This window comes from Manis pentadactyla, chromosome 12, assembly GCF_030020395.1.
Source record: "Manis pentadactyla isolate mManPen7 chromosome 12, mManPen7.hap1, whole genome shotgun sequence".
NCBI classification, from domain to species: domain Eukaryota; kingdom Metazoa; phylum Chordata; class Mammalia; order Pholidota; family Manidae; genus Manis; species Manis pentadactyla.
The window spans coordinates 1,510,078-1,576,726 of record NC_080030.1 but is presented as its reverse complement, the minus strand read 5'-3'; the positions used below and the strand labels follow the sequence as shown (position 1 = coordinate 1,576,726).

The following is a 66,649-nucleotide window of genomic DNA, read 5'->3' as shown; positions in this document are numbered from 1 at the left end:
CCCCTGGTGTCTGGGGTTGGGCAGGCAAAGCTGGCCTGTGTCACTCTCTCCATCTCTGCCCTAGCTCATGCCCCGGCCTCCCAGCCTCCATGCCTCCCCACCTGCCCCCAACAGCCCTTCCCTCCCAGCATCCAGAGGGCCTGGTTAAAAACAGGACTTCTTGCTCACCCCCCTTCCTCTAACGCCTCCTGTGGCTCCCCAGTGCCCTCCGGAAAAGGACCCAGGCCCTCACCATGGCCTGTACATCCCCACCAGGCCCAGCCTGACCAGCATCTCAACCTCCCCCTTCCTCCTGCATCCGGCTTCCTGCCCTTCTGCCAGGAATGGGCCCAGGCAAGTCCTGATCACATCAGTCTGTAGGCCCTCTGGGGCACAGCCATGGGGGGCGCAGGGGTTGGGTGGTCCAAGCCCCTGACCTAAGGCATCTCCCCCATCCCCAGGAACAGCAAGCAGATGCCCAGGCGCCAGCAGCCTTTGGCATTGGCATGCCACCATTTATTCTTTCTTCCCTTCCCAGCCAGGTGTCCCCCACCGTGGGCGCCTGGCCCCTAAGGAGCCCCAGGCGGGGGGATTAAAGCCAGATGCAGTCTCGCAGCCCACATGCAAGTCAGAGCTGGGCCTGTGCGCCCCTCTCAGCTGCCGATGACCCAGACCTTCGGGGCTGTCCAGCCCCCCCATCCCAATGGACTATAGTGGGGTACCATTTTCCTGAGAGGGCAGGGGACTAGCAAGGGCCACACAGCCCCATGGCCTTGGACCCTGCCCTGGGAGGCAAATCTGGGGCTTCTCAAGTCTCTGGGCCCTGACCTAGAGGGCCCACCCATACTCAGGTGCAGTGGCGTGCATCGTGGTGGAAGGGGGCAAACCAGAGCTGGGTGGTGGGGGAGAGACGGGAAGGGGCAGAGATAGAGATGGACAGAGAAGAGATGGAAAGACAGGGCTCCAGGAGGCACACAGGTGCACCTGTGGGGAGCCCCAGACGGGGGCTGTGTACAGGGGAGACCCTGGGAGGGCGTGAGTGGGCCCCAACTTCCCCACCCTCTGCTGGCCCTGCTCAAAGGCTGGGGAGCCCTGGGCTTGGACCCCATGGCTGGACCAGCCCCCAGACAGCCACTCCCACTGTCCTTCATTGGGTCCTCACGCTGCATCTATTAGGCTCCCGCTATGTGCAGGGCCCTTCTGGAGGGCTGGTCTGGGATCCCCTGTGCCAAGGCCTGGGGTTATTCCACTTCCTGGTCCTCCCTCTACAGATGCCCCCCCTCCCAACCGCACAGCAGTCAGGGCCCCCCCCCAGCTGTAGGTGGTGAAGTGCAAGCACACTGTGTGCTTGTGGCCCAGTCTGGCTCATCTCCATCTTTTGCCTGAAACCACCTTGTGGCTTCCCCCTGGCTCTGTGCCTCAGTTTACCCACATTCAGAGTCTCAGAAATACATCATTAAGCCCCTTTCCTCAGAGGCAACCCAAGGGTCAGACAAAGATGGATTAGGGTCTGGAATCTCATCTCCTGGGCTCCGTCAGCAAGTCCCTCCACCCCCCTGTGCCTCAGTTTCTCCCTTTGTAGACTATTCCAGTCATATTTCTTGTCTCACAGGGCTGTTAAGGGGATGAAGGGGGTAGCTGGGGCGTATAGTCGGCACGCAGTAAATGCTGGGAATGACTGAAAGATAGATGTTTGCAGGGAGGAAGGTAATCAAGAGCTGAAGTCCAGTCTGAGCAGTTTGGATTTAATTTACTATTATTACCGTTATTGGTAAGTACTATCATTTAGTCAATCGACAAACGTTCGCTGTGGGAGCCTTTGGAACTGAGCCTCTGAGGGCACATCTGGGGTGAGTGTGGATGTAATCAGCCCTGAGTGCACACAATAGGTGCTCAGGCAGTGTCTGAGCATGCACCCTGGCATGCCCGTCCCACCGCCAAGGGCCACGTGGTTGGAGTGAGAGGGGCGTGGTCCTGGGCACTGCCTGAGTGTCCCCCGTCCACCACATGTGGGCCAGGCCTCAGTGAATGGAGCTTTCAGAAATTGGCAGTGGAGGGGGCATCCCCCAAGGTCTACTCTGCCCCTAGTGCACACAGAGCTGCCTTCAGCCCTTCTCCCCAAGGTCAGGCACCTCCCAGAGGCCTCTCCAGGTACAGAAGTGAGCAGGGTCCCCCCCAAACCAGTCCTTTCCTTGCCCTCTCCTAATGACCTCACCAGGTAGGCTCCCCACGAATGAGCTGGGGGACTGCGTGCTCTGGCTCAGCCCGCTGGCTCTGATCTCAGTCTCCCCATCTGTGTAATGGGATCAGGGACACCCCCACCTGATCTCAAGTGTTTCGGTGAAGGTCAGAGACAGGTCTAAGAGCTTCGAGGGGCTGCAGGGGGTCAATCACGAGCCACAGTCACTCTTTGCAATAATAATACTTGATTACATTTTCTATATAGTGAATACTGGTTCCAGGCATCCTGCATACAGGAGGCACTCAGTAAACGCGTGTGGCTGACTGAGACTTCCGGGCTCCTTGGCACCCCTCTCTGCACCTCCTCTTCCAGGGAGCCCCCGGGGCCACTGCGGAGAGCCGTTTACAAGAAGCCGGCTGCCCCAGACTCCTCCTGCCGCCTTCCCAGCCTGGCTAATCTAATCGCGTTTCCAAGGCTGCAATCGATAACCCCCAAGCGGCGCCAAAATGCGGCTCTTAAAGGGCCAGCAGCTCCGGCCGGCGGGGAAGGGGCCTTTCCTTCCCTAGAGCCTGCCCAGGGGGAGGTGGCCCCTGGGAAACACAGCGGGGTGCAGCCCCACTTCCAGGCTGTGGGACCCCGGGCCAGCAGCCTGACGTCTCTGAGCCATGGGTACCCCCTCTGAAAGTGTGGAGCCCAGGAGGCCCACTGCACACCTCCACATCTGCATCTCCCCCCATTGCCCAGGTGGGGAAACAGGCTCAAAAAGGGGTGGGGGAAGAAGAGGCATCTTACATATGCTGCTGCCCCCACCGACGTCCCTGTTCAACTCCCCAAGATCCTCCCGGGCGGGCCACCCCAGTGTACCTGTCCCAGGATCTATACAAACACACTTAGCAATTGATGTCCGCGCAGGGCCAGGCTCATCGACCTGCCATGGACCCCCAGTGCCCCCCACACCCCCACGCTGCCCTGCTGAGCTCTCTCCACCTCCTGGTATGTTTGGGGGACCTGCCCCTGCCCCCTTCTAGAAGGGAAATACCCAGAGGCCCCGGACGGGCTTCCTGGTGTGAGAGCTGGAATAGTGCACTGCTCAGAGCTGGAAAGGTGAAATCTTCCAGAAGCAGTGATGAGGGACAGCTAAGAGCCGAACTGTGGACTTCATGTCCGGCCTGCTGTGGACACAACCCTGGTTTCTAGGGCCTGGCTGGTTGGCTTTCCTATCAACCATAAAGGTGACAAGGACCGGGCCTTTCTCTGGTCAGCTGATGAGCTGTGTCTCACACACTGAGTGCCCCAGAGAGCTGGCCTGGACATGGCTTGGCATCTGGAAATCAAAGAGGCCATGCCCTGGGGGAACTGAGCCCCAGGGAGGGTCATACTGTGTGTACCCGGGACATGCTTGACCTCTGACCCTGCTGACCCTACCGCAGGGCCATGTTCACCCTCTCCAAGTCTCTCCACACCCTCCCTGCCCTGTCTGAGGGACCCCTGTCCTAACCCTGCAGTGTTTCACCCCCAACCCAGACACCCAGGCCTGACCCCACTTCCTTGTCACCTTCCGGGTCCAGGGTCAGGGCTGCAGGGGTGAGAGGCAATTGATTGAGCAGCTGACCCCGTGGCCACAGTTGCCAAGGAGATGGTCCTTGGAGATGGGGGTGGGGGTGGGGGTGGGGAATTGGCCAGGGCCAGGGGGCAGAAGGACAGAGAGAGGGAAGAAGGAAGGGAGCCACAGCAACGGCTACACCAGAGCCCCCTGTGCAGCCTGTGTGCTTACAGCTGCAGGGTGGGGTCTGGACCCGGCACTTGCCCATCCCTGGAGGTCCACCTGGGATGGGCCACAACCACAGGCTCCTGTCTGCGGACGTGGCCTGGAAGCCCAGAGGCAGCAGCTCCCACACAAGGTCTCCTCGCAGGTCTGTGGGCCTTAGCGCACCCTGCCTGCGCTCCCTGGGGTCTCTCCTCCATTCATGCCCAGGAGACTAGGGAAGGTGTCCCAGAAGAGGGGCCAATAAAAGGAGGGGCCTGCGGGATGAATAGGAGTTCTAGAGGGTGGAGTGGGAAGGGTACGGAGACAGGGCCTTGGGAGTGGAGAGGCAGTGGGTGGGTGGGGTACCAGGGAGGGTCCCTGCTCGGCTTGGCAGCCCCCTTAGTGGTGAACCGCAGTCCAGGGTTGTGGTCTGTGGCTGGGTTGTTGGGGGCAGGCGTGGATTTCCCATAGTCACGGGGGCTTCTGGGCTGTTCATTGGGTACCCAAAGGGTGCCTGACATCGGGGGTGCCTTTACGAGCTCAGCAGCAGCCAGATCGGGAGCAGGGCCACAAGGGAAAGAAACCGGGTGGGTGAGAGGACCACTTGGGGACCGGCGCTAACCGGGGGAGTCCCGCGCCGTGGACACGCACGTGTGCAGACATGCGTAAACATGCCAGAGCACGTGGGTGCGTGTGTTCACCAGGACATGCGCAGGCACGGATACGCTGCGCAGCACATGGAAACGTGCGCGGGGCCCAGTGCTTCAGGGCAGGGAACAGATCAAACAGGAGCAAAAGTCGCCGCGACCTGAGAGTGCCCCCCACGTGCGGACACGCCGGGCCCGCGTGGACAACGCGCGCGCACGCCCAGTCCAGGGGCGCCACGCACGTGCCCAGCCCGCCGGCGCGCGCGCGCACTTGTGCACCCACGCGGAGCCCGGACACGCGCGTGCGCAGATGACAGCCGCGAGCTGCGGGCGCCCCGCGGGTTTCCGGACGCCGCGCGCCCTCTGGTGGACGCCGGCTCCGGCTAGTGCAGGCGTCCGGTGCTCAGGTCAAATTGGGGGAACCCGCTCGGGAGGGGTCAGGACCGGTCAGGAAGAGCCAGTGGAGGCCGCATTACGTTTCCCCGGGGTGAGGGCTCCTCCACTCTGCCCATGGGCACCCGTGTGTCCGGGTCCGGGGGTGTCAAACCCTGCTCCACATCCCTCAACTCGGGGTGTCCTGGGGGTCCCCAGCGCAGGGTGGGCTCCGTGGTGAGGGGGGTCCCGGGAAGACCCGCGGCCTCATCCCGGGGCACGCACCCACGTGCGCACCTCGGGCCTGATGTACACTCCGCCCTCCCCACAATAGGAGCCCCAGGTGCCAGTGGGAGTGGAGGTGCTGGGGGGACATGCGTGGTGCAGGATGGCATGAGGTGCACAGAGGGTCCCTCAGTAGATGTGATGTGGGAAGGGGAAGGGCACGTAGGAACAGCGTGGGAACAGCATGTGCAACGGCCCAGAGGTAGGCTTGTTGGAGCAGGTGGGAGCCAAAAGCCATCCGGAGCCTGGGCTGAGTGAGCCCAGGGCCAGATGTGGGGTGCAGAGCGGGAGGGGGCTGCAGAGGCACCCTGTTTCTGGCCTGAACGTAAGAGGGGGAATGATAACACCATTCAGGGGCTGTAACAGGATCCCACAGTTTTACGACAGACTCTGATGGTAAATCCTCACCTTTCCCAGGATGGGATGGTCAGGACAGAGCCTCCTGCAGAAAATTATAGAATCCCGGTTCCCCAGGCTGATGTCAAGGTTGATGCCCACCATTTCAACAGCAGAGCCCCTGTGATACCTGGGGGTGGGTGTCCCTGTGAGGGGGGAGCAGGGATCCTCACCCAGGGCCCAGCCCCCAGGCCTGGTGAGGAAGACCCGCCCTCACCCTCTGCACAGTTCCAGAATTTCTGTGCCTTTAAAATAAGGCTGTGAAATTAGCTCTGCTGTCATTAATATGCAAAAATGCTAATCAGGGGGTGATTAAGCTGCAGCCCCTGGAGGATTTCTGCGGAGTTGGATTCTATTGTCAGTGAGGTTTGGTGGGAATGCAGGGCTGGCAGGGGAGGGGGATGTGCCTCTGGGCCTTGAGAGTCCTTGGGATGTTGAGGGGTTGCCTGCTCCCCTCCAGCAGTGTCCTCCTCACTGCAGACACCCCCAGGGCCTGACTGTGGGGGCCTCAATTGGGGAGCGGTGGGCAGAGTCAGCCAGGCCAGCTCCCGTGTGACCTGGAGGTGGAGACCCAGAACCTGGCTGGGTCTTGGGGCCTTTGCACCAGCCAGGCTGCAGCCAGGATCAGTCCCAGCCTGCATACCGGTCCCCAGGACCCTCTCTGCCTCCTGGCTCTGACCCCCAGGACAGCTTCAGATGTTGTGCAGCAGCTCCCTCGGGACTGTCCCTTTCCCGGGGCTGGCAGCAAGCCGCAAGGGGCACCTCCAGCCTGTGGTCCCACTGTGCACCCAGAGAGGGTGTCCAGAAACACCCTCCAGAGGAGAAACAGAGGCTCATGAATGGGGTGGGGAGGTGGGAGGGAGTTGTTCAGGGTCCCCTAGCCCCAGAGGTGTCTCCCAGGCCTCCCAGTGGGTGGGGGATTCAGACCATATGGGGGCAGAGGCAGGAAGATCCTGTCCACTCCCCACGGCCAGGTGGAGGCAAAGCGGGGCTTCTAACGCAGCCCCCCAGCCCACGGGCAGAGGAGGCCAAGTGCAGGACTGCAGACAGAGATGGGGAGGGAGAGACAGAGACAGACAGACAGAAAGAGACACACAGAGAGGGAGAGAGACAGACATAGAAAGGGCACAGACAGAGATGCAGAGAGAGAAAGAGAGACGCAGAGACCGGGAGCTCCAGGCCGCCCCTCCCAGCGGAGGTTCAGCGCTGGCCCAGAGCCAGCCGCCAGCTGCAGCCTCCCTCCCAGCCTCCCTCCCTCCCTCCCTCCCTCCTCCTGCAGCCGGGTGGGGGCTGGGCCCCAGAAGCCCCAGCTGCTGCTGCCACACACCAGGCCCACAGGCCCTGTGGCGGCCCCACCAGCTGCCCCAGGACCCCGCAGCCCCTCAGACTGCAGGAAATGCCTTTGCCTGGCCAGGCTTCCGTGCCATTCTCTGTGGACCTCGGGCCTCCCCTCTGAGCCTCAGTTTCCTTGTGGCGACACAGAGACTGCCGTCTTCTCCATCCATGGAGGGCCAGCTGTGTGCCAGGCTCAGGGGCTGCCCTAGCAGAGCTGGGGTTGGGGGTACCGAGCAAGCAGATCAGGTGGTGCAGAAGGGCAAGGAAGAGAGGGTGTGCTGGCAGAGCAGCCAGCCCTGCAGGGGCCCAGAGGTGGAACAAGACGTGTGTGTGCCTGAGGAGCCGGGAGGAAGGGCCCCCGTGTAGCTGCAGGGCTCCAGGCGTTTGCGCCTCCAGATTCTTCCCCCGTCTCCAGGAACTGCCTGGACCCCAGCTCTGGCTGGGGGCATCTGAGCCCCTGCATTGCCGACACAGCATGCCGCAGGTAGGGAAGGAATAAGGGGCTGACTGGTGGATTTCTTGTTCTTCTCTGGGCCCATTTTACAAATCTTGTAAGTGAGGCACGGAGCAGTCCTGGGCTAGCCTGGGAGCCAGCAGCTGGGGGTGGGGAGGGGCTAGACAAGCCCCCACCCAGGCAGTGAGAGCAGGGGGGACCAGGTCCCAGAATCCAAGAGCCAGGGAGCCCGCAGGGACCAGGGCCGCACCTTGACTCTCTGGCCCGGATACAAATGGGTAAACAGGCCGACCTTCAGAGGGGAGGCCGGGTGACCCCACGTGACCAGGTCCCTCCCAGGCAGCGCTTGGGGCTGTCCCTGCCCTCGGGGAAGGGGCCCCCCCTCCATGGCCCAGCACCTGCGTGGAGGCCAGGAGGCCCAGCCTTGACCCTGGTGGGTGGCATCCCCATCAATCCCCTTGAACTGAGACCTTAGGCCCTGCGTGGGGCGGTGACCACACTGATCTCTCCGCGGAGGGGCCTCCCCAGGGCTTCCCCCCAGGGGACCTGGGGCAGCTGGAAGCCTGCCCCTCCAGGGACGCCCAGCGAGGGTTATCTCAGAAGGGGTTGTGGACACCCCCGGTGGAAACGCACCCCCATCCCGTGCCTCTGCAGGGTCACCCAGCTTCAGCCATGAGTGGGAAAACTGAATTTTCTTTTAGTTAAAGAAATACCAAAACACATACATATGTACACAGAAAAGAAGGTCTAGCCTCTCAGCTAATCCCATCTCTTAAATATAAAATAAGAACTGAAAGTCCTCCCCACACTCCGAGTAACCGCTGAACCCGTGGGGCATTTCCTCCTGCTCTTTTTCGATACACAATTTTTTCCTTTGCAAAAACTTTATCCCCAAAATGGCACTGTGGGTCCCCAGCTTGTATTAATCTGAACAGTACACCTCAGACATCTTGTTCAGAATGCACATGCAAATCCATTTGCTGTAAGATGAGGACAATATTCTTTGGAAAGCCATGTTGGGATCCTCTTAGACATCCCTCTTGCTAGACACCGGTTGTTTCCGAGTGTTCGCTGTCACAAACCGTGTTCTAATAAGCACCCCTGCTTGCGCTATGATTTTTATCACATTTATTAGCAGGACTGGAATTGGAGCACAATTCAGAAGCATGTAGAATTTCTTTATTGTAATAAGTCCCCCACACCTACCATCACAGGACATGGCCAATCTTACTGTTCTGCCAATTATTAGGACAAAATGTGCCTTCTTATTTGCATATTTCACATTCCTTTCGTCATGAGTGACTTTAAGCTTCTTTTTCTCTGTTCTTTCCAACTGCTTTTTGTATTTCTTCTTGAATGTACATTTCTCTGCCTGGTTTTCTGTTTGGTTGTTTTTATTGATTTACAGAAACTCTTTGTATGTGAGAGATACAAATCCTTCTGTTACAATGTTGCAAATATTTTTCACCCCAGCTGTCACATCTTGTCTAACCTCATAGGTAGGTCTGTTACAATTCACAAGTGTGTAGTTTTCACATAGTCAAATTAGAAGATTTTTTTTCCTTTGATAGTTCCAAGCTTTGTGCCTTTTCCACCCACAAAGAGTGAAAGGAGGTGTGTGGAGGATGCAAGTCCAGCCTTTTTGGAGATTCCTGTGATCCCAGGAGTACAGGGAGCTTGGTTGAGTCCAGGCACCTGCCGCCCAGGGATCCTGCCTCACACACACTCCCCACTGGCTATTTGAAAACTCCCACCTTCACACGGACAAGTTGGGGCCAGGCCTGAACCTAGACGCCCTCAGCCCCGAGAGGGCGAACAGAGCCTGTCTCCTGCCCTAGGCCTCTCGGATGACCTATTTGTGTAACCTGTTTATTTTCTCTGCAAACACACAGCAGAGCCACATCACGCGCCAGCCAGGGGGGAACCCAGACACCTGACTCTTTGGGGCCTCCAGTCAGAGCCTCCCACTCGCTGGGCTGGTGGAAGGTCACAGGAGATGCTGAACACAGAAAGCACATCATGGTACCAGGCACAAAGGCAGTGCCCAGGTGACCCCCATCCTTTCCCCTGCCTGGTCATGTGCCCAGTCATGTGCCTTTGATCAGATGAGTGTGTCCCTCCATGCCTCAGTTTCCCCATCTGCAAAACAGGCATCATAATGGCCTCACAGAACCAGTGAGATACATAGCGAAGCAAGATGTCAGCAGCTGTTGGGGCCTGGAAGATGATCTAGCGCAGCCCTTGAATTCCAGAAAGGGAAACTGAAGCCTAAGGGGCAGCCTCTGCCTAGGGTCATACAGCCGAGATGTGGGCTTTACCCCAGTTCTGTCGGCAAGCTGGGCTGGGAAGGGGGCCGTGCTCTGTCTCCTCTCCTGGACCCCCACCCCTCAGACCCCGAGGCTGTCCCTAAGGGCCAGGAGCCCAGCCACACCTTCCCTGCCTTCAGTGCCAGGCTCCAGGCCTACAGTTAAGGGCCACGCCTTGTGGGGTAACTGTGCAGAGAAGGCCGAGGTCCCTGCCCTGGCAGGGGGGTGGGGAGGGTGGCGGCTGTTTATCTGGTACGTGAGAGAGGGTGGCCAGAAACAGTGCGAAGCAAGGAGCTATCAGACGGGTGGTGGGCTCAGGCCTGCTCTGAGGGCTGGGGGGGCTTCCTGAAGGAGGCACCACCCAAGCTGAGGGCTGTAGGAAGATGAGGAGGGGATAGCCAGGTACAGTGAGATAAAGGGGGCCCCGGGAGGACGGCCCGGCCAGGGAAAAGGCCTGGAAACTCACAGGTGGTGCGACGCTAGCGGTGGGTAGCAGGCACATGAGGCCAGGTGAGGCTGCGAGGGGATTGGGCTTGGGGTCCCGGCTCCAGACAGGGTGGTCAGCAGCCCTCTGCGGCCCTCGGCACATAGCCGGGGAATGGCCTGCGATCCCTCGTGCCAACCCCCAGCCTTGGCCCCTGCTGCACCATCCTCCTGACCACCCGGTGCTGCCTGGGGAGTTTTAGGCTCAGCCCCCAGGACCCCAAGGAGACCAGGTCACCCTCCTGGCCTTTTCCCACACCCTTGACGAAAACCCAAACCTCTTAGTGTGGCAGGGAGCCGACAGCCCAGGACACCCTTCCCCAACTTCTGGAAGGTACCGGGAAGCAGGTGAAGGTTCTTAGGAGGGTGGGCCCAGGGATAGGTCCCGGCTGGCCTTAGGTCTCAGTCTCCCTGACTGAAAACTGGGGTGATTCCTGCTGCCTCCTGCTTAGGGGTCCTGGGGGGCCCTGAGGAGGAGGGGGTTGCCCCAGGGTGCCCAGAGTGGTCAGAGGTCAGCGGGGCTGCCCTGTGGGTGGGTTAGAGGTCAGCGGGAATCTGGCCAGGCTCCCTGTCCCCTGCCCCCACCTCAGGAACTGAGCTGGACAGTACCTGTGGGGCCCATTGGGGAGGCACCCCATGTTTGCACAGGCTGCCCCGGAATGTGGTGGGACAGGTCCCCAGGGCCCTTGAGTCAGGAGCTGTGGGCACCTGGCCAAGGGGGGAAGGTGGCACCAGTGCTGGGGGCGGACTGCACAGGGCGGGTGGGGTGGGGCTGGGGGAGGCCTGGTGGACAGTAGGTCAGTGTGGTTCGGCTCAGTCCGGGGCTGGGGGCTCAGCCTGGGCTTGGGGCTCCTTCCATCCAGCTCATCCTGGCCGGGCCTGGCTCTGTCCCCCGGGGCCTGGGCCCCACTCATCCCCTAAGACGTCCCGCTTGGAGAAGGGCACCATGACCAACGCCCCTGTCCACAGCCCCGCAGCCAGAGCAACGGGGGGCTTCTCTTCCCCCCACCGGGTGGGTGAGCCTCCAACTGCCCCCCAAGCCTGACCCCAGTCCACCGGCTCACCGTCCCCACGGCCAGCCCCCCTCTCCTCCTCCGACCCCTCCCCTCAACCGCCCGGCTCGGGGGCCACAGGGATCGTGTTCCTCCTGCTCAGACCCCTGCCCGGGCTCCTTGGTGCCCGCAGCACAGAGGCCCAGCCCCTCCCCGGGACCTTGACTCCTCTCCCCTCCTTCTCAGGGTTCTGCCCTCCTGGGCCTCCCGGGTCTGTGAATGCACCCCCACAGCCCCCGATCCGGGGTGCTGCCCCTCTCTGCCCATTGACCTGGCTCATCCCACCGGTCACACCCCACAGTCACTGCCCCAGGGACCCATCTCAGTGAGGTCGGGGTCCGGTGGGATGCATTCAGAGCCCCTTCTGGACGTCCACCTGATGCCCAGGCAGTGGGAGATGGGAGGCTGGGGTTCAGTCACTCTCAGAGTCCCCACAGCTATCCTGGCCCGCTGGTTCCCCAGGACAAGTCGGGGTGGAGGGACAGGGATGGAGCCCATTCGGGCCGGTCCCCTCCCATCCTTGCCTTACAACTGCAAGAGCCGAGAGGTCAGGCCTGGGGAACGGCCAGCGGTATGGCTGCTTCAGCTCCCATGGAGGGCGACAAGCCCCCCTTCCTAGGGAGACCCCAGCCGCAGGCCGACCAGCTGGCTCCATAGAAACCTCCCTTCCAGCAGCCAGGAAGAGTGACCGGCCAAGGCTGCGGGGGTGGGGGACATGGTCCTGATGAGTGAGTTCAGGTCCGTGGGGGACCTGAACGGACCAAGAGGCTCCCCCAGCTCCATGTGCCTGAAATATGGTTGGTGTGGGGGTCTGGCTCAGGTGATTAGGCCTCTCCCTTCTGCCAGGGAGGAGCTGGAAGGAAGGTGGGGGGCCTGTTCACACTCTCAGAGAAGGTGTGAGACACATGAAGATGGGTGTCAGGTGTGATTGGCCCTGAAGTACTAGGCCCATGACATTCTCTGTGGACAGCCGTGCCTGCCACACCTACCATGTTTGTCTTCCAGAAGCTTCCACCACCAACCCCAGGTTCTGTTGGAAGTCTGTCCCTGGCATTAGTTTTCCCAACCAGAAATGGGGTGATCTCCCTCCTGGTGGGGCATCCCTGGCTGGCGGCACACAGTAGGTGTGGCTTGGGTGGAAGGAGCAAGCAGCAGGTGGGGAGGCAGGCCTCTGCCTCCTGCTTGCCCAGCCCCAAGGCGGGTGGACCCAGAGAACAAAGGCCACAGTCAGGCGGGTGGGGTGGGTGGGCCGTGGGCTGCCCTGGAGGGGCCCCCAGGCACCAGCCACTGGCTGCCTGCCCCCATGCCGGGGCCTTGTGGGGTGCACCCAGGCCTGGGGCTGGGCAGAGGTGGCAGCCAGTGGGGGCCCCCACGGGCTGCTCCGCCCCGTGACTCAGCCCCACGCCAGGCCTCCCCAGGGAGGACAATGGTGGCCTGTGGGTGCAGGGAGGGCCTCCTGGCAGGTGTGAGCCCCAGGGAGGAGCTTTCTGAGCCTCAGTTTTCTCAGCTATCTTCTGGGTGTCATCACTCAGGCTTGAGGACATGCCAGCCAAATAGGTGGATGGAGAGAGCCACATTGGGAGGGCAGGACTGTGCCCCATGCCCAGCTCTAAACTTGGCACACAGTTGATGCTCAGTATTTGCATGGTCCACGAATGCATCTTTTCCTCCCTCCGGTGGGTGTGCTGAGGGCCACCCCAGAACACTGACTTGATTCTGTAGTTTAGACCCTGACCATTGGTGGGCAGGGGTGCTGGCCACCCCAGGAGGTCTCAGCCCCAGCCTGGTCCTCAAGAAATCCCCCCAGGGCTGGGGGAAGCCAGAGCAGGCATTGACCTGTGGGGTCAGGGTTGGGCCACGGAGAAGGGCCTAGGGCTGAGGGAGCCTTCCCTCCAGGGACCCAGGCCTGTCGGTGGGGAGAGGTGGGGGGAATGCAGGCAGCAGCTGTTGAGCACCTACTCTGTGCTTAGGACTGTGCCCTTCCATGTTCCTGATGGAGAAACTGAGGCCCAGAGAGGGGCAAGACTTTGCCTAAGGTCACAGTGAGGCTGGAGGGATAAGGGGCTCCAACACAGACCCCCAGGCCCCCACCTCCCTCCCTAAGCCTGCCACACACGGGGGCTTCTCTGGGCGAGGATTGGCCTGCTTCAGGTGCAGCAGAAGGGGCTTTGGCTGTATCAGGAGCCCCCTGCCTCTCCTTGGGGTCTTCTCCCCTCAGCCCTCTGCCCAGGACCCGCCCCCCCACCCTTCTTCCATTCAGCCCCACATCTGGGGCAGGCTGGCATCTGGCACTGAGCTGGGGAAATGCACAAGCTCCAGGTGGGGGTGGAAGGGCATTCCAGGCGGAGGGTCCAGCAAGCACTAGGGCCCGGATAAGGGAGTGTGCCTGGCAGGCTCCTGAACGAGGCCGAGCCCCTAGGGCCAGGGGAATGGTGGCCTCGTGGGGACACAGGGGACGCAGGAACGCATGAAAGGTGGTGCTGTTTTCCTAAGCAATTGTTATTATTCCCCTTCAGCAGGGTCTGCGGTTTTCGGAGGCTGAGTAGCGCCCTCTGCCCAGGACCCCCGTCTCTTCTTCCGGTGGGGGTACCTCTGGACCTAAGTAGAGACAGGAACAACCGTGAATGACAAGTTCGGTCCAAACTCAGGTCAAGATGAGGAAACTGAGGCCCAGATAGGCAAAGGCAACCAGCAAGTCCGACGCTCAGTGTGGGCTCCACGCGAAGCTCTCGGACCCCGAAAGGGAGCCGGCCTCGATCGCCCCTCCAGGCAGAACGGCCCTGATCCCTCCGGGCTACGGAAGCCCGCTCGCAACACCCAGCACCGGGCGCCGGTCCCGGGAACTCAAGACACCACCAAGCCGCAGAGGCCGCGCGGGCGGCCACGCGAACCTGAGAATCAAACAGCCAAAGCGCAGCCTCACCGCTTCTCGCGGCCTCTCGAGCTCGCAGAGGCCCGCCTCTTTCCTCGCTGGGGCAGGGAGGGGGCGGGGACTTGGCTCGAATGGCCGGCGGCCCCGCCAATCCGGTCAGCGCGCCTTCCGATTGGCTACCGCCGCTCGGCCTTGTCTTTCCATCGCACGGTCCTTCCCGCTGGCGTCACGGTGACGACGCCCACCCGCGTGCGCGTCCGCGCTGGAAGATAGTCCCTACCCCTTCCCTTCGCTGTTGTCCCGTGGGTTTCCCTGGCGGTCCCCAATCCTGGGCCCCGGGCTCCGCGGGGCCCAGCCGTCTTCCGCGCGCGCGCGCGCGGATCGCGGGGTGCCCGGCCGGAGGGCGGCGGCGGAGGGATCCGCGGCGCGGGGCGGGACGCGGGGCGGGGTTGGCAGGCGGGGCTGGCGGGGGCGGAACATGTCTCCCGCCGCAGGAAGATGAGGCAGCGGCGGCGGCCGCGGGCGTAGCGGGCCGGACGAGCCCAGACGCGGGCGCGGGCACTGCGGCTCCGCGCACGCCACCTCCGCCAGTGCCCGGTGCGGCCCCGCGGTGGGACGGGAGGGGCGCGTCCACTCGCTCCGGGGCCGGCGGACGCCCTTTGTCGGGTTGTTCATGCCGCCGCCCCCCGCGCGCTGCGGGCCGGGCCGCGCCGAGCAGGTGAGCGGGGCCGGGCGGGGCGGCCGCCGCTTTGTGCGAAGTTGGCCGGGCCGGACGCGCGCGCCGGGAAGTTGGGGCGGGGGTCCCGGTGCGCCCCCGCGGGCCGCGCATTGTTCTCCAACTTTGCGCGCGGGGGCGGCGGCGGGGGGCCTGGGCGCCCCCTCCCCCGGCCGCACTTCGGGAAAGTTTGCGGGCGCAGGCGCGCGGGGCGGGGGCGCTCGGGCGGGGTGCTCCTCCCCCGGGAGGGCCGCGGGCGCGGGGCTGGGGGGGGCGCGGGGAGGGAGAGAGGCCTTTTGTCTGCGCGGGGAAGGGGCGGCCGGGGCCGGGGGCGGAGGGAACATCTGCTCCGCGTTACCGCGGGCGAGGCGGCGGCGGGGTCGGCAGCGCGCGGCGTCCCAGCTTCAAAGGCCCCGGGCCGCCAGCCTCGGGGGCGGGCGTTGGGTTCGGAGCGCCGCCCGGGCCCCCTCCGCCGAAAAAAGCCCGTTCTGCGCCCCTTCTCCGTGCGCTCCAAGTGGCTTCAAATACTCGCTGAGTCCCCCAAAGTCCTCGTGACACCCCGCGAGTCTCCTAAGTCCCTACGAAAGCGCCCCCCCTCCCCGCGCTCCAAGTCCGTCCTCACATCAGTTTCAAATACCCCACAAAAAAGTGCGGTTTCGTACTCCTCAAAAAAGTCAGTTTCACACGCCCTCCAAACACGAAAACTCGGCGGGGGAGGGGCGCGCCGGGCATCCGCTTCACACCCGCCTCTCGTGGGCAAACAAAGCGGGGGCTTCCTCCTTTTCTGAAGTGGGGTCTCCCCCGACCTCGGAAACCCTTTCCCCGGCAGCCTTCGGGGTTTCTCTCTGGCCGCCCCTGCGCCCCCACCCACCGGGGGACCCCGGGGGCTGCATTGGCCGCGCGGGGTGTGTGGGACCCAGACAGTGCCCTGCGCTCCCATCTGAGGGTGGCCTGGGGCCCGGCAGGTGGATTTCCCACCCCCAATCTGGGATGGAGGTTCCTGGGCCCATGCGGGGGAAACCCTGCTGTTGGGGACCCCCCCCTACACCCGGCTAGGGCCGGGAGGTAACGGGTGTTTTCAAAGTTGCTTTAAAATAATTCCCGGATACACCGTGACAATAAGACAACTTAAGGTTGTTTTTGTTCGTTTCTGAGTTGGGTTGTTTTTTTGTGGGGGGTGGAAGGGGGCTTGGTGGGTGGGGTCCCCACGCGGGGCGCCTCCCCACCCCCCACAGTCGTGAAGCAGGGAAGGGGTTTCGCCTTGAGTATTTAGCTTTGAATTTCGGGGTGACCGGGCCTTCAACGTGCCGTGACAGCTGCTGTGGGGGTCCTCCAAATTTCCCTTGGGGCGGGGCCTAGGCTGCCCCTCCCTCTTCCAGGGGGCGGGGCCAGCAGGAAGCCCGGGGTGGTTGGAAATGGGAGATGTGGCGGGGAGAGGGGCGGGTGCTGGAGGAGTAGGGGAGGGCCGCTCCTGCCCTGTGCGCAGTTTAAAATTTGCAACTTGATTCCCTGGTGGTCGCAGAGGGAGTTTAGGGAATCTATATTTGCGCACAACGTCCCCCCTCCCCATTGTTCAAACTCTCTGAGGGCTCAGAGGAGAGGGTCCCCAGGGACCCAAGCCCCCGAATCTGGGCTGCTCTACCCCCACCCCACCAGGGTCAGGAAGGGGCTCAGTCTGGGCAGACCCAGACCCTTGGGGCGCTTCTAGAGGGGCTTTTTAGCCGTCTCCCCCTCTCCCCATCTGTCCGCCTCGGCCAGAGCCACTCAGAGCTCTCCTCTGCCTGTTTCTTGGTGTGTTTGTCTCCACTCTGCGTTCACCCACCGCACAGGGCTGTCTCCAGGCCTAAGGTGCCCACCCTGGCCCGTGCGCCCACCGGTGTCCCTGGAGAATGAACCAGCCGCAGAGAATGGCGCCCGTGGGCACAGACAAGGAGCTCAGTGACCTCTTGGACTTCAGCATGGTAAGCCTGGACTCCCTCCCGTGCTGCTCCCCTACTCCCACCCAGGTCTGCGTGCCCAGGATTCCTGGGAAAGGAGCATCTGCTGAAAACACCCCAGCCCCCAACAGCTGTGTGGGAGGGGTCCCCAAGTGGGGCTTGGGGTGTGCTCTGCCGGGCACACCAACGCCCCCCGGGGCACTGTGGGGCATCAGGGCCCTCGTTAGCTTGCAAAGGCACCTGTCACCCCGAGTGTTGGCCCAGATGCAGAATGGGTCCAGTCTCCCGCCTTACGTACGGATGGGGGACCTGAGGCTGCCCGGAGCCTCCCACGCCTCCTCGGGGAGGCCCAGCCCTGGGCAGCTGGGCTCTGGGCCGCCGCATCTTGTGTGCGTCTGTGATGTGCGTATGATAAGGGTTACGTGCTCCAGGGTGAACGCGAAAGGGTGCCCAGCGCCACCCCTACCTGTGCAGGGACTCTCAGCCAGCAGGGCAGAGACGCCGGTGGGGGAAGTCTGCTGCCTCAGTTATGCAGCTCTGGGGGCAGGAGGAGCCTTGGGAGGGGCGTGGGCATCCGCTGTGGGCAGCACTCGGCCACCACCCTGTAGCTGCCGGAGTTACTGCTGGAGGAGGGGTTCCCTGGGTTTGACAGTTTGATCCAGTCTCCGTTTCCCAGCTGGGCAGAGGGAGGCTCAGAGAGGGCGCTGGCTTCTGGAGGCCACTCAGCTCAGATGGGCCCAGTGAGGCCAGAAGCAAGGTCCTCCAGTGGGGGCAGGAAGCTGGGGCATGCCCCGAGGGGCATAAGGCCCACCTGTGCCCTGGGCCACCTGCCATGGTGTCCGGCTGTCACTTTCCTCACAGCCCCAGGACTCTGTGCGTGGATGGGTCCCTAAATCCTGCCCCCACGCTCCCCAGGAAGCCCCAGTTTGGCTGAAACAGGTTGGGGGAGGGGGCGCTTTCGGTCTGATTGGTCCTCCGTGGGTATGAGGCCCAGGTCTGTTGAAAACAGAAGTCCCCGGCCTGCAAGGATCTCAGCTACCCTGTGGAGAACCAGCCCGCGGGACGGCAGGGCTGCGGCTCCGGAAGGGCCATACCGGTATTTTTAAGCCTGTTTTATTTTTGCTGCCTTGGCTGAGTAACCAGGGCCATGGCCCCGTTGTTTTTTTGTTAAACTGACAGGTCACAGACTATTGGGCTGGAACAGACCGGCCTGCGGGATGGGGGTGGCCTGTGGTGGGCCCAGGTTCAGACCTGGTGCCTTAGCCGCTACCGTCCTAGAGCCCAGGGTCACTTGTCCCCCTCCACTTTCTGTCCAGAGGGTCCCCACGTCTCCGCAGCTTGGAGCTAGCGACCCATTTCCCAGATGAGGAGCTGGAGGCTGAGGGGTGACGTGCCCGGTGTCTCCCCTTGGAGAGGACCCGGAACTGGATTTCCGTTCCCCTTTTGTTGCTTGTAGCAGAGAGGCCTGACCAAGTCGGGCCCAGAGGCGGTCCCATTTCAGCCCCCATCCCTGCTTTGCCTCTTCTCACCTGCCCCAGAAAAACGGAGTTTCTTTGTTTCTTTAACATGACCTGCTGTTTTTCAGGGTCGGGGGTGGCCTCTGTTAGCCAAGCTCAGATAAAGTAAGGGAGGCAAGTGTCAGAAAAGACAGCAAACTTCTCCTGCTGGTGAAGCCCTGTCTGGCCTGGCCCTGGGGTCAGAAAGGAGTGGCAGGCACCAGTTCCCTGAGTTGGGGGACGAGGGGTGCGTGGGGAATGCTGTGGGTGGGCACCAACTGTGACCGGGCCAACCCAGCTGGGCTGAGATCCTGGCGCCCCTCTGAGCTGCGCGCGTGTTGGAGGCCTTGCCTGCCTGAGAGGCCCACGTGGTCGGGACCCTGAGCCCATTTCCAGAAAACTGAGGCTTGCGGGGGTCCACGGCCTGTCTGGCTGTCACAAGGCCTGTGGCGCCCATAGGACACGGCTCAGTGCCCCCTGTGGCAAGTGCCACGTCAGCAGAGCCCTGGTGCAGTGTGGGACGAAACAGATGCCTGGCAGAGGCTTTGCTGCTGACCCCCAGCCCAGGGCTTGCTCTGTCCCGGCCCGGCTCACCCAGGCCCTCCCCTGGTGCCGGCCTCTGTTTCCCTAGTGGGAGTGGGGCCTGCCTTGGAGATGGGGGCCCTGGGGGGCCGGGCCAGGTGAATGATCACAGTCACGCCCGCGAGAGATCCGGCCTGCAGCTCGGGCGCCATGCCTCCTGGGAGCCTCTGCTTGTCTGCCTGCCGGGCCCAGTTGAGCCGAAGGCCTCGGTTTCCCCACTTGGAGAACGGGGCCTGGGGACAAGACCCAACTTCCTGGGTCTCTCTCAGGGCCCCTGGTGCCACTCTGGGTCGACTCACTGTGCCCTCACCTCCTGGCCGACTGGGGGAAGATTTTGGGGGGCTGTCAGCTGCTCCCCAGTGAGCCTCCAGCCTTGATCACATCCATTTCCAATCGCTGGGTTCCCAAGCTGAATCTGAAACCCAGACCCTTGGGGAAGGCAGGCATGTGCAGGGTTTCTTCTGTAGCAAAAGGGTTTGCTGGCATTGGCTCTTCCTGGTTAATACCGCTGACCTGTTGGGTCTTTAGGGACTTAACACCACGGCTTTGGGTGAGCGGGTAAGGAGGGAGGGAGAGAGGGTGGCTCACAGGGCCCCGCACTCAGTGCCCTGGAGAACTGCCCAGTCAGGTGTGGGGGGGGTGCAGCCTCTCCCTGGTCCCCTTAGCCCCCCATCTCCCTGAGCCTCAGTGTCCCCTTCCATTGGACAGGCTGGTGTCTGCCCCGTGTGGGTGTGGTGAGGGGTGGTCCAGGCGGCCGCTGAGCACAGAGTCCGGCCTGTCCTGATCCCTGTCCCTCAGGGCCTGGCCCAGGGCAGGCAGGTGGTTCCAGGCTGGCCTGCAGGCCTGACTGGGGATCCTTGTTGGTCCGCCTGTCAAGTGCAAATAAACTCATTTATCTTGTAAGCTGGAATTTAAAGATAACCGTATGGCTCCAGGGCAGATGAATCGCGTTGGGTGCCTAGTCCACTCCCTACGCCGGAGCTGTGGCGGGGGCTCGGCTGGTGGCTAGTGAGCACCAGCAGGGCCGCGCAGCGTGGCAGGCTGGGGAGGTGCCTGGGGCCTCCGACGGCACAGGAGCCCGCGCCTCACGCGCACTCCCTTCTCTCCCTCCCACAGATGTTCCCTCTGCCGGTGGCCAATGGGAAGGGCCGGCCAGCCTCCCTGGCTGGAGCCCAGTTTGGAGGCTCAGGTAGGATCTGCTGCCTTGGGCTGTGCCCTTGGGAGCCGCAAGGTGGGGTGGGGCTGGCGGCTGGACACAGGCTTGTGGACAGAGTGCCAGGGGAAGGGGGCTTGGGGGGTGGCACCTGGGCCGAGCAGGTGGGGGTGGGTGAGGGGCCTGGGACCACATGCCTCCCGCGTGGGGATGGGGCCTGGGCGTGGGGGAGCCTGTCGCTCACAAGGGTGAGGAGGGGGTGGGCTTAAGCAGAGCCTAGAGGCTCGAAAGGAGACAGACACCTGGGGGAGCCCCTTGGGGAGACCTGCTGGGTCAGAGTCCCCAGGTCCTCCCGGTGCCCTGTGTGGACTTTGGCATGTTTCTGGGGTCCCTGTGACTCTGGGATCTGGGATGGAAGGTTCTGCCTTTGAGTCAGCATCTGGATTCTGTCGGGTACCCAGTGGGTTCTGGCTGCAGGAGGAGGGGGTTTCCAAGGGTGGCTTGTGCTCACGCACCCCTCCTCCCCTTGGGAGGCGTCTGTTCCCCTACCGCTGTCCTGTGCTGGCCTTCCCTTCTGCCCGAGGAAGTGACTGCAGGCCTGGCTAGTCTTTCCTGAGGTGTGGAAATCCCCATGGGTCACCCTGCATGTGTGCACATGCATGCACACACACACCCGCGCGCACACACACACACACACACACGCACACGCCCCAGAGCCTAGGCACTGCCACTTCTTGCTTCAGGTGGAGGGTCAGGCCCTGGGGGGCTTCCTGGAGGAGGTGGCATGGGGGGTGACTGTCTGCTCCTGGGCCTTTTCCTGGAGGCGTCCTCCCTTGACCAGTGTCCGTGTGGCTCAGCAGCCCCGAGTGGGCCTAGGAAATGTGCCTCTCGAGGACACCCCATGCCTGACTGGGCCAGAGTGGGACTCCGGGGAATATTTGCCCATGGATTGCCTGTGGTTTCTGCAGCTCTGGCCTGCGCCTCGGGCCTTGCCCTGACCACCTTGGATGGGAAGTGTCTTTCCTTGTCCCCCTGTGTGCTGGGCTCAGTTTCCTCGTCCATGAGGGACATGGTGCAGTTCGTCCAGCTTGGGAGCACCCGTCCTGAGCACACAGCCGGGGAATCCCTCTGCCGGTTCGGCTAAGGCCAGCCCGAACCCCAGGCAGGGTGTGGTGTGAGGCGCCGGGAGCCCCAAGGCCCGAGCTGAAGGGCCCTGTTGATGCCACTCTAGGCATGAGGCGGGCTGTTCACTTGTGACAAATGAGAATGTGAGTCTCCGTGTCCCCACCTTCATAATGGGTGTGCCCCGTCGGCAGAGGAGTCAGTGAGTCGTGGGTGTGTGGGAGCCTCATAAGGTGCAGTGTGAGCACGGCCTCGGGCTCGTGGGGGAAGGGACCCCGGCCCCAGACACAGGGGCTGCAGCGCCTGGGGTGGCCTTCTTGGGGGCACCTCCCAGCTCTGAGTTGTGCTCACCACCTCCTCCCTGGTGGGCCTGGAGACCCCAGGACTGCGGCGGGTTTGGCTGTCTGTCAGCAGGACAGGGCCCGGGAAAGCAGCCCCTTTCTGAGCTTGAGCTTCAGTTTCGTCGTCAGTAAGGTGGGCCACCCTCTTCCCAGCTGGGCCGTGCTGGCTCCTGGAGGCACCAGCCACAATCTGCCCCACGCCTCCTGGTACATCTTGATCTAGTGTTTAGTACTCCTGTAAGTCAACTTGCTTCTCTTAAATTCATCCAGAGGGCACTTTCTACAAGAAAATCAGCTCAGGCCATAGCAGGAGGGGTCTCCACTGAGCACTGGGGGGGTTTACAGGCAGCCTGGACCATCTTTGTTTTTAAAAAATGGTGTCAGAGAGGCGTCAAAGACAATGCAGCACGAGACATGGGTTTTCTGGTTGTTACCTGGGTTGGGATCCTTTCAGACGAGAATAATTCTCCCCCACCCGTGCCGTTGGGACGCCCTCTGCCAAGGCCACAGGGCCCAGGCCACAGGAGTGGTCAGGGAGTGCTCACTGACGGGGCAAAGCAGACGCCTTCATATTTTTAATTTTTCCCAAGCTGTCTGGGTTTGTGCCATCGTAGAGGGAACGCGTGCCCAGGTCAGAAACCTGACACGCAGTCTTGTCTCTGCAGAGGCCCCTGGGTCCGCACGGGCACGTGCAATGGTGCCCGTGGGGTCGGTCTCTGCGAGCGGAATTGCAGGCTGTGGATATGTGCTCACGGTGGAAATGTCCCTCGGGTGCCCTGCCCCCTAGCCTGCTGGGTCTTTCCAAGTCCCTTCCCACGGGATAGCCAGGAAGGAATATGCTGCAGGCATTTATTTGATCAATAAGTGGGGAATTATCTTTCTAAAAGTTGATCAGCCGTGAGTTCTTTGATGAATTTTCCGTTACCTTTCTTTGGAATGGATTGACTTTTCATTTTGAAATCGTTGTAGAACTCGTTATAGATTCACAGGAAGTTGCAGAGAAACGCACAGGGAGGTCCCGTGCACCCCTCCCCAAGTGGGAGATGCTGCGTATCTAGCATAATACCAGATCTGGGCGCTGACCTCAGTGTAGCTGAGGGTTTACTCTATTTACCAGCTTTACCAGCACCTGTGCACGGTTTTTATCCTGCAGATTGTGCTGTTAAGCCCCCACTGGGTGCCCTCCCACCTGCTGCCTCTTCATGGTCACACCCGCCCTCTGCCCCTCGACCCTGGTGTCCCCAGTTTCTCCATCTCCAGGGTCATGTTACTTCGAGACCATCCTGTAGGTAGATCTGCACGGCAGGCAGCCTTCTCACACTGGATTTTGGCACTGAGCCTAATTCCCTGGAGATGCATCCGAGTAGCGGCTATATCAGCAGTTTGGTCTTTTCATTGTTAACCTGATGAGTTGTTGAACAACGCTCACCAACCACAGCTTACATCGAGGTTTCCTGAGCACTGTGTGCCAGGCACCAGACCTCGGTCCTCCCCAGTCAGTGACATGGGCAGTTACCACCCCGTTTCACCTGTGATGCAGCAGGGACTCAGTTCAGTGACCGTCCTGGTGACCACCTGGTGCTGCCGCCTCCCCAGGTCCTGTACCACTTACCCTCTCTTGCTCTTAGTGACTTGCAAACACTCGTTATATAGAAAGGATGCAAACTGTTTGCAGCTTTTTTCCTAACTTTATGTTTAATAATTGTTAATGGGGGAGATTTTTAATCGCTCTGGGTGGTTTACAGGTTTAATTTTTATGTTGGCATGTGTTTTCATTTATGGTTTTCTGTCTAAACTTAGTGTCATTTCTGAAAACCATTGAGAATCGGGTGACCCTGTCCATTCTGCAGGGTTGATGGTCATGAATATGCCTGTTCCTCATTGCGGTCAGGTTCAGAGGAATATACCGGAAAAGACGCCGGAGGGCAGAAAACCGTGGTCTCGCAGGCTTCAGCAGTGCAAAGACATGAAAAATAAGTGGGTGGGAGTGAGAGAACGTAGCAGTGGTCAGGGGAGCAGTTCTCAGCCACGTGCCCGCATCAGGCCCACCCCTGGGGCTGCTCGGAACGCACGCCCCTGGGCTCAGAGCCACTGGTAGAAGGTCGTGAGCTTCTGGGCAGTTCCGGGGAGCGCCTCCGGTTAGAAGCACTTACTAGCTTTTAAAGGTCATGCCCTGTAAATAGCGACCACACCCCTTATAAAAATTGACTATACTGGGCACAGTGAAAAATTGTAATGTGAAAAAAAAAAGAAGCCAAAGTTTGAACCACATTCTCTGAGAGCAATGCAGTAAAACTAGAAATAAAAGATAAATTCTTTAAAGTAGAAATAAAAAGCCTAACCATTTGGAAATACCAATGTTCCTTTCTGCCCGCCTCTTGGGTTTAACTGCCACAGCAAAACAGACAGAAATAGGAATAGTGTAAATACACTGCAATTGTGAGGTGCAGCCAAAGCTTTATTTGAGAAGAAATTGTAGCCTTTGACCATGAAAAGAAACGGATTAGCGTTTAAGTTAGGAAGTTAGAGAACAGAATAAAGTCAAGGTAACCTTTCTTGGTGGTTCGAAATACCTCAGAACGTTTCCTAAATTGCCAGTTATCTGTGAGCTATTTATCTTCTTACTCATCATCACTACTTCAGTGTCCCTCAGCGTCAGTCACTGCAGCTCTGCGGTGGTTTTGCGCCCCCGTCTCCCTTGTTCTTTTCCAGCCCCCACCCCCACCGCCCCCCAGGCTGGCTGGCTCTTCATGATCTTCAGAATAATCAGGTCATGTCTTCCACATCCCCTCAAGAATCCCTGCTGGGATTCAGTATTATGTTTAACCCATAGATACATTTGGGGAGAATCGTTTGCCTTTATAGTATAGTATAGCACTCTCCCATTGTAAGAACCTGGTGTCTTCTCCACGTGTTTTAAGTTTTTACACTGTCTTGTGTGTCTTAAGTTTGGCCTTGCTTTTTGGCACCCTGGCCTTCCTGGTCAGCACGTCGGGATGCTGTCCGCTAAGGGTTTGCTCACCCATGAAGCTCCTTGAATTCTGGGTTTGGTGCACACCCCGTATCCACCAGGCTAGGTCCGCTAGTGTCGTCTTTTGTGTCTTCTGTGTTTCTGGGGTAGGCTGAAACTTCTTTTGCATTTTGAAGCAGCTTCTCTGGCACAATGTCCAGCCGGTGGGACCTCCCGGCCCCTCAGCAGAGAACCAGCCCACCGCCCCATGTGCCAGCTGTGGTCTTCCTCTGCAACAGCAACCTGTGGAGGTTTTGTCCGCTCCCATCAGTGTCAGGACTTCCTCAGGGCACATTTTTGAACGGTGGCCTTTGCATCCTAGAGGACCATGTAAAATTCCCTGTCCTCGTCTTGTCAGGAAGTGGAGTCTGCATTTCAGTCCTGAATCTCTTGTTTTCTCTTTTTGTTCTTTTGACCTTGGTTCCGTTGCCTTGTGCTTTATCTGTCTTATTGATTTTTCTTCCAGGGAATCTGCTTCATTGTGCAATCAATGTTTATCAATCGACTGCTTTTCTCTCCTCTATTTCTGTCTTGATTCCTTTTCTTTTTAAAGTTTTCCTTTTTTTTTTTTTTTTTTACTTTTGAATAGAAGGCCAAATTTGTTGATTTCTGTTCTCTTGTGTTTAGTAGTGAGTGTGGAGGGTCATACACTTCCTTCCTAGGTCCACTTTAGCCCCATCCTGTTGGTTTCAGTAATGCATGCTTTTGTTGTTTTTTAGAGATATCTGAAAATTTTATAAAGAATTTTCTCTTTGAGTCCAATTCTCTGGGAGACGTCTGATTTCCACGCTGGGAGTGGGGTGTCGGTTCCTTGACTGGCTCATTTCTAGGTCACCGATGGTAGAAATTGCATGCGGCTTGAGTGGTCGCCCCTGCAGGAGGGTACAGAGACTTCCTGCTGTCGCTGACGCATCCACAGGTCCTGGGGGCCAGTCAGCGTTGGACTGCGAGGCCATCAGACCCCACCCTCCGCACAGCCATGTTCAGACTTAATGTGTGACATGTTGATATCAGGGACCAAGGGCACTGGTGTCCCCACTGTCCATCTGTTGGTCTCCAGCCTCTGTTTGGGCCCGAGGTCATCGGGCTCCCGTCCGCGGGGCTCCTGTGTGGGTACAGCCCTCCGTCAGGGAAGTGCACGCCCTCCAGCCTAGGAGGCCCCTCACATTCCACTGTTCCCTGCAGCGTCACGACCCCTACTGCATCTTGGCGCCGGGGGGCGGGTCCTGGTCTCCTGTCCCAGAGCCATTTGCTGTAGGCGCCGAGTGTGGGTTTCTAGAACGAGTGCCCAGCCTGGCACGCCTCGGCCTCCGTGCCGCATTGCAGACTGCCGCCTCTGAGCAGTCCTGCCTTCCCGCACTGTTTCCTGTCTCTGCTGCAAAGCACCTGCACTGCTGGTGGCGTCCTGGTTCGGAGTAACACACCCAGACCTCTGTTGCTGGCTGCCCAGCCCCAGAAGGGGGCGCACCTCTCAGTCCGCTGCGGGGAGGTGGGGGGACGGGCCTGCGGGCTCCCCTGTCTCCCCTGCCATGAGGTATAAGGAAATCACGGCTTTTCAAAGCCCTGGTTCCCCTTTGAATTGAATGTAGACAACACATGTGCCCGTGTGCCATGATTGCGTGGACTGTGCCCCTCGTCGTGAGGCCTTGGGCAAACGACTGGCATCTTTGGGCCTCAGTTTCCTCACATGTAAAACTGGCTTACCAGCCACCGAGCCAGCGCAGCGCATATCCCATGGATCGCACCCTGGCCTTGGGGGCTCTTCCTTCTTGGTGTGGCTGCACCTTTTAGGCCCATGTGCCCCTGGGGCCTGGGGCGGACCCCCTCCCAGCCCACAGCTTCCTTGTGTAGCGCAGGGACGGACGGGTATAGACAGCAACGCGTGCCTGGAGCCGGTGCCTCAGGAGCAGGATTCTGCGCCCCTGGGCGCCCCTCGCCAGGGCCGGCTGCCCTCTGCCTGCACCCCCTAGACCTCACACGCGGTTTTCAGGCCGCTGGGGAGCCTTGTGCTCTGGGGCCTGCAGGTGCCTGGCAGCCCTCCATGCCGGCTCTCCCAGGCGGCGTTTCCAGAACCTGCCTCCCACCCCCACCCCCTGCTGGCAGCTTCCTGCACCCTCCGGCCTGCTTGCTGCCCCCCACGCTGCCTTAAAGACCCCCATGACCTCTCTCTTTAGTGTTTTCTGCTTCCTTTCGCCTTTTCTCCAAAATCTCTTTTGTTCCAAACAAGCCCCAGGCCCTTCCGTTGCCCAGGGAGGGTGTGCGCTATTTGCCGGAGCAGGTCCCGAGCCCAGGGCCTGGCCCACCGCCTGTGTCCCATGTTCCTGCCCTGCCTGTTCCTTGCAGAGGTCCCAGTTTGGCTGCTCGGCTCCTGTTTGGAGATGGGGGCAGATTCTCCTCTCCCCACGCTTGGAGCCCATGTGGGCCCCCGTTGGGCCTTACACATGCTGGGATCCTTCTGTTACTACTTGGGTCCTGGGTCTGAAATTCGAGGGAGGGAGGGGGCAAGCAGTTTCTGCAGCTGGGGGTTCCCATTTCCCTGTGGATTACTGGCCCCACCTGGGGGCCGGCTCCACTCACCTTGTTAGTACCCCGGGGTGGAGGCCACTTGGGGGTTGGGACCAGGCAGCCTGGAGCAAATCCCTGGTTTGGGGGGACTCCCCCCTCTTAGGAAGGGTGAGGTGTGGCCTCCATTCTTTCCTCTTGGGCCTCAGATCTGCTTGCTCTGAGTGGTGGGGGACGTCTGCTTTCCCGCCCTGCAATTTGGGGGCCACTTGCCAGAGCCTGGGGCCCCGGTGGGTGCTCCTTCAGCATCTTGCCCATTTCCGACCCTTTCAGGACATGGGGGGGGAACACTGGGTGGCCAAGGCCTCAGCCAGCCCTGGAAATCGTATCAGAACTTAAAATTCTGCAGAGAGGGCGAAGGGACAGAAGGTGGACAGCGGGTGGGCCTGGTTCTGCGCATGTCCGTTTCCCCCAAGTTTGAAATAACGATTTTTAAAACTTGCCTCCAGAAAGCACGAGAGTGCCCACAGTCCCCCTGTGGAAAGGCTGCCCTCCCAAATCGAAACTTGTGTCGACCTCACTCCTCTGTGAGGTGTGGGCCCCGTCCAGTGTCTGGGGGGCCTTCATCGTAAGGAGAGGAGGGGGTGCTCTGAGCCTGGGGCCCCCCAGCCACCAGGTAAACCGGAGAACGATCCCCCGAGAAGTCGCCCTGAGGGGTCAGTTTTCCAGCTGGAATCGCAGGAGGTGGTTTTCAGCACTGACTTGCCAGCCACACTGGTCAGTATAGCAGCCGGGAGCCACACCCGCCCTCGAGTTGTGTGAACTGAAGTCACGGTCCAGGGTCCTGCCAGTCAGGCTGGCCACGTGTCAGGCCATCAGGAGCCACGCAGGTGGAGAGCATCGTCCCGGGGTGGGAAGGGACTAGGGGGCCTACCTAGTGCCATGCCGAGGACCCAGGGAGGGCCCTGGGGTGGGAGCTGACTGGCAGGGCAACTTGCCTGAAGGCACAAGAGCTGGCAGGTGCGGGACCACCGGGTCGGCGCCCAGCCGGGGTGTGGGTGTGGTCAGCTCAGGGCTAAGGGAGAAGGGACACCAGGGAGTCTGGCTGCCCGGAGGACTCGGCAGAGGCCACGTGGGCTGGGATGTGGGCGGGAAGCCGAGAGGACTGCTGTGGGGACAGGGACAGGGCTCTGCCCTGAGGCCAGGGGCTGGTGGGGAGGCCATTCCAGTGCCTTATCCTGGGCACCCTGCGAGGGGTGCTTCCAGGCTGGCCTGATGACCATCCAGCATGGGACCTGCCAGCTTGGGGTGCGGGTGGTGGGCCCAGCTGGGTGACTTACTGGATTCGGCCTGTCCCACACCAGAACCTGATTCCTGGGACCCAAGTCTGTGGGTCAGGCATCCTTGTACCGGAACCGGCTCTGGGAATCTCGTCTGCCAGGGTCGGCTGGCCGCCGTGAAGGCCTGCAGCCTAGCCACTCTGCCATGGCAGGGAGCCACAGCGGGCAGCATGGGGCAGGCAGGGGTGGCTGGGTGCCCGTGAGATGTCATTTCCCGAAGCAGGTGGGGGGCCGGACCTGGTGGGTGGGCTGCAGGTTGCCACGGCTGCCCCAGAGGACTCCAGCGGGACCCTGGCCGCTCGGCCCCACCCGGTGTCAGCTGCAGAACCCCCGCCCCCTCCATCAGGCAGGCCCGGGGAGGAGGCCCGGGAACCGGGGCTGCTGAGCGCCTCTGTGCTGCACTGCAGCTTCCGTGCCCTCACCTCGGCAGAGATCCGGGCGCCATTCCACGAGCACCTCACCTCCAACACTAAGGAAAAAGGAATCGTGAAAAATTACACCCCAAAGGCAACGTCTTATTTTTGTAGTGCGTTTTAATTAGAGCACCAACAATGAGTGTGCCATGAATATTCATGAGCAGGTTATTAAAATGCATACTTAATTGGCGTGTGGGTTAATAACTGTATTAACAGCGTGGGGGAGGGACCAGCCCTACTTCTGCCCTTCTAGGAGGGGAAGGGCGGCGCAGGACCCGGCCGCCTCCGCCCAGAGCTTCGAGCCCACGTGGGTGGCAGCGTGGAGGCCCCTCACCACTGCTGGTCTCCGGGGCTCTGGGCGCCAAGTCGGAGTCGTCTGCAGTTCAGGGCCCTGATGCCTCTGGGGGTACGTTGTGGATACCCAGTGGGGGCTGCAGGGGGGCCTTTAGAGGGAGCAGGGCCAGCAGGCAAGCGGACACGGGGGGATACTGGGACTCGGGGTCCTTGCGCATTGCCCAGCGTCGCTCCTCCTCATTAGCCCGTTCAGGGTCCACGTGGGGGTGCGGAGACCCCAGGCCCCCCCTGCCTGGCCCCGCACCCCGCAAGACAGCCCTTCTAGCTCCCCACCGTAATCACATTGGAAATTTTTGATTAGGAAACAAAATCTAAATTAGAGACATGAATATTCATTAGGCTTAGGGATTAATATGCAAAATAATGCAAATTAGCAATTAAACACCCAATTCTCCAGGGGGATGATGAACACAAAGGCACCGAAATAGGACTGACTTTGAAAGACACTTCTGGTTGGGATGGGGGTGAAGGATTGGGCTGGGTGCCCCGCCTCCAGGCAGCAGGGCCCAGCCTGGAGGGCAGGGCTGGGCACATCCCCTCCGGGCACCTCCTGACAGGCGTGGGGCCTTGACTCAGGGTTGGATTTGAGCACTTCAGTCCTTCAGAGTAGGGCTGGTTCTGCTTTCATTTACCTGGGAGGGAACCAGGCACAGGGAGAGCAGCCCTGGGGCCAGCCTGCCTGTCCAGGCCACGCACTGTGTCCCTGTGGGTGGGGTCAGAGCCCTGGGTCCAGGAGGGATCCGGGCGTGCCTGGCAGGGAGGCAGGCAGACTGGGAGGCCGAGCTGGGAGAGTGTTCGGGGAGATAGGGCCCCGCCCTGCTGGCAGGGCTGCAGCCCAGCCCTCCACTTGCTCCTGGCAGTCCCCGCCACCCTAAGGGACTGGTGCTGTTACAACATAGTGATGGCCGCGGGGTCAGAGCTCACCAACCATCACGCACATGCAGATGCCCTCCAGAACCTTCCTTGCCACCAGGAGGGGCTGAGCCTGACACAGATGTGCCCCAGCCGCCAGTCAGGGCTGGGCCAGAGGGAGGGACCTGGGGCTCTGGGGAGAAGGCTCAGTGTGGGTGAGGGCTCTGCCCAGGTCAGGCATCGTGGCTGGGGCTGAGGTGGGTGAGTAGGAGTTTGCCATCAGCAGTAGCTGGTGGAACTGATTCTGAGCTGCGGACCTGGAGGTATGCTGAGTGTTGGGGGTTGTAGGGTGCTTGCCACTTAAGGGGGTGTTGGCACAGGCAGAGGTAGAGTTGGGTGAGGCCCACGGGGCTGTGGGAAAACCCGCTGCTTTGGGAGGGTTCCCCAGAGGTCACTGGCCGGGTGTGACCCTGACTCCTCTGCCCTGCAGGACTTGAGGACCGGCCAGGCTCGGGCTCCTGGGGCGGCGGCGACCAGAACAGCTCCCCCTTCGACCCCGGCAGGGTGAGGAACAGCTCTGAGGCCTGGGAGAGGGCGGGGAGGCTGAGGCTCGAAGTGGGTCTTGCGGGGGTTTGGGTTCAGACCTGGGTTCAAGTCCAGACTTAGGAGTTGGTGAGCTGGCTGCCTCCGGAGCCTTTCCCCTCATCCCCACCCATCCCTCTGCAGACCTACGGCGAGGGCACCCACTTCAGTGAGTCTCATGGCAGCCTTTCTTCATCCACATTCCTGGGACCTGGGCTCGGAGGTGAGCTGCTGTGTGGCACAGCCCTGCCCCCCGCCTCGCAGGGCGGCCCTGGAGGAGTGACTGGTACACCAGAGCGGCTGCCCAGAGCAGGGAGGTGGGCAGAGCTGGCTGGACCCTTTGAGGCCTGCCCACCCTGGGGCACCCAGCTCAGGCGGGCTGGGCTTGGGGGCCTCACTGGGGCTGTACCTGGGCCGCCCCCCCTTGCAGGCCTTGGGGCTGGGGTTCACCCGGAACCTTCTGCGTCCGGGTACTGAGGGCTTGCCCAGCCCACCAGGCCACGGGGTCCCATCTTGCAGGTAGGCAGACAGGCTCAGCAAGAAGGGCCCTGCCCACGGGTCTGTGGCTGGTCAGGGGCCAGCTGAGGCTTTGTCTTGGGGACCTTCGGGACGGCCACGCCTGGCCTGCAGTCACTTGCCACCCACCAGCCCGGGGCTGGGTGTGTAGCAGGGAGCTGGGCAGGAAACCCTGATGGGAGGTGGGAGGGCGGCTTCTGAGCACCTGTGTGTGCAGCGGGCGTCTGCCCCAGCCCAGACAGGGCCCACGCCTGCCCCGAGTGGCCTCTGTGCCTGCAGCCGTGGGGGTTCCGCCTGCTCTTCCTTCCTCTGCCTCTTCCTGGCACAGGCAGTTCCCACACCCAGCTGCGTCCCAGCCCTGCATGGGGTTGGCAGGACCCTGGGCCTTGGCCCCGCTGGGCCTTGTTGTTCTCACCCACGAAGTAAGGCTGGTGGTAGCCGTGGGCCCAGCGCAGGGGGTGAGCATCTGCTGTCTGCCTGCAGGGCTCATGACTTGCACAAGGTCCCCTCTAGGGCCTGGGTCTCCTCGCACCCCTCCTTGCTTTCAGGAAGCCCCTATTTGACATGTGTGTGTGCAGGGCCTGGACTTTGGTGGCCCTGCCTTGCAGGGGGAGCCAAGGGTCTGGGAGGTGAGGCTGCTTTCACTGGGTGGAGCTGGCCCGCTTTGCTTCCCAGCTTGACCCTGGGAGGGAGGAGGTGTTTGTGTTACCCGTTCACTCACTGGGTGGGAGCGAGTCCCCTCCGGCCTCCAGGCCTGGTTGGCTCATTGCTGTGTGGACCCAGCCTCACCTGCCCTGTGGAGTCGTGGGAGGTCAGGCTGGAGGGCTCAGCCCGTGGGGCGCCTGGCATGCCGGGGAGAGTGTGCCCCTCCAGCGGCATCATTGGTCAGCCAAGCATCCAGTTCTGCGCTGTATTGAGGCCACTTGTGTGCGACTTGCAGTCGGGAAGGGCTAGTAGCCTCAGCAGAAATAGACACAAAGGGCTCAGGCATTGATTGATGCCAGGATTCTGCTTTAGGCGAGGCTGGATCCAGGCCTCTGCCCAGCAGCGGAGTCTGTCACCCCGGTGGCTCTTGGGCGGGCAGTGTTCCCACAGTCCGATGCACTGCCTGCCCACGCAAGGGAAGGGCCTCTCGTCCCTGGGTCCCTTGAACCAACATCCCTGGGGATGTCATGTGCTCCTTCGTGAGCTGACCACTAGTCGGGGAACCCAGGGCCTGGGTTTGGAACCTTGCAGGTGCCTGTACCCCGAGAGCCCAGTATCCTGGGGAGCTGACACCTCCTGACCTCAAGCAGAGGAAACAGGTTCAGCGAGGACAGGGGGCTGAGTTGCTGCTGCCCCACCTCAGGGACAGGACGTGGGGAACCCCAGTGGGTCTGCGCAGTGTCTGGTGGTCACTCCGGACAGTGTCTGGCCCATCCAGGCCGCCGAGGGGACAGCCCCACTGTGGCTTTCCCAGTACCGTGCCTTACGCAGCCCTGACCATCTGCAGGCACGGGCCTGGCGTTGGGTGGCGAGTGACCTTCTTCCTCTCCTCCAGGCAAGGGTGGCGAGCGGAGCACGTACACGGCCTTCGGGAGAGACGCCGGCGTGGGCCTGACCCAGGTGAGGCCCGTGCCTTGGGCTGGGGACAGACAGCTTGTCACTTTCCTGTGGAGGCTCCCTGGCTGAGTCGCACGCTGGCCCCGTCCAGCAGCACCTAAAGTAGGCCTTGGCGTGCCTGCCTACAGCCCCCACCGCAGCCCAGCCTGGGGGTGCCTCGTGCAGCTGGAGGGCCCTGGGGTCTGGCCGTTGGGCCCCACCCGGCCACCTGTCCTGGCCACGCTGAGGGCTTCATTCTGTCCCTCCCCATGCCTCCTGCATCTCGGCCTGGCCTGTCTGCTTAGCACCGCCCGCCTGCACCGCACCTGAGGTGGATGGGAGCACTTGGTGGGGGGGCACGCCTGCTGGGTATCGTCCTGAGCCAAGGGTAGACCCCACCACCCTCATGCGTCCCCACAAAGCTGTGGGCAGGGGTGCGGCCCTCGTGCCCATTTCACAGGTGGGAAAGCCACCATGTGGAGCGGCCGCTCCCTGGAGCCACAGAACTGGTGCTCCCGTGGGCAGCAAGCCCATGTCCAGCCGACGTGCAGCATTAAGCCATTTGTCTTGACCCAAAATGGCAGGACACGGAGCAGCTGGATTCCGCTGCACCTGGAGGCGGCTTTGCACAGTCAGCCCCTGGAATGGGGGCGTCTGCGGCTCTTCCACGGTGGCTTTCCTTCAGTGATGACCCCTGGGCTCTCAGCCCGCCTGTAGGCCTTAGATCAGAGTGCCAGGGCAGGTGCCGGTCAGCAAGGGCAGTCCTGCTGAAGCTCACTGCCACCCTCAGAAGGGCCTGATGGGCTCAGCCTTTGTGCTGTTTTTTTTTTTTAACTGGAACTGGCCTGGGGGCCCTGGGAGAATGCCAGCCCTGCCCCTCACGGTGACTGTCTTCTCCACTCCCCCAGGCTAGCTTTCTGCCCAGCGAGCTGGCCCTCAGCAGCCCCGGGCCACTGTCCCCCTCGGGCGTCAAGGGGGGCTCCCAGTATTACTCCTACCCCGGCCACCCTCGGCGGAGAACTGCAGACAGCGGCCTTGGTGAGTGGGGGCGGGTGAGGTGGCAGGACAGGAGGGAGGTCGGGCCCCATGTGCTCCCCCTGATCCTGGCTGGACACTGGGGGTGCGGGCCGCCTGGAGGCACAGGCAGGCCAGGAACGCAGCATAGAGGTCCCGGCCTGTAGTCGCTGAGAACGCAGAATTACCAGTGCGGAACCAGGGCTCCTGGTGGACACACTTGCTAGGGTCCTGCAAGCCTTCGGGCACGTTTCTGCTGACCGGCCAACACTAACCTCACATCACATGCACCATGTGCCGTATATGGGGTCTGGGGGCTGGTGCCCAGCTGCATCTTAGAGCCAGGGCGTGGTGGACACAGAGGCCCGGCTCAAACCCTGTCCCCCAGAGACGATGCCACAGAACCCCCTTCCCACCCCACTCCTGCCTGGGGTTTTGTGTTCATCTTCAAGCCCGAGCAGACAGACTCCAGGTCGATTTTTAAGTGCTTTAATTAATAGGAGTGTTCAGGGGTCTCTTCCCCGAGGAGCAGGGTGGGGGCTGTCCCCACTCCCCTGCAGCGAGTGTGTGCCCAGGACCGTGAGGGCCTCCTTCCATCCCTGGCTGGTGGGTGGGAGCCGGGCCAGGTCACTCACTCCTTTCCCTCTTGACAGACCCGCAGCCAAAGAAGGTCCGGAAGGTGCCACCAGGCCTCCCATCCTCGGTGAGTTGTGGGGGCCTCGCCAGAGGCTCCGAGCGAACCAGGGCCCTGAGCTGCATGTGCTGTGCAGCCGGAACGGGGCCAGGCTGCCCACCTCCGACCCAGGCACCCCCTGCCCCGTGGGCCTGGGCCCTGTGGCTGCAGCTCTGAACAGAGACCACCTCCGAGGGAGCCGGGGGGCACTTCCTTAGCTCTCGTCCCTCCTGCTCTAAGAGAGATCTCCTGGGGCCCAGGGCTGCCCAGGTGTCCTGTGTCCCCGTGTCCACCTGGTTAAGCCTGTGTCCCTGCGCTCTTCCTGGTGGCTGATGGGCGCCAGACCCAGGAGATGGTGTCAGACCACCGGAGGCTCGTGCCCCCTGCATTTTAGTCATGGGAAGAAAAGGCAATCTGCTGGGTTTGCCCAGCCCAGGCACTGCCACCCTGTGCTGGGCTTGTGCTGGCCTCCGGGAGCCCCGGGCCTGCGGGCAGGCCCCAGACTCACGGTCAGTCTCCGAGGCCAGCGGCCAGCAGCCGGGAGGCAGTTAAGCTCGGCCCTTCTGAGGCTGGGCTCTGGGAGTCAGACACCCCGCTCTCCTCGTTCGAACCCCACCAGTGTCCTGGCACGTCAGAGCTTAGGGCCCCTAAGCCCACCTTGTCCGTGGGCACCCACACCCTGCTTTCTGCTCCAGGGCAGGGGCAGACATTGCCCACCAATCCCGGCACTTTGTTGCCAGGCCTGCCTCGGCTCAGGCGGTGCCAGCTGGTCAGAGCTGGTGTGACAGAGAGCCCCTTGGCCACCCTGTCCCTCCGGGGCAGTCGGGACGCCGTGTTGACCCAGGGCCCTGCCTCTGAGCCCCAGTCTTGTGTGGTCGGCCCTGGGGATGAGGAGCAGGGAAAGGCTGGTGGCATGGCTGCTGGGCTTTGATGGGCCAGTAGGAATTTGCTGAATTAAGGCGGGAAAAAGACTCTCGGGTCTGGTCCACAGAGGCCTCACGTGCAAGAGGCCAGAGTGGCGTGGGCAGGAGGCAGCAAGCAGAAGAGACGACCTCGCCAGGGCCTCAGACGAGGGACCGCAGAGCAGTGTTAGCGGGAGGGGGCAGAGCAGCAAGGAGACGCAGGGGGAGGGGAGGGGAGGGTCGGGTCGGTCGGCCGACCAGGCGGAGGGCAGGACCGCGTGGAGGCAGCTGAGGGGCGGGGTCGGCCGTTCCGCCCAGGCCCCCTGCCTGACCCAGCTTGTCTGCCCCCCCCCCCACAGGTGTACCCGCCCAGCTCAGGTGATGATTTCAGCAGGGACTCTGCCACCTACCCGTCCACCAAGACCCCCAGCAGCGCCTACCCCGCCCCCTTCTATGTGGCAGGTGTGGGGCTCCCCTGGGACACCTGGAGTAGGGCCCGGGGTTCCTCTGCTTGCCCAGCTCACCAGCCCCTCTCCACAGACGGCAGCCTGCACCCCTCGGCCGAGCTCTGGAGCCCTCCAGGCCAGGCGGGCTTTGGGCCCATGCTGGGGGGTGGCTCGTCACCCCTGCCCCTCCCACCAGGCGGCGCCGTGGGCCCTGGATTTGGCGGTCTGCACCAGCACGAGCGCATGGTAGGCCCGCGGGCGGGCGGGCGGGCGGGTGGGCAGGGTGAGGCGTGGGCGCAGCGTCCTGCTGACTCAGCCCGGCCCCACCGTGCACACAGGGCTACCAGCTGCACGGAGCCGAAGTGAACGGCGTGCTCCCGGCGGTGTCCACCTTTTCTTCAGCACCCCCAGCCTCCTACGGCAGCATCTCCAGCCACACGCCCCCCGTCAGCGGGGCTGACAGCCTCATGGGTACGGCCCCGCACCCCACCCTGGGCGCTTCCCCTGAGCTCAAGGTCTGGGCCTGTGTCACTGACGGCAGCACCCCCTCTGGGCCACCTGTGCACCGTCTCTGGCCCCTCGATGTGCGGAAATGTGGGGCTCCGAGGCGTGGGTCCCCGCTTTATACCTGCTCACTCAGTCCTGCAGCCTGCCTGCCCCTGGCGCCTCTGTGGAGGCAGGTGGCAAGATGTCAGGTGGAAACCAGGCCAGAATCAGGCTGCCCAGTCCCGGGCTAGGGCATCAGCGCTGCACCCCCAAGGCTGAGCCTCCCCTCCCACTCCCCGCAGGCCCCCGTGGGACTGCTGCCGGCAGCTCTGGAGATGCCCTTGGGAAGGCGCTGGCCTCGGTGAGCCCCGGGGGACATGGGGCGCAGGGGTGGTGGGGCAGCACTGCAGAGGCCAGCCCCTGACTGGTGGCCCTGTCTCTTCGTCCTCATCACAGATCTACTCCCCGGATCACTCGAGCAATAACTTCTCATCCAGCCCCTCAACCCCTGTGGGCTCCCCACAGGGTCTGGCAGGTCTGTGCTGGGTGCACGGGCTGGGGAGCTGTGTTTGGTGCCTGCAACCCCTGGTGGGCAGGGAGCTGGCGGGACCACCCACCTCAGGGCTTGAGTCCCAGGGGGCATCCAGGCGGGTCATAGCACAGGCAGAGGCCAGAAGGCAGGACGCGCCAATCCGTGCTGTGTGAGCCCAGGGGGCAGAGGGCATCCGGCAGGGGCCAGAGCTTGGGTCTGGGAGCTGGAGTGGCAGGCCCAGGGCTCCCACTGCACTTGGGGACATGCATGTGTTGGCATTTGTCCACCCACGGACGCTAGCTAGGCACCAACTGTATGCCCCGTGCTGGGTTCTGCCAAGGCGGGCAGGGCCTCCTGGCCCCTTGAGGACGTCGTGGCATTAGCCAAGTGAAGTGAGTCAGTTTGTGAAAGGCCTGGGCAGGTGCAGCAGAAACCCCACAGGCCATCCCTGCCCTGCTTGGGCTCTGGCAGCCAGTGCTGCTGGGATGGTGGGCAGCTGGCCTCAAGGGCACCTACTGTGTGCAGCTGAGAGTCCCCTTCTCTCTGTGGGAGGAAAGGGTGTGGATTTTGCAGGTGTGACAACAGGTTCAGAAATGTGAATCTGCCCGCTGGGTCCCCCAAGCCTGGTATGGCGCTGCACTGGAGCCAGGGCCCGAACCCCAGGGGCCCCAGGCAGCCTGGCGCCCATCCTGCTGAGATCAGAGGGCTCTGTGGGCAGGGGCGCCCCCATGTGGCAGTCCTGGGCGCCACCCAGCCTTCCTGCATCCCCTCCAGCCCACCCTCCCTCCCTGGAGCTCGTGCTCCTGTTCACGTGGCCCCTGCCCCTCCCAGGGACGTCACAGTGGCCGCGAGCAGCAGCCCCTGGTGCCTTATCACCCAGCTACGACGGGGGTCTCCACGGCCTGGTGAGTGCCTGGCCCCAGCCTCTGCAGCAGGTGGGGGGGTGCGCCCGTGGGAGCAAGGGCATGCATGTGGACAGACGCGGGACATGTGTTCCTGGGCAGGGGTGGTGGCCAGGGCCATGGGTCCTGGGACTTAGACGCTGTCCTGTGCCAGCATTAGATCTGCTGTGACCAACAGTATACAGGACAGGGACCCCTTCAACAAGAATGAGCCCGGCAGTTAATTTGTTGGGTATAAGGTGCAACGTGGTGGGCAGCCAGTGTCACCACAGCCCCGTGGTCAGCTGTGGCACAGGGATGCACAGGGACCCAGAGGCCCAGGCCCCTCACCTCGTGTCATCTCCCCCCAGCAGAACAAGATGGAGGACCACCTGGACGAGGCCATCCATGTGCTCCGCAGCCACGCCGTGGGCACGGCGACTGACGTGCACGGGCTACTGCCCAGCCACGGAGCGCTGGCCTCGGGCTTTGCCGGGCCCGTCATGCCACTGGGCGGGCGGCATCCTGGCCTGGTGAGTGCTGGGCAAAGATGGGCTGGGTGGGCAGCGGGGGCCAGTCTGGCCCTGATGAGCCACTGGCCTGCCCACAGGTTGGAAGCAGCCACTCTGAGGATGGCCTCGCGGGCAGCGGCAGCCTCGTGCACAACCACGCGGCCCTCCCCAGCCAGCCCAGCGCCCTCCCTGACGTCTCTCGGCCGCCTGACTCCTACGGCGGTAAGCTCTGCCTTGGGTCCCGGCAGGGTGGCTGTTGCTTCGGGCTTGCCTGTGTCCTGGTTCCTTCTGCGCCCTTCCCCCCGCCCGCAGCCACATTCCTCCTTCTGGGAAACCCGGACAGGGCTCTCAGACGACCAGGAACCACCAGAAAGGGCCGTGCACCGTGTGCCAGGCACAGGGCTGGGGCTCGGGCCCCACAGCAGCTTGCAGGCCTGGGACGTCCCATCTCCAGTGGGGAAATGGGCATGCCGGGGCCTGGGGGGTGGTCCTGCTACTGCACAGTGTCCCCTACAGGCCCTGAGCAGCTGACACAACCAGTTACCATCTCCCAGAAGGGAGGTGGGACCCCATCTCCTCATCACTCACTCTGCTGTTCAGTTGACAGCTCACGCGGTGCATACGGTTCTGTGTGGTGCATGTGGTTCTGCGCCAGCTGTGTGTCTGTGCCTCTGGGCTCTGGGGAGCACAGAGAGCGAGCAGAAAGCCCCTCCTGGGACCACCCTGGTGGGACAGAGCGGGCAGACTGACCGCGAGGGGACGGGCGCGGGGGACTGACGTGTGAGCAGTTCTGCGGTGCGGGACAGACAGGCACCTGGGGCAGGGCCTGGCCTGGTGTGTTGGGGGAGCAGTCAGGAGGCCCTGTGGCTCGAGAGGGAGATGTGAGGAACGGCGGGGAGGAGAGGAGCGGGTCGCGCAGGGCCTCCTGGTCCACGGGGAGGACTTGGGCTCTGACCCCAGGGAGGTGGGAGCCCCGGGGGCTGCGGGCAGAGGGGGACCTGACCCTGGTGCTCGATGGCGCCCTCTGGTGGTTGCTGATTGGAGGATGGACCAGGGCAGAGGGCAGGGCACTGGGCCAGGGAGCTATGGGGAGGATGGCGGGGGTTCTGGAGGCAGAGCCCCGGGATCTGCAGGTGGGAAGGTGGTGATATTCATCTGGAGAGCAGGGTGAGGCCCGGGCACCATCGGCATGTGGCAGAGCTCAGAGCCAGGACCCTGGAGGCGTCACCAGGCACATGCGGATGCAGCAGTCTGGCGGGATGGGAGGGGGGAGGGGGCCTGTTGACCCAGGCAGGCCCAGGGGCCGGGGTGATGGGGCGAGGGTGGGGCCTGTGGTGGTGACTCCCCAGGGAAGGCCAAGGCACGGACGGCAGTTGAGAACACAAGTGACGCGGCCTGGTGGGGAGGAGCCCTTGGTGAGCAGGGGTGGGTGTCTCCTGTGCAGGACGGTGCGGGGCAGCCCCAGGTGCCCGCAGGAGCTGTGGCCTGGGTCTCGTGTCCACTCCTGAGCTGGCTGATGCTGGCCCTGCTGTGGTGGGGGAGACCGAGGCCCAGAGTGTGGGGCCTCCCAGCTCCAGTCAGTGCTGTGAGCAACACTGTCACACTTAGCACACAATGTTGCTGACACCCTGAGCCCTGGGGACCCTCCAGGTGACCCACGTGAGGGCGGGCTGTCTTCTGCCAGCCTGGGGGCCCTCCCGGCTCCAGCCCATGGGCATCCCTGCACTTAGAGCCAGTGCTTCCTGTGTTAGGAGTGCCATCGCTCCACACCAGGGGCATGGGTGACATCCGGACTCGGCGGTCATCGCGGCTGGGGGAGCGCCTGGCACTGAGTGGGCGGCCAGGGAGGCTCCTTGGCCCCCCAGAGAAAGACCCGGCCCACGGCAGCTGGCCCCCTCCTCCCTGTCATGGCCCTGGGCTGCCTGCCACCGTGACTGCGTCTCCATGGGGCGAAATTAGACCGTGTTTTATTTAAGTGATTGTGGACTTTGAAAAATCCATGTCGTGGCATGTTCTGCATTGGGTGTGAGGCCCCCGACACTGCCGGTGGCTGAGGACCAGCCTGGCCTTGATACGGAACTGAAACCTCAGGGTCCCCCTCTGCTCGGGTGCACCCTGGGCACGTGTGTCCTGGTGCGTGTTTGCAGGAGTCCCCTGGCTGTGACTGGGCACGTGTGTGTGCCTTCTCAGATGGGGCCAGACCGACCTGCCCTCCCACAGACAGGACAGGACAGTGGGGCCTCTCCAGCCGGTCGGTGTCCTGGGTGTGAAGCGTAGCTCGGCGCAGCCTGTTCATTTCCTTAATTTCTTGATGCAATGAGGCAGTTTCCGTGTGGCCAGTTTTCCCTGTTTTCCCATCAAGCTCTTGGCCCACTTGCCTTGGATCCGGGGGAACAGTCTGGGTGTTCTGAGGCCACTCGCCGGTTGGTTTGTACATGACACGTATCTTCTGTTCTGGGGTGCCCCCTTTTCCTGGTGGTGTCCTGGTTATCAGAAACGCTTCGTTCCGATGCAAGCGGCCACCAGTTCCAGGACAGACTCGTCAAGGCTGCAGGGAGCGGCTCCCTGCCCATGAGCCCCCGTGGCGTCTCCCCCACATTCTTGCCAAGGCTGTAAAGGCTATAAAATTAGTGGCTGTGTGTTGTGTGAGGTGGGGACCCGGTTCCACGTGGGTTCTTGGGCTTCTGCTGCTTCTGGAAAAGAAGGCCTGGCTGTCGCAGGCGAGCCCTCCCCCGATGAGGGGCCCCGAAGCCCCCCTAACCGCGGCCTGTTGCAGGGCTCGGCCGTGCGGGCGCCAGCGAGATCAAGCGGGAGGACAAGGAGGACGAGGAGAGCGCGTCCGTGGCCGACAACTCAGAGGAGGAGAAGAGGGAGCTGAAGCCCCCGCGGCCCCGGACCAGGTGCCAGCCCCCTCGCCCCGCGGCCAGGATGCGCGCCCACTGAGGCCGCCGGCGGGCCCCCGCCCGGCCCCGCCTCACTGTCTCCCTCTGGCCCCGGCCCATAGCCCGGACGAGGACGAGGACGACCTTCTCCCCCCAGAGCAGAAGGCTGAGCGGGAGAAGGAGCGCCGGGTGGCCAATAACGCGCGGGAGCGGCTGCGGGTCCGAGACATCAATGAGGCTTTTAAGGAGCTGGGGCGCATGTGCCAGCTGCACCTCAACAGTGAGAAGCCCCAGACCAAACTGCTCATCCTGCACCAGGCCGTGTCGGTCATCCTGAACCTGGAGCAGCAGGTGCGAGGTCAGTGGGGGCGCCGCGCCTGCCCTGCCACTGTGACCGTGCCCCATCCTGGGGCCTGTACCCTGCTGACCATACCCCCCGTCCTGGGGCCAGCCCCCCACTGTGACTGTCCGCACCGCTGTGACTCTGCACCTCTCTGCACTGTGACTGCCCACACCCCTCCACACACTGTCCCACTGTCACCCCCTTCCCTGGAACCAGCCCCCCACTGACTATCCGACTGTCCACACTCCCTGCTGTGACTGTCCCCACCATTGCCCCCTTCTCTGGAACCCACACCCCAGCTGCGACTGTCCACCCCCTCTGACAGCTCCCCCTTTTCCTGGAGCCTGCACCCCCGCTGTGACTGCCTCCCCCTTGCTGTGACTGTACCTACTGTTCCCCCTTTCCTGGAGCCAGCCCCCTGCAGTGACATTCCCCCTCTTGACCCCTGGCCTTCCGCCTGGCTTGGCCCCAGGGTCACCTCTGGAGTGGAAGGACTAGTTTCTCGACCCCCCAGCCCAGTAGACCTGGACACTTGGGCTCAGAACCACACCTTAGGCCCAGCAGGGGCCCAGGGGCTTGTCCCTTACGCTCTGAGCAGACACCTCCAGAGGCCACTTGACCCGCAGCCGCATCTGAAGGCGGGGTTCATCCCCACTTCTCAGGGGCAGTGTGGATCGGGGAAGGCTCCCAGGACCGCACCCCCAGCCGCTTCCCTAACACCTCCCTGCCTCTCCCCTGTGCAGCCGGGAACCCCTTCTCTCCTGCAGCGCTGACCCCTGCCCCGGAGCTGGGGCCCTGGCCACTGCCCGCTGTCCCCTCAGCTCTTGAGGTTTCCGGTCTCCGCGGTAGTGTGGGTGTCCCCCACGCCTGCCTCTCTGCTCTCTGCCTCTCGCGCTCCCCACCTCGGCACCCCCTCCTCACCTCGCACTTGCGCCAGAATGGTGAGGCCGCGACCCCAGGGCCTCTCCTCCCCCAAATCCCCCAGTCGGGACTTGAGGGAAGGAGACCGAGGCTGCCTCCGGCCTGGCTGTCAGTTTGGTCTGCGCGCTTGTCCTGGGCTCTGGGCCGCCGCTGCCCGCAGGACCCGCTCCAGCCTGAGGGCAGGGTGGGTGGGCAGCACCCCCACAGGAGCAGGACAGGGTCTCAGTCACCCCGTGGCCAGACCTCACGCACGTGGTGTGTGTTGGTCACAGCCCCACTTGGCGGAGTCCTAGCTGACTAGCGCTGTCCCCTGAAGAGTAAGTCTACACGGGCAGGGCCCCGCGGGGACGCAGCTGGCAGGGCCTGAGCCAGGTCTGGGCTGTGGGCCGTGGGAGGGACCTGGCTTCCTGGGGCTCAGTAAGTGGGGGCCGCCTGCCCCAGCCAGGATCCCAGAGAGGGCCTCCCTGGTCCTGGGCTCTGGGCCCAGGCTTTCCCTGGGCAGCGCATCCTCTCAGCCTTGTTGGCTGGACGGCCACGCAGGGGGTGCCCGCCGTGCTCTGGGCGGGGAAGGTCGTCGTCCCAGGGGGCCCGGGCTCCCCGCCGTCCTGGTCAGTTCTGGGCAAGTGAAATGGGTAGGGGATGTCCCAGCTCGTGCGGCCTCCCAGACAGGGCCCTTGAGGCCCACCTCCATCCCCGTAGGCCTCCTGGGACAGGTGGGCACCAGCCTCCCTAGAGTGGGGGCCGGGCGTGCACAGCCGGCAGGTGCGGCGCCGCTGTGACTAATGGAGGCCCCGGTGCTGTGACCCAGCAGTACGGAGGAGGTGCTGTCCCTGGAGGAGAAAGACCTGAGGGACCGGGAGAGGCGCATGGCCAATAACGCGCGGGAGCGGGTGCGCGTGCGGGACATTAACGAGGCCTTCCGCGAGCTGGGGCGCATGTGCCAGCTGCACCTCAAGTCGGACAAGGCGCAGACCAAACTGCTCATCCTGCAGCAGGCCGTGCAGGTCATCCTGGGCCTGGAGCGGCAGGTGCGAGGTAGGCCCCCAGGCCAGGCGCCCCGCCGCCCACCCAGCAGGCCCCCAGGGCGCCCCGAACACCTGCTTCACAACCCCTAGCCCTGCACACCTTGGCAGGGCAGCGGAGGCCGCAGGTGGGGGCCTCGCCCGCCCCACCTCCCGGGCTCCCTGTCAGGGGGACCCTCTCCCACAGTGCTCTCCCCCCCCAGAGCGTAACCTGAACCCCAAGGCGGCCTGCTTGAAGCGGCGGGAAGAGGAGAAGGTGTCGAGCGTGGTTGGAGACCCCCAGATGGTGCTCTCGGCTGCCCATGCAGGCCTGAGCGAGGCGCACAACCCTGCCGGGCACATGTGAAAGGTACGCCGGCTCGGCCGCCGCCCGCCCACTGCAGCCTCCGCCTGTGGCCGGGCCACTCCTCGCACACGCGGAGCCCGCACCGGCCCTGGGAGGCCCCAGGAGTCGCCGGCCGCACTCCCCTCACCGGCCTCGCGCCCCCACCCCCAGGTTGCGCCACCTTGAGGTCTGTGACTTGCCCGACGGATCCGGCCCTGCGACCCGGGCCCAAAGGAGCATTTTTTTTTTTTTTTGTAAAAGCAAAACCGGAAAGCAAGCAAGAAACATTCACTTTGTCGGAAGAGAAAAAAATGCCTTAAGTATAAAATGTGGAAGTCAAAACATATTGTTCGCTGGAGGGAGATGCTCTGCAGGACTGGCTTGTCGTTGAGAAGCCACCAGCAAATCGTGCCTATGCCTGATATTTTTCTTAAGGAAGATTAAAAGAACATTAGTTACAAGATTTTTTTTTTAATGTATTAGGAAACTAGCAAGGAAGATGCCTTTGGTCTCCCGTTTGTGTTTTTTAGCTTTTTTTGCATATGTTTTGTAAGCAACAAATTTTTTTGTATAAAAGTCTCGTGTCTCTTGCTATTTCTGCTGCTGTTTATAGAACTGAGCGTTGCATTTCATGATCGACCAGATTATTAAAAGTCATATTAAAAGACCAACGTAACCCTGACGATGCCCCGCCCCACGCGGTTGGCCGCACAGAAGGGGGCAGGCAGTGTCTCGGGTTTTCCACGTGTTAGGGGTCTTCTTGGCTTGGCTGGCCGCAGGATGAGCCCCATCCTCTCACCAGGATACGCTGGCCTAAGTGGGAGGGAACACCTGCAGGGAGGTGACGCCCTCCCAGCAGGAACTGCCACGGACCCCCAGACCCACACTGGCTGCTCCTTCAGGCTGGGCTCCCTGTGTTGCCAGGGGGTCCAGCTCAGCTGGGCTGCCCGGATCTGCCCTAGGTTTCACCTGGAGGCCCAGGAAAACAAACTGCTGGTCACTCCGTCACTCAGGTGTGGGGTCAGGCTGCCTAGGGGCTTGTTTTCTTTTTAATCCCCGCCCACATGTAGAGGCCTGATGGGCCCCCAGACTGGCTGCATGGAACCGGGCACTTGGGAAGCGTGAGGGAACCCCAGGCATCAGGCAGGCCCTTGGATCACCTGGGTCGTGCCCCCAGCGACCTCCCTGTCTGTGGGGCTTGTCTCTCTCGGGGAGCCTGCCTCAGTTTCCCCGTTACTCTGCTTCTGGTCTTGCCCTCCAGGTCTGAAGGGCAGGGAACGCGGAGCCCGTGTGCCCCCAGGCCTGCAGGTGCTGAACCGTGTTTTACACGTGTAACTTGAGCCCCACACATGACAAGGTTAGTCCAGCCTGGGAGATTGTGCTGAGTGCCTCAAGATTACTGGTTTTTGAAAACCTTTTTAAAAGGAAACTTAATTTTATACAAGCATCAACACAGCTGGCTGGATTCTTCGGGACTTCAAATGATCCTCTTTTAAGTCTCAGAGGCCTGCCCTGTATACGACGGCACTGTGGCTATCAGCATGACGTGTGATGAGCCAGCTGTCCCCAGCTCTCCCTGCCCACTGACGGAGGAACGGTGGCCCCTGGTGTCTCCCCACCAGGGTCAGCTTGTTGAAGGCCTGGGAGCATGGGGCTCACGGTGGGTGTGCAAGTCTCCCGGGGCACGTGTGGCAGTTCCACACAAGGGGCAGGTGGGTGGCCTGAAGCCCCATGTGTGCTCAGTTGGGGTCCAGAAGTCCCAGGTCAGCCGGGGCAGGACCATGCTCCCTCGAGGCTCCAGCTGCTGGGGGTGCTGGGCACCTCCCTGCAGGGACCCCTGTTTCCCTGTGTGACGGTCCCACATGCAAAGACACCAGGCATTGCACCATGGCTGCTCCAGAGACCCTATTTCCAAATAAGGTCCGTTCTCGGGGACCGGAGGCCAGGGCTAGGATGTGTGTCCTCTTTGGGGGACACAATCCATCCCTCAACAGGTTTAGGGCAGCAGTGAGTGAGGCCAGCAAAGCCACAGACTGCTCAGAAAAGCTACCCACTGTGATTCCTCACTCCAGAACCACGGCTCTGCAGGAACGGCAGGAACCTCCCGAGTAAGGGCCCCAGCCCCCATGACACGGGAGTGGGAGTGGCTCATGGGAGAAGCCACTCCGAGATTCTGGCAAACCATCTGCTTGACTCAGCTCGGAGAAATCCGGTGGGCACAGGATGGCACTTGGAGACGGGCCATCGATGGACGTGTCCACATCCTGGAGGCAGCAGTGGGGTCGCATGTGTTCCTTTGAAGGGCACTTCTCTGCGCCCTTGGAGCATGCCTGCACCCGGCTCTCGCACCTAAGGCTGTATGTGGCGAGGCCTGATGGGGAGCCCACGGAGCCTAGCCCCCCAGAGCCGACTGTCACCCACGGGCCAGGGAGAGGAGGGACAGACCCCTCAGACAGTCCTCCTCAGACACCTGCTGCACCGCAGCAGGTTGACTGGCCCGGAAAGAGATGCCCACACTCAATCCAAGAGCCTGTGAGCGGAGGAGGCAGAGATGGGGGGGATGCAGCCACAAGCCCAGGGGCGCTCAGAGCCCCCAGCTGCTGGAGAGACAGAAAAGACCCTTTCCCAGAGCCCCCAGAGGGGGCACAGCCCTGCTCACCTGACCCAGGAATTCCGGCCCCAGAACTGGGAGATGAATTCCTGTGGTTCTAAGCCACCCTGCGTGCGGTACTCTGCTCCAGCAGCCATGGGAGGCGAATGGCACGTGTGTCCTTTTTAACATGATGAGATACCCAGTGCAATGGGAACTCACACGCTGGGGAGAGTGCAAACAGGTGCAGTGCTGTGGACATCTGGGGGACAACCTGGAACGAGTGGAATATTAAACGTCAGTTATACTGCAATTTAAAGGAAGAGGTTGGCAGTTTCTCCTATAGTGAGACATAGGCTTCCCCTGTGAGCCGGCCAGTCCACCCCAGACGTCCCCACAAAGATGGGACAACTGCTCGCCGCAGCCTCACTTGTAATCACGACACCTGGGGACAACCCACATGTCCTCCAACAGGTGAGCAGATGCACACAGGCCCGTCCATCCTCTCAGACACACTCCAGCAGCAGGAACAAACCGCCGACAGATCCAACACCTGGGGGACTCTCAAAATATTTATGTGGGAGATGCTCGGCGCCATGGACATGCCATACACTTCCCTTTACAGAAGGGTCCAGAAAAGGAGGCGAACTGACAGCAGAGAGCAGATGAGTGGTGGTGGGAGGGGAAACTTCTAGGGCACAATTGTGGTGGCTTCCTGGGCGTACACACACGTATTAACACCAAGTTGTGTGTTTTCAATATGCGCAATTTTGTATTGTCAAATATACCTCAGTAAAGTAAAAATCCAAAAAGAAAAGAATCCATCAACGCGTGACTGGATAAACACACATGTCCATCCACAGACACAGCATCACAATCATGAAAAGCAAAGCCCTGCCACATGCTACCCGTGGAGGGACTCTGAACACAGTGCCCAGTGAGACACCAGACACCCAAGGACACACAGTGTGTGACCCCATTTCTGTGACACGTCCCCAGCAGGCACATCCACAATGTGGGTCTGTGGGTGCCGAGGGCTGGGAAGGGGTGGGGGGTGACTGCTGATGGGGATGGGGCTTGTTTGGGGAGATGGAATGTTCTAGAGTTTGCTAGAGGGGTTTTTTGATTGCACATCTCTCTGAATGGGTGCCACTGAACTGCACACATTAAAATAGTTAACTACATGTTATGTGACGTTTATATTAATAAAAAACAGGAAAAGGAGTTTCAGTTTCTGCAGAGCCAGACAGGAACCCCTCAGGGGCCAGTGGGGTGCAAGGTTGCTCAGCGGTTGTTTATCCACCATCTCTTCTGCTCACACAACCCTGGCTACTCTCTTTTGGGGACCCTCCCATCCCCTAGTTTCAGTCCACGTCTTCTTAGGAGAGGGACTGACTGCCCCGTTTCCACAGATGACTAACGAACGAGAAGCAGTTGCAGAGCCCTTCCTGCAATTACTGGGAAACAGGTGCCATCTTCCTGAAAGAGCTGCTGGAATGTCAGCAGCCTACAGTTCCCAGGCGCTGCCACTCAGTTTGCCAGAGGGAGGCCGATACCCAGGAAAGAGGAGCTGAGTGATGGAGAGAGATGCGTAAAGATAGCGCTAGACTTCTGGATCCAGCCACCCAAGGCCGTCCAACACGCCGTAAATTTTCCTTCTTTTCTCTTAAGCCAGTTTTTGTTCTTTATCATTCAAAAAGCATTCTGCCTTGTGAGCTGAGGCACATTAAGCAGCAGCAGCAGGGATGAGCAGCGCTTCAGGAACTGCTGGATCCAGGCCCTGGGGCCCCACGTCTCCAGCCCAGCTCTGTTCATCGGATCCCAAGGTCAAAACCCAGGGCATTTGTTAAGGCCAAGGGGCAATGTCCAGCCCGGACGCAATGAGCACCGTTGGGGCTCACTGCGATCTCTGAAACTACTGCGGGCGCCCGCGCCCCGGCCGGCCAACCCCGGCATCCGACGCTTACCTCCAGGCCTGGACTCCCGGTGGGCGCCCCGGAGGCGGCGACTGAGGACAGCGAGCCTGGGTGGGCCCGGGAAGCGGTGGGCTGACGGGCAGCGCCGGAGGCACCGCGCAGCTCTCCAGCGACAACCGGTGACGCCTTCCCAAGGAGCCTCCAGGCAACACGCAACGCGGGGGCCGCCAACGCAGGCTCGGGGCGCTGCCAACCAGCCCAGTCCCGCCGGCGGCAGGCCAGCGAGGCCCGGCTCCTCACGCCGGCTCACCCGTCGGCGCTGGGCCTGTTTTATTCACGGCCCGTCAAGCTCTGCACGCAATCAGGACACAAAGTCGCCAGCCGAACGTGGCGGGGCTACGCGGCCGGGGACCACTCGGACCGCCTGAGGCCATTCGGAGCCGGCGTCCCCGCGGCAGCTGGCCCGCCCCCGGGCCCGCCCATCACCACCCGCGTCCGTAACGCCTTCCACCCCGCCCCGGAAGTGAGGCAGTGTCTTCCGGGTCTGCGCGCGCAGCGGCCTCGGGCGCCTGTTCTCCCTTCTGTCCCGCCCACCCGAGGTGGGGCGTCTCGGTGCGCCTGCGCTTCGCGGGCGGGCCTGAGGTCACCCTGAGGTGTGGACGGCGCGGAGATGCTAAGCAGGTTCCTGGGCCCGCGCTACCGCGAGCTGGCCAAAAACTGGTGAGGACCCGCCCGCGCGCCCCATGGGGGCCCCTTCCCGCGCCAGGTCACACACAGGGACACTGGGGCGCAGAGGAGGGCCCACCTCCCCCTTGGCGTGCACACCCAGCCCCCGCCCGGCACCTTTCGGCCCTGGAAACCAAACGTGTACGTTCCTGGCTTTGCTTCTCGTTGGTTTCTGTGTGATCCTGAACGGGGAGCGTGCAGCCCACAGCTGTGCCTGCCCTTGACCCCACGCCCAGGCAGATGGGAGTGGGGTGGCCCCAGACGGCAGCCGGCATCGGGGTGACCTCCCAGGGGCTGCCCTCTGCAGCCCTGTACCCGAGCCCAGGCAGGGAGAGAAAGGACTGACTCCGGAGAGAGGCGCTGGTGGGGGGCCGCCGGCAGACACAGACGGTGGCTGTCCTGGTGTGTGCGCGGCTCGGGGCTCCCTGGGATCAGTGGCCCCACCCCCGGCCGTGCCTGGTCAGTGCAGGACGCCCTCATTGCTTCAGTCAGCCAGCACTATCTGGAGCATTCCCTGTGTGCCAGCATCTGGCACTGCTGGGACCAGTGACAGTGATAAACGGATCCTGCGTGAGTGTCGTTCTAGCTGGTGACAGGAAAAAGCAAACAAATGACCTCTGTGGTATGAACATCAACATAAAATAACAGGGAGGGGAGCAGAGAGGAGTGAGGGTTGTGCAGCCTGTCCCACCAGCCTCTGGAATTTGGGACGTGGAATCGTTTCCCATGGCTGTATAACAAACAGCCCCTGACTGTAGCAGCTTAAGTCCACAACCATTACCTCCCCATGTGGGTCAGGAACTCGGGCACAGCTGAGCTGGGCCCTCCACTGGGCCTCAGGAGGCCATGGTCTCATCAGAAGGCTCGCCTGGGGGGCCCTTAACCAAGCTCATGCGTGTGGTTGTTGGTCAGGAGCCACCCTCAGTTCTCTGCCACGTGGGCCCCACTGTAGGGCAGCTGATGTGGGCAAGCAAGTGGGCCTGCAGTGAAAGCCAGTTTTTATAACGGAAGTGACTCCCATCACCTACATGTCCTCCTAGAAGTGAGTGACTAGGTCCAGCTTCCACTCCAGGGGAGAGGGCTGCTCATGGGTGTGAGCACTGGAGCATCCTGGACTCTGCCCATCAGAAGACCTAGATGTGGGCCAAGCCTCAGCTCCGGTCCCCACCAGCTGTTTGTCCTTGGGGAGTGACTTGCCCTCTCTGTGCCTCATCTGTAAACTGGGACCCTGATGCCTGCGTTGCCCTCAGTTCTGCAGCTGCTACAAAGATCAACTGATTGTCAAACTGTCTAGACGTTTGTGTTTTGTTTTGTTTTTTAAAGCAGAATTCCTCAAATAAAACCTTAAGCAGATCTCAGTATGAAAGTAGATGGGAGCAGAGTCCCTTAGACACAGGCAAAGGTGGGGGCCTTGCCCAAGGCAACCTGGGGTCCCCTGCCTTGTGTCCCCCTGCATTACCTCCCAGGCCTGCAGGGTTGTCATCAGGGGCCCGTGCTTGGTGAATCGTATCCGGGATGGGGAGGCAGATGTGCTGCTGGGCGGGTGAGTCCCAACAAGGTCTGACCCCTCTCCTCCGGCAGGGTTCCCACCGTGAGCATGTGGGGTGCCGTGGGCACTGTGGGGCTGGTGTGGGCCACCGACTGGCGGCTGATTCTGGACTGGGTGCCCTACATCAACGGCAAGTTTAAGAAGGACGATTAGCTGCACGGACTCTACTGGAGCCCCTGGTAAGTTTTGGCGGGTGAACTTCGATTCTTGCATGACAGGGGCACAGGCTTCCCAAGCAGGGCTGCCAGATCTGGGAGGCTCACCTGGACATCCAGGCTGGAGAATCCTGCCCAAGGGCAGAGCTCGGGGGTGGGCCCTCCACACGCCTCCTGCCCATGGGCACAGAGCTGCCGGCCAGCAGCCTCGGTCTGTGGGACTGGGGGTGTGTGCTCAGCCCTGGAGGCTGATCAGGCAGCCGACACTGAGCTTGCCATCTCGTCTGGGCAGTCTTACAGAGGGCAGGCGGAGGCCAGTCTGCCTAGGTGACCCCACGGGCTCATCCTTTGCGTCTCCGACATGGCTGTTGTGCGGCCACCTGACAGGCTGGGGTATGAGAGCCTCTCACATCCCTGCTTCCCGGGTGGGACCTGAGGCCCCGGGCTGTGCAGCTCCTACGTTGCACACCTAGTTTGATTTGGGAGCCCAGTTGCGTCCGTGTTCCTCCTCATCCCTTAGTGCCTCCTTCTCAGAACAGGAGCCGGAGCCTTGTGTCACGCTGCCCGTGTTCCCCTCCAGGTGTCTGCTGGTGCCCCCTCCCACCTCAGCACCCACTGCCGCTGGAACAGCCCAAGCCCTCGGGATGGACCTCAGGGAAATCCCCAGTGTGACCAGGACTTTCAGTGTTTCTGAAAACAGTTTTGATGTTTGAATGCACAAAGCATTAAACTTGTCTCTGAAACCTGGCCCAGCTGGACTTGGTCATGCTGGGGACTAGTCACAGTGCCTGCAGCCCCGGGGTTCCCTTCGGCTGCGGAGTTTTACAAATCTGGGAGTTTCCCAACGGCTGGCTGAAAGTGATGGTTTAAGACATTTCTCAGATAATACCTGCATGGTGCATTTATCTGCCGCTTTCTTGAGGAGTCACTCCGTGGCTTAGTGGCTTAAAACAATCAATGTTCATCATCTCAGGTTCTGTGGGTAAGAATTCAGGAATAACTTAGCTGGGTGGTCCTGGCTTGGGGTCCCTCTTGAACTGAAGCTGTGGGCTGGGGCCAGCTCATCTGGAGGCCCCACCAAGGCTGCACGTGCTGGCAGGCACCTCAGCCCCCCCTCCACAGCACTGCCAGGGTCTCACAGCGTAGTGCCGCACCCTCCCCAGCCTCCAGGACTGACCCCCCAGAGAGCCAGGAGGAAGCTGCAGATCTGTGAGCACCTGCCTGGGGTTCTCGTGTACTGGCTTCTGCCACGTACCTGAGTCCAGCCCACACTCGGAGGAGGAGAATTGGACCCTGTGATTTGAAAGGAGGAACTGCAGAACTCGTAGGCACGTTAAACCATCATCAGGGATAAAAAAGTGAGCAGGTACACAAGGCATAATGCCCAGTCAGCTCCCCCTGGGGCCATGCTCCCGTTTTCCAACTTTTGCCCAGTTCTGGGACATTCTAGAAACATCCTAGGCATATATAAGCATATTTGTGAAGACAGCTCGGGTTGCCATGACAAAACACCACAGGAGGAGCAGCTTAAACAACAGAAATGAAGTCCAGGATCAGGCTTCCTGCAGGGTCAGTTGCTGATGGGGGCCCCACTCCCGGCCCTCCTCCTCATTGTGTCCTCACGTGGCCCCTCCTCAACATAGGCTCGGAAGGATCGGGGGAGAGTCAGCTCCCGGGGGTCTCCTACAGGGACAATCGCTGTCATTGACACTGTCAGGGACACTAACCCCCATCAGGGCGCGTCTTCTGACCTCACTGTAACCTTGGTTATATCCAAAAGGCCCCGTCCCCAGATACAGCCATGCTGGGAGCCTGGGGTGGGCTTCACAGGAATTTGGGGGGATGCATACCTGCGGTCCATCACAGCTCAAACAGGTAGTGGCACCTGAGAGGCACCTTTCTGCTCATCCTTCCGTACCTGAGACTTTTTTCCTTGGGGTGCCTCTTGAGAGAACACCGCATTGTGATGTGGCCAAATAAACATTTACAAGAGACATTCATTTCCTGTCATTTGCCATTTAAATGTCCCTGATGTTATCTCAAACATGAATTTTATCAGCCACTCACATACCTATAAGTGAAATTCGGAGATACATGAGTTGCTGGGTTTTTTTTTTAAACAATTTCTAACTCATGCAGGAGTAGACTCACCCACAGCCCCCTGCTGTGCAGAGCCATTCACAACCTGAGGTTAAAGGAAGCAGGCCCCCTTTCCCATGTTTTTATGTACTTCTGTAATGGTTAATGGTTTTAATGACAATGTAGCTGAGTTTGCTTCCCTGGAAGCCAGAAAAACAAAATTCTAATGAATTCAGGTTACAGTATAAGAGTATTTAAGCTTTAACTGTTATATGAGTTTTAATGCAATTCCTTTTCAGTATTTTAATGCTTTTTTTTTTTGTATCATTAATCTACAATTACATGAGGAACATTATCTTTACTAGACTCCCCCCTTCAAGTCCCCATCACACACCCCATTACAGTCACTGTCCATAAGCGTAGTAAGATGCTGTAGAATCACTACTTGTCTTCTCTGTGTTGCACAGCCCTCCTCATGCCCCCCCCCACATTACACATGCTAATCGTAATGCCCCTTTCCCCGCCTTATCTGCTCCCTCCCCACCCATCCTCCCCAGTCCCTTTCCCTTTGGTAACTGTCAGTCCATTCTTGGGTTCTGTGAGTCTGCTGCTGTTTTGTTCCTTTACTTTTTGCTTTGTTCTTATGCTCCACGTATGAGTGAAATCATCTGATACTTGTCTTTCTCTGCCTGGCTTATTTCACTGAGCATAATACCCTCTAGCTCCGTCCATGTTGTTGCAAATGGTAGGATTCGTTTTCTTCCTATGGCTGAATAATATTCCATTATGTATATATACCACATCTTCTTTATCCATTCATCTACTGAGGGACACTTAGGTTGCTTCCATTTCTTGGCTATTATAAATAGTGCTGCGATAAACAGGGGTGCGTATGTCTTTTTCAAACTGGGATGCTGCATTCTTAGGGTAAATTCCTAGGAGTGGAATTCCTGGGTCAAATTATTTTAATGCTTTTTCAACCACTTTAATGTTCTAGGGGGAAATTAACCATTTAAAAAAGACATAAAACCATATATAAAATTTTCCTCATTTTGTCTCTGTCTCCAGAATGGCTCAGCACAGCATGTTCAACCATATATTTAAAATGATGACATTTTATCACAGATGCTTTGCATTCGTTTTGAATTGTTAAACCACTGCATTAAGTGCTATTCATCTTGATAATGAGGTTTTCAGCGCCCCTTTAAATTTTGTGAGTGCCATATACTTGCCTTGTGTCATCTTACAGGGACTCGTGGCTGGGAATGTCTGTGGCTGTGGCACTAGGGTTGGCTCCTGCTGTAGAGGGGGTGGGGGCCAGGGAGCCTGCTGCCGCCCCCCCAGCCCTAGTGCCTGGGAGGGCCCACAGAAGATGGCCCCTCCCCGTGTCAGCAGTGCTGAGCGGGGAGATCCTGCCAATGAAAGTAGAAAGTTCTCCACAGGCACCTCCTGGTTTAATTTCTTTTTTTTTTGCTTTGTGGAGCTGGGTGGGAGAGGGTGTCTGTTTGGGAACTAAGCCAGGTGACCCTGGAAAGGGAGTTCCAGCCGAAAGAACCAAATGCCCGGCTAACCAGGGCGGAGCCAGGCTGCCTGTCCCTCCCTCCAGGGTCTCCCAGCCTCTCTGCCTGCTAGCAGCTCAGGGCCCGTCGGGCCCCCATGCCAGCTCCCCGGGCCTCTGGCCTGGCACCTTAGGGACAATCCCACGGGCCCTGCTGGGTGAGGCGAGGCCCTCAGAATGGCTGGCGTGCTCGGGAGACAGGCTGGGCTGGGGGGAGTCAGATTTCCTGAGAAGCAAGTGAAGGCTGGCAGGGGCTGGTTTCCGGAGAGGCTGGGGGCATGTAGGATGTGTTTGTGAAGGTGCTTCTTTAGATCCAATCTGCAACCTACCACCACCCACCCAGTAACAGGTATAGACAAAGATGTGGAGACATTGGAGGCCATGTGTTGGTGGGAACGTGCAGTGGGGCAGCCACTGTGGAAGACGGTCAGGTGGGTCCTCAGGAAATCAAACAGCTAACAGCACGTGACCAGCAATTCCACTTTTGGGCTTATACCCACAGTAATTGAAAGGGGGACCTGGGGGGTGGGCCTGGGGACCCCTGACACAGGGAGGCCAATGCTTTCTCCTTCACAGGAGCTCACCTGGCTTCATGGATTACAAGTAACATGTCTTTGTAACTATAATTTTCAGACTATGAAACAAAGTTGACCAGGCTTGAAGGAGACACACCCAACAGTTTGGAGCATGGCCCTCTACATCAGGCGGGGTCCCGAAGTCCTGGGTTCACACCTCGGCTCTGCACACAGGAATCCAGTGGCGGAAACCAGCCTTGTGACGTGGCGCCCACCTGGCCACTTTGCTGTTTTATCTGTGAGGGCTCTGCTCACCAGAGGCTTATGCTGTCTGCAGCCAGCCCCTTGGAGTACCCAGGAGGGAATGAGTGCAATATGAGCTGGGCGTAGCTGCACTTACCTGAAAACTTTTAAATAAATAAAACACGTGACACCTGTCTGCCCTGGTCTTGGGTTTTGGGCCCAGGAGCGTGACCCTCGGGCCGCAGGCCTGGGAAGATGCCGGCAGGGGAGATCAGGTGTGCGGATCACGCCGCTGTGTCCCTCGGGGGAGCCTGGGGCCTTCCCACGGCATCCTCCCCACCTATGCGGGGCCTGGACACCAAGGCAGGACGGTCAGAGCCGCATCCACGCGTTTAGCTTTTTCACGCGTTTTCCTTAAGCACTTGCTTTGGGCCGGCCAGTGGAGGGGCTGAGGAGGGCCCACCTGGACGCTCTGGCTGGGGAGGAAGAGAGGGGCAAGGGCGTCGAGGCTCCACAGGAGGGTCCTGGACCCCGGGGACAGCAGGTGGCTGGACTCGTGCGGCGGCGGGGAGTGAGTACCAACTCCGGTCTCTGAGGCGCCTGAGGAACGCTGGGTGGGATTTGGAGCGCGGAGGGGTGGTCGCAAACTAGGCCCCGGGATGCTGGGAGGCCAGGGGGCGCCGAGGACGGAGGCCCGGTACCGGGTGAGCCTCCTGGGGATCCCGCGAGGACGCAGAGACAGGGGGCGCGACGAGACCCCCCCGGGCCGCTTGGCCGCGAGCGGGTTACGGCGCAGGTGCAGGGAGCCAGGACGTTGCGCTGCCGCGGGCCGCGCGCTGATCGGCGTCACCGTCCCGAGGCGGGGCCGGGCCTGCGGGGCGCATGCGCAGGCCGGTGCCCCCGCGCGCGGGCGGGTGGGCGGAGCGGGCCCCCCGAGCGGGGGCTGGCGAGCGCGGGGAGGGGGCCGAGAGGGCGGCAAAGCGGGCGCGCGCCCGACTGGGGGCGGAGGGCGGAGGCCCGTGGGCCGGAACAGCCGCGGCAAGTGGCGGCAGCGGCGGCTGCAGCTGAGGCGGCGGCGGCGGCGAGCGGGGGTCCCGGCGGCGGCGGCGGAGTCGGCGGGCCGAGGAGCTGGGCGCGATGGAGCGGAAGAGGTGGGAGTGCCCGGCGCTCCCTCAGGGCTGGGAGAGGGAAGAAGTGCCCAGAAGGTCGGGGCTGTCGGCCGGCCACAGGGATGTCTTTTACTATAGGTGAATGAACGTGCCGGCTGGGCAGGGCCCCAAAGGGCGCCTCCCAGCGGCCTCTGCGGCGGCCGGGGCGCCCCGACCCGGGCCGCGGCCTGGACCCCGCGCGTGCGTCGTGCGTGCGTGCGTGCGTCCTGGCGCGCGGCGGGCCCGGGCCCAGAGCGCGTGCGTGCCAGCGCGCGGTGGCCCGGCCCAGTGCGCGTGCGTGCGTCCCCCGCGCGGCCGCTTGGCGCGCGGACTGGCCCTGGGCAGGCTGTCGGCCGCCTTTGTTCGGCGGGCTTGCCGGTGGGGCGCCCGGCGGGGGCCGACGCCGCTGGGAGGTGGGGGTGGGGGCTGGGCTCTCCTTTTGACCCGGGCTGTTGGGGGACCGGGCTCTCTCCGGGGAGCCGGGGAGGGCGTGCCTGGGTATTATGTAGGCTCCCGGGCCCTTCCCAGGGTGGCCGGGCCCCGGGCGGCGTGCTTTCCAAGCACCGCCCCTTGCCCACCCATGGGCTTCTTCCGAGGTTGCCGCCTCTTCCCGCAGGCCGGAAGGAGGGACTACCCTTGGCCTGGGGGCGGGGCGGGGCACCCGGGACACCCCTGGGGGAACAAAGAAACCTTGGGAGGCTTGCAGCCGGCCGGCCTACCACCTGCTGTTTGTCTCTCTTTTTTTTTTTTTTTCCTGACCGGTGGGGGATGCTTTTGTTACTGAGCCTGCACCGGCAGTACCTCCCTCTGCCTCAGGACCCTGGGGGCCTTCAGGTCCCTGGGAAAACGGAAGCAGGTCACCTGCCACGTTAGTGATTGCCCCCGGGTGCTGGCAGTGGGCCCAGAACAGGCTGGATGGGGCCCGTTGGGGCAGCGCTGCTGCTGCAAACTCCCCCACCCCCAGTAGTTGGGCCCCACAGCCCTCTGCTGACCCCTTTGCGGGTCAAGTGAGGGGAAGCCCGCTGCTGGGAAGGGGTGGCAGCTGGTCCAGGACTTGTTCGGGTTCAGATTTATACAAGGCGCAGAGGCAGCGACTGTTGGCTCCTGAGTGTTTACAGAAAGGGGCTGGGACCCTGAACTCGGCCTTGGAAGCAGTGGACTGCTAGCAGTGGCTGGTGGGGACACGTGTCTGCATTCCCCTTCCTTGCCACACCTGTGACGTCACTCCCTCGTCCTGGGTCAGCGAGGAGGCCTCAGGCCAGGAACCGCCTGTCTCTGAGATTCCAACCAAGCATGTGTGCTTAGTTCTGCCTCTTAGACCTAAAGGCTGAGGCCAGTCTCTGGTGTAGTCCCTTGTTAACCTAAGGTCGGGTTTCTCGGGGTTCCACTGAGAGGTGAGGGCGTGGGGTCCAGCGTGCCCCAGTGACATGCCAGGCAGGTGGGTGTCATCCTCCTTCCCAGTGGGTAGGAGGTAGGGGGCATGTGATCTGGAACCTGTGGTGTTGTTTGGAATGTGGGTCCCTGACCTTACCACCCACTGGCGCCTCTGGAGAACCCAGTGACTGGGCAGGAGCCCGAGTAGATTTTCCTGTTTCAGTGCAGAGGAAAGGCAGTGTGGGGTCCATCCAATCAGACAGGCCTGGCCTCTGGTCCTCGCCCTGCTCTAGGGAAGAGCAGGCCTCCAATTCCGGCCAGAGAGTGGGAGGGAGATTGTTCTAGCGGTGCGCACAGTCACCCAGGGCCTCACCACCCGCTCCTCCACCCTGACTACCCTGGGGTGGAAATTGGGCTGCGCTGTTTGAAACACTCTATCCAGGCAGGAAATGGGGGACCAGTAGAAAGTTAGTACCCTGGCATGGGGATAGCTCTTTTGGGTATGTGGACCAAGCTGGACTCCAGCAGGTCTGGTTAACCAGCAAGAGCTCAGTAGAAAGAGCAGAACATGCTGGCAGTTGGCTGAGCTGCCCTCACCAGCTGCCTCTTGCGTGGCCTGCTCCTCACATGCAAGGTGGGGACCCCATGTGGTTGTCCTCACTGAAGCCCCCTCTGAGCCCTGCATCAGGCCCAAGGGTCGAGGCTCCACCACCGGCCCCTGACGGGCCAGTGGGAGGTCTGACATCCCAGAGCCGCTGCACCCAGGACCGGCCTTCTTCCAGAGAAGGCCAGGCATTTGCTCACTTTCTATACACACCACTTTGTTAAGGTCCGTGAAACGTAAGAGACATCTTCCTGTGTCCATGCAGGTCTACTAAACCTTTTTTAAAAGTTGAGATGTAAGTTGTTTCCTACAACTCACCTCATAAAGTGTACAATCCAGCCGGTTTTAGTACATTGACAAAGGAGTGCAGCCATCACCACTGTGGTTCCAGAATGTTCTCCCCTCCCAGTGAGTCCTGTGCCAGTTAGCCCACTGCCCGTCCCTCCCCAGCTGCGGCGTCCGGCAACGTGCTCTGTCTAGTACTCTGGTGACAGGCAGAGATGCTGGCGAGTGTTCTGTGGGGTCGCCCCTTGCCCCGGCCCCACGATTCTGTACCCTGCCGTGCCCTGCGTACCCTGTCCCTGTGTCCCTTTGGCCTGGAGCGGGGTTGGAAGGGCAGAGGTGCGCTTACTTGAGTTAAGGGCTCGTCCTAGAGGTTCTCAGAGGAGAATAACTGTGTCAGGCCGATGAGCAAGTGATGGAAGCGACTGTCCACTGAATTTGTACTGGAAAGAATTGCAGGGCTCTGCCCAGTGCATGCGCGGGGCTGCTGTAGCCCATCAGAAGCGCCATCGTTGTCACCGCCGTGCCGCTGTCACCCCTGTCCCAGCTCCCATGGGCCCACCTTCTGTCTGGATCCACCTGTTGGGGACATGTCCCAGAAGTGGGGTCACACCGTGTGGCCCTCTGTCTGGCGTCTCACTGAGCACTGTGTGTTGAGGGCCTATCCACGTGTGACATGTCAGGGCCTCCTGTCTTGGCTGCGTGATGCTCCGTGTGTGTGTGTGGATGTGTTGTGTTAACCATCACCAGGTTATGAACACTTGAATGTGCCCTTTGGCTTTGATGAGCATGCTGCGTGTAACTGGGCCTGAGTTTTTGCAGGAGGTGGGTTTTCGTTTCTCAGGTGGATCTCTGGGGGTGGAATTTGTTCAGTCAGGCCGTTTTCGCTGTTGCCAGGGCCCGTGCTGGTCCTGTCTGGGTGCTGTCGCTCTATACTCACAGCAGCCCTGCAGATTCGCCTGGAGCTGCCTCGGGAGCACCTCCTGTGGTGGCTCCCAAGCGAGCAGGGCTACAAGCACCCAGCTAGGCCTGCCGCACACCCGGGTCCAGCCTTTCCCAACAGCTGCTTGGGTCCCGGCCCCAAGTCACAATGTGAGGTTTTACAGCCCCTCACCCGACACCCCCATCCCAGCGCTGTAGCCACAAGTAGACTGCCCTTAGGGGTAAACCTCAGATATCTGCTGTCCTTGGGTCTTTTTCAAGAACACATTCTAACTCTGTCTCTGGAATGTCAGCTGGGCAGGGCCCCCAGACTGGACCGCACCCCTGCAGGTTAGGGCATTGGTCACGGCTTTGCGCGGGTGTCCGTGCCGGGCCCTGGGTGGGAGGTGGCCTGCCTGCCTGTGCTGAACTCCCTCTGTCCTCAGCCCGAGCGGGAAGAAGTTCCGGAGCAAGCCACAGCTGGCGCGGTACCTGGGGGGCTCCATGGACCTGAGCACCTTTGACTTCCGGACAGGCAAGATGCTGATGAGCAAGATCAACAAGAGCCGGCAGCGGGTCCGCTACGACTCCTCCAGCCAGGCCAAGGTGCGCCTGCCCGTGGGGATCCCACTGAGGTCCTCTTTGCTGGGGGCACACTGTCAGCACCGCGTTCGTTTGTCCTGGTATTAAAGTCATACTTACTTGTCGAGGGAAACTTGGAGGCTGCATAGAAACAGAAGACGACAGACCATGGCCATTCCATTCCCGGGAGAGGGCTGCTGCAGGGCTGTTCCGGCATGTCTTGCACCTTCCCTGCCAGCACGGCATGGCCTGCATCTGCAGGGGACCCGAAGGCGCCCAGGGGCGCTGTGTCCATCTGGCTCTGATGGACACACATTTGGGGGACTTTGGTCCCATTCCACCCTGGGCTGGGCTCGGAGGGGATCGAGATGGGGGGCAGGGCTGGGTGCGGCCATGTGATGCATCCAGGGCCCCTTTGTGGCCCACTGTGGGCAGTGAGTAGGCAGGGCCCGTGAGGACTGCAGGGTCTCCCCGACGAATCCCAGGGGTGGGGGTTCCTGCTGACCGGGAAAACCTGCTGCAGACTCCCACCCAGAGCCTCGGGAGGGGCCCCTGGGCTGCAGCACCAGCATGCGTATCTCCGCAGGGCAAGCCCGACCTGAACACGGCCCTCCCGGTCAGGCAGACGGCGTCCATCTTCAAGCAGCCAGTGACCAAGATCACCAACCACCCCAGCAACAAGGTGAAGAGTGACCCACAGAAGGCTGTGGAGCAGCCCCGGCAGGTGAGGCCTGCTCCCCTCTGGGGGTGTCAGGGTGGCTTGCACCCCCAGGTCCCTGCAGAGCTCGGAGTTTGCCCCAGAGCCATGTCTGCGGTCAGAGGGCTCAGCCCAGGGCACGAGAATTCCCTGTGTTTTCATGTGTGTGCACAGACGCACCTTTGATGGCCAGGGTACAGGTGCCAGGCCAGAGCGGGAGCCCAGGGGGAGGTGTTGGTGGGGCCCTGAGTGGCGAGCCCCAGGGCATTTGGGCCGTTGCTGTCCAGGCCGCAGTTCATGAGTCTGTGTGTCTGTCTCCCCCACTTAGCACCACGCCTACTAGGATGCACCCCCAAGGTGAACTTCAAGGGCATGAGCTGATCGGCCTCCTGGGGCCCTGGACCCCTGCCCGTACAGGGCAGCGTCTGGACATGGCATGGCTGATCAGCCATTTACCAGGACTCCTGGTGGCCTCAGCTTGGTTCTGGGTAGAGGCTTCCCCTCTGAACCCTGCTGCCATTGTGGAGGCGGCCTGGCCTCATCGGGACCAGCTGTGCGGCGGCCCCCTCCCAGGAATGGAATGGCCATGGTCTGTCCCCTACTGGCAGTAGGACAGTCCCCTTGGGAACTGTAAACTATGACACTGACTGCAGGGCTAACATCCTGGGTCTCTGTCCTGCCCCGAAGGATGGGCCCACAGCCCCTCATTTCCCTCGGGGTCAGAGGTCACGGTGAGGCCACCGTCCCACACGCAGTTGGGCTCCAGCCATCGCTTGCTGGGGGCATGGCTGGTCATCCCATGGGCCTCATGTCTGTCTGTCTGGCGGCAGCTCTTCTGGGAGAAGAAGTTGAGTGGCCTGAACGCCTTTGACATCGCTGAGGAGCTCGTGAAGACCATGGACCTCCCCAAGGGCTTGCAAGGTAGCCCCAGCCACTGCCCAGGGTGAACGGCCATCCATAGCCACGGGGCAGGTGTCTGGGCAGAGGTCAGCAAGGGCAAGGGGCCCACCGGCCTCCAGCTTCCGACTGGCCAGCTGGCACCTGCTTCCTGGTCAGCGTCAGCGGCCTGGGCCCCGGCCCGGGGAGAGCCCGTGGGGCTGGGCCAGCAGGGCAGTTTTATCCTGGGGGGCCTGAAAAGCCCTGGGGTGTGTGCTTGGCTCTCATACTGTGATGCAGCCACGTGGGGGCTAAGAGGCCAGAGGTCATGCTGCTGGGAGCGGGGCATACGCACTCAGGGAGATGGAGCACAGCTGGGGGCTCAGCAGGGTGGGTGACTGCCCCCCTGCGCCCGGCAGGCGTGGGTCCCGGCTGCACCGATGAGACCCTGCTCTCGGCCATCGCCAGCGCCCTGCACACCAGCAGCATGCCCATCACCGGGCAGCTCTCGGCCGCCGTGGAGAAGAACCCAGGGGTGTGGCTTAACACTGCCCAGCCCCTCTGCAAGGCCTTCATGGTGACCGATGAGGATATCAGGTAGCCGCCCTCCGCCCCCGCCCTCTCCCTGGCCCGCGGCCGGCCTCCCCGCCATCGCCTGCCACTAGCTGATGCTGTAAGGTTTGAGGCCGAAGGAGCCCCAGCAGGGGAATAGATGGGGATGGGGCCTTGGTTCCGAGCAGGCCAGGCAAAGCCTGCAGAAGGTGTGAGGTACCCCGCTTCTCTCCTCAGGAGCCCCTCGGGAGGAGACAGTGGCTTGCCCACATGGATGGGCCTGCCATGGGCCCACGGGGGCCCGGCGCAGTGTCGTGTGGCGCGTTGCAAGGGGCTGAGAGGCAGGGTGAGCCCACCCACCTGATGCCTGATGCCTGCTGCCCGCCACCCGCCGCTGGGGGCTGGGCCCTGGGTGGCGGCTCTCGGAAGTATCTCCAGCCAAGCCAGGGTGCAGGTCTGGGGGAGTGGGGGGCAGCCATTTGCTGGAGTGCCTCGCGGGGGGGCCAGGGCCTGGCCAGCACACCTGCATGTGCACCCTTGTGTCCCCAGGAAGCAGGAGGAGTTGGTGCAGCAGGTGCGCAAGCGGCTGGAGGAGGCCCTGATGGCTGACATGCTGGCCCACGTGGAGGAGCTGGCCCGGGACGGTGGGGCACCGCTAGGCGAGGCGGGTGTGGACGACGACGAGGACGAGGACGACGAGGAAGAGGAGGGCCCCGACCAGGACCCGGACCTGGAGCACGTGTAGGGCAGGAGCCCCTGGGCGGGGCCCTGAGGGCGCCCCTGTCCCAGAGCCCTGCCCCAGCCCCGCCAGGGGGAAGGCAGCCCCTCCGCGCCCGGTGTACCCCCTTCCTCGGGCCTCAGGGCTTGGCTGAGGGTGGCCCCCACCCGGCAGACCCCCACATCTCTTCTCTGAAGGGTCTGGTCTGGAAGTGCAGGTCGCTCCGGGGGCCATCACCCCATGCCGGACTCGGGGACCCCGGCCTCACAGCCCACCCCACACGGCCGCTGCCCTGAGCACCTCACTCGGGACTGCTGCCACTGCGCGGCCACGGAGGTGGTTTTGAGACAGTCTTTACCCCAGTGTGTGCATATGCGTGACAGCGTCCTGGGCCAGTGTGTCAGCACTCCAGCGGGTGCAGGACGGTGCCCGTGCCCCCTGGCCCGGCGGTGCTGTAACTGCTCGGAGCACCCAGAGCAGACAGCACGACCCAGACGTCTCCTTCCATGAACCTGCAGTGCAGATGGGCCAGCGTCCGTGTCACCACCAGACTAACCATTGGTGGTTGCCACACGTGGACACGAACTCCGGCCTTTGCATCTGAAAACCGTGCTGCCTGTGGCCCTGCCAGAGGGTCAGCCTCCGGCAGCAGGACACCAGGCCAGGGACACAGCACACAGGAACCCCCAGGACAACCTCCGTGTGCGTTGCCTCTCTCTAGCAGGCACAGTGGTGCCTGGCCTGCAGGCTCTGGGCCGTTGTGCTGCCTGGCCGGAGCTGGCACCGGGCACAGCTCCCCCACGGCCCCATCCCTGGGCTGCCTTTCATGGCTGAGCGTCTCCAGGCGCCAGGCACCTGGAGCAGTGCTCTTAGGAGCTCCGGCCGGGAGGCTGTCACCATCGTACTGCTCCACTGCCGTCCCTTCGGGGGCAGGGCTGCTGCCAAGTTCTGCTCTGCCCCTAATTACAGCCTGCAATTGTCAGGACCTGGGTTGCTGCCTCATTTGTCAGACACCCAATTTTGGGGGTCGCTGCCCACCTGCTCCCCACAGGACATCAGGCTGATGGCATCTTTCCAAGTCGAGTCAGCACAAATCACTGCAGACCACGGAGGCTGCCTGAGCCTGTGGCCTGTCACTCATGGGCTGTGGTGCTGGTGCCGGGGGTCAGGGAGGCCCTGGCTGCTGATGGGGCTGCAGGGCCGGGTCCTGTCTGGGTGGCAACTGAATAAAGCCATCATGTGTACCTGGTCTGCAGCCACAGTTCAGTTTAATTCTGAAGGCCCAAGCGTATGTCCTGAGTAACGGAGCCTCACCTGCATGTTCACATCCAGGACCTGTGGCCTCCAGCTCCTGCACCCCGTTGGTCACCTTTTCGAGCTGGACGAGGAGGGACCCAGGGGCAGTGCCCGACCTTCACACATTCAGGTCCCAGCCGTGTGAGCCAGCATGGAGGCCTCTGGAAGACACGGTGCTCCTGGGCACCTGCACAGTGGAGCCTCAGGTCCCCCAGGTCCCCCGCTACCCAGAGCCGGGCAGGTGAGCTTAATGCCAGATGTGCCCATATTGGCCCCTAAGAGACGGAGCAGTCAGCCCAGGCCCCCAGTGTCCCGGTGTGGAAAGGGGTCTGTGCCGGGAGCTCAGGGGGCAGGCATCCCAGGGGCTCTTAGGGCCTGGCATGGGGACACAGCTGAGCTGGGCCTTGGGTACCCCAGCTGGCCCTAGCAGGCTCCCAAGGATTCTGTCCCCTCAGATCCAGCAGCCCCCCCAGGCTGGGGCTGACTAGATAATGGGCGGAGGCCCAGGTATCTTAGGCCACCCGACTCATCCATCACTCCTACCACCCATGTCGAGTGGCAGGGGGCAGAGCTGGGAGAACCCTGGACCCTCACCTGCCTGCAGAGGCTCTGCCCTACCCAGGGTGCGGGGCAGGTGGGTCCCCATCCCAGAGCTGGTTGGGGCTCTGGTAGCTGCTTCCCCCATACCCCTCCTGTACGGGGGTCTCTGTCCGTCTCACTGTCTCCCTGACTTGGAGCAGCCGCCCCCTCCACACTCATTCCTTACGCTGCAGGTGGCCCTGCCTGCCCAGGATGGGCCCAGGCTAGCGACTTGCACAGGCGCAGCAGCTGGAAGGCAGTCGGGCCTAGCTGAGAACTCGGGTCTTCCCGACTCCGTGGCCCACGTGACTGGCTTCTTCTGGACCTCGGGCACAGGGCAGGCAGGGCCCAGGCCCCTCTGGGGGTTCGGCTGAGGGTGCATGCCCACACCCCGCCACAGGGCCCCCACACCCACTGCCCAGCCTGGCACCCAGCTGGTGCCACCTTCTCAACGCGAGGGTCCGTTCCGAATTCTTCCCTCACCCCAGTGAGACCCCGTGGGCAGGGGCTGAGGTGGGGCCTGGGCCTGGGCCTGTCACGGGCGCATGCAGTTCCCCCATCTGTGGGTTCCTGAGCCTTCAGCTTGGGTGTCCGCCCACCACGCTGTTGTACCTCCTGTGACCGCCGCAGCATCACCATAAACTTTGTGAATGAAAACAACACGATTCACAGCTTCAGGGTCAGAGGTCCTAAATCCAGGTGGGCAGGGCTGGCTCCTCCGGGGGCTCCAGGGGAGCCGTGTCCTCCAGCTTCTAGAGGTGCTGTGGCCTCGGCTGGGGGCCCCTTTGCACAGCCGGCAGTGCTTTCCCGTCTCTCTGACCCTGGCCCCCCGTGCCCCTCACAGGGACCCTTGTGAGGACCCGGGGTCCCCAGGAACCCAGCATCATCCCCATCTTGGGGCCCTCTGTGAGTCCCTCTGCCACATCAGGGGACATGTCTACAGGTCCCAGAACTGGGTTGGGACGTTCTTGGGAGGCATCAGTTTCCCAGCCACGTTACCCTGAGGATAAGACCCCATCCTGTCCCGTGCAGCCCGGCCTCTGTAGGAGCTTCCCTGTTTCTCTGCGCTCCCAAACTCGTTCCCACTCCCTGGCCTCTGACCCCTTGTGCCTCCAGGGGAACAAGCCGACGCTACAGTAGCGTGGAATGGGGTGAACTCAGGATCCACTGTGTGAGGAGGGAGGGGTCCAGGGGTGGTGACCCTGGGCAATGACTCCTAACAGAACAAAGTGGGAGTTTCCCAGCCAGAGAGGAGTCGCAGCACCCGCCAGAGCAGAGGGACCCGCTCACTCGGATGTCTTAACACAGTCCAGCGGCATGGCCACCAGTCCCAGGAGGTTTATTGTAGTTCAAACTGGTCATAACCAATGAAACACGTTCCTCTGTTGCACTGGCCACGTGGGGCTGGCTGGTGGCTGCTGAAGTGGACAGAGCACATGGAGAGTCTCTGCACCATCCAGAAAGTTGTACTGGACAGCACCCTTCTAGAACCAACCAGGATCTTCGTCTGGGGGAGCAGACAGCCCCTATAAGGCTTGGTCAAGATGTAAAGGACTCAAAGAACGGAGACACCGAAGTGTCCACTGAAGGCTGGCTGGACGCACGCCGTGTCCACACACACGGACCACCACGCAGCCACAGACAGGAGCAGAGCCCTGACATGCTACACATGGTGCTCACCTGAACACCCAGCACTGAGATGCCAGACAGGCCGTAGCGATGTTAGTTTTCTGTGTCCCCTGGGTGGGGCTGCAGGAAGCACAGAGAGCTGGTAAAACTCTCTGGGCGCACCTGTGCAGGTGTTTCCGGAAGAGATGAGCATTGGATTCAGGCTGCCCAGTAGAGATACGGGCCCTTCCTGTGGGGTGTCACCTGATCCATCCCAGCCAGTTTGGGTCAGAAAGGCAGAGAAGTGGGCCCAGCCTCCCTTCTTGAGCCAGGCCACCCATCCTTTCCCACCCTCAGGCATCAAAAACCCCCAGTTCTGCAGTCTCCGGGCTCAGACTGAATTATACTGCAGGCTTCCCCTGTATGCAGCTTGCAGACGGCAGACTGTGGGACTTCTCAGCCTCCACGGCCCCGTGAACTCCTGTCAGTCTCTTCTTATAGATCCATCTCTGGACATCCCGTTGGTTCTTCGT

The 66,649-nt window shown here is 61.7% G+C and overlaps 3 protein-coding genes and 1 long non-coding RNA gene across 22 annotated transcripts; 3 read left to right on the top strand and 1 right to left on the bottom strand.

Moving 5' to 3' along the window:
- Nucleotides 1-14,615: 14,615 nt before the first annotated feature.
- On the top strand, nt 14,616-44,142 carry TCF3 (transcription factor 3). 11 transcript variants are annotated; one of them, XM_036890669.2, is made up of 20 exons: nt 14,616-14,828; nt 16,655-16,786; nt 19,957-20,029; nt 30,421-30,494; nt 30,657-30,735; nt 32,569-32,633; nt 33,518-33,647; nt 34,277-34,326; nt 35,558-35,660; nt 35,739-35,890; nt 35,983-36,115; nt 36,433-36,491; nt 36,587-36,665; nt 37,494-37,567; nt 37,915-38,076; nt 38,154-38,277; nt 40,832-40,955; nt 43,013-43,236; nt 43,427-43,572; nt 43,720-44,142. In XM_036890669.2, exons 2-19 carry the CDS (start codon nt 16,715-16,717, stop codon nt 43,567-43,569), a joined length of 1,920 nt encoding a protein of 639 aa, XP_036746564.2. In that variant the 5' UTR covers nt 14,616-14,828; nt 16,655-16,714; the 3' UTR covers nt 43,570-43,572; nt 43,720-44,142. The 11 variants fall into 11 exon arrangements, 10 of the variants coding, with proteins under 10 accessions (XP_036746564.2, XP_036746562.2, XP_036746563.2 ...); XM_036890667.2 differs by having other exon boundaries at nt 43,010-43,236; XM_036890668.2 differs by having other exon boundaries at nt 14,617-14,828; nt 37,918-38,076; nt 43,010-43,236.
- On the bottom strand, nt 43,807-48,529 carry LOC118915184 (uncharacterized). The gene is made up of 2 exons (XR_008992952.1): nt 48,106-48,529; nt 43,807-46,412 (listed from the first exon to the last, which is right to left on the bottom strand). It is a non-coding gene; the product is annotated as an uncharacterized LOC118915184 (long non-coding RNA).
- Nucleotides 48,530-48,616: 87 nt separating this feature from the next.
- On the top strand, nt 48,617-55,075 carry LOC118915183 (cytochrome b-c1 complex subunit 10). Of its 3 annotated transcripts, none has more exons than XM_036890687.2 (3): nt 48,617-48,774; nt 50,362-50,508; nt 54,755-55,075. In XM_036890687.2, exons 1-2 carry the CDS (start codon nt 48,725-48,727, stop codon nt 50,480-50,482), a joined length of 171 nt encoding a protein of 56 aa, XP_036746582.1. In that variant the 5' UTR covers nt 48,617-48,724; the 3' UTR covers nt 50,483-50,508; nt 54,755-55,075. The 3 variants fall into 3 exon arrangements, with proteins under 3 accessions (XP_036746582.1, XP_036746580.1, XP_057345609.1); XM_036890685.2 differs by lacking the exon at nt 54,755-55,075 and adding an exon at nt 51,065-51,231; XM_057489626.1 differs by lacking the exon at nt 54,755-55,075 and adding an exon at nt 51,019-51,231.
- Nucleotides 55,076-55,863: 788 nt separating this feature from the next.
- On the top strand, nt 55,864-63,882 carry MBD3 (methyl-CpG binding domain protein 3). Of its 7 annotated transcripts, XM_057489623.1 has the most exons (8): nt 55,864-56,126; nt 59,655-59,814; nt 60,377-60,514; nt 61,318-61,408; nt 61,783-61,960; nt 62,465-62,656; nt 62,831-62,983; nt 63,017-63,882. In XM_057489623.1, exons 1-8 carry the CDS (start codon nt 56,017-56,019, stop codon nt 63,141-63,143), a joined length of 1,149 nt encoding a protein of 382 aa, XP_057345606.1. In that variant the 5' UTR covers nt 55,864-56,016; the 3' UTR covers nt 63,144-63,882. The 7 variants fall into 7 exon arrangements, with proteins under 7 accessions (XP_057345606.1, XP_057345605.1, XP_036746575.2 ...); XM_057489622.1 differs by having other exon boundaries at nt 62,831-63,882; XM_036890680.2 differs by lacking the exons at nt 62,831-62,983; nt 63,017-63,882 and adding an exon at nt 62,153-62,261 and having other exon boundaries at nt 62,465-62,818.
- The last annotated feature ends 2,767 nt before the right edge of the window (nt 63,883-66,649 follow it).

Excerpts from the sequence above, each read along its gene's own strand:
- TCF3 (XM_036890664.2), top strand. The coding sequence starts at position 16,715 with ATGAACCAGCCGCAGAGAATGGCGCCCGTGGGCACAGACAAGGAGCTC. Across the intron at positions 16,787-19,956 it reads ACCTCTTGGACTTCAGCATG|ATGTTCCCTCTGCCGGTGGC; the intron begins GTAAGCCTGGAC and ends TCCCTCCCACAG. Across the intron at positions 35,891-35,982 it reads TGCACCAGCACGAGCGCATG|GGCTACCAGCTGCACGGAGC; the intron begins GTAGGCCCGCGG and ends CCGTGCACACAG.
- LOC118915183 (XM_036890687.2), top strand. The coding sequence starts at position 48,725 with ATGCTAAGCAGGTTCCTGGGCCCGCGCTACCGCGAGCTGGCCAAAAAC. Across the intron at positions 48,775-50,361 it reads CGCGAGCTGGCCAAAAACTG|GGTTCCCACCGTGAGCATGT; the intron begins GTGAGGACCCGC and ends CTCCTCCGGCAG.
- MBD3 (XM_057489622.1), top strand. The coding sequence starts at position 56,017 with ATGGAGCGGAAGAGGTGGGAGTGCCCGGCGCTCCCTCAGGGCTGGGAG. Across the intron at positions 56,127-59,654 it reads AGGGATGTCTTTTACTATAG|CCCGAGCGGGAAGAAGTTCC; the intron begins GTGAATGAACGT and ends CTCTGTCCTCAG. Across the intron at positions 61,409-61,782 it reads CCTCCCCAAGGGCTTGCAAG|GCGTGGGTCCCGGCTGCACC; the intron begins GTAGCCCCAGCC and ends TGCGCCCGGCAG.